At 45.7% G+C, this 68,246-nt stretch overlaps 8 protein-coding genes across 17 annotated transcripts in view; 5 read left to right on the top strand and 3 right to left on the bottom strand.

The window, feature by feature from the left end:
* Positions 1–13,337: 13,337 nt before the first annotated feature.
* On the top strand, positions 13,338–20,499 carry errfi1a (ERBB receptor feedback inhibitor 1a). The gene is made up of 4 exons (XM_047025547.1): positions 13,338–13,560; positions 16,389–16,610; positions 16,824–16,912; positions 17,436–20,499. Exons 2-4 carry the CDS (start codon positions 16,453–16,455, stop codon positions 18,563–18,565), a joined length of 1,377 nt encoding a protein of 458 aa, XP_046881503.1. The 5' UTR covers positions 13,338–13,560; positions 16,389–16,452; the 3' UTR covers positions 18,566–20,499.
* Positions 20,500–22,613: 2,114 nt separating this feature from the next.
* On the bottom strand, positions 22,614–25,108 carry LOC124471981 (mucin-3B). Its single transcript, XM_047026658.1, has 10 exons — positions 25,091–25,108; positions 24,766–24,904; positions 24,343–24,467; positions 24,187–24,251; positions 23,899–24,101; positions 23,628–23,793; positions 23,296–23,460; positions 23,070–23,143; positions 22,849–22,976; positions 22,614–22,762 (listed from the first exon to the last, which is right to left on the bottom strand). Exons 1-10 carry the CDS (start codon positions 25,106–25,108, stop codon positions 22,730–22,732), a joined length of 1,116 nt encoding a protein of 371 aa, XP_046882614.1. The 3' UTR covers positions 22,614–22,729.
* Positions 25,109–44,736: 19,628 nt separating this feature from the next.
* mrps16 (mitochondrial ribosomal protein S16) lies at positions 44,737–47,754 on the bottom strand. The gene is made up of 4 exons (XM_047026201.1): positions 47,636–47,754; positions 47,378–47,404; positions 46,984–47,250; positions 44,737–46,669 (listed from the first exon to the last, which is right to left on the bottom strand). Exons 2-4 carry the CDS (start codon positions 47,388–47,390, stop codon positions 46,545–46,547), a joined length of 405 nt encoding a protein of 134 aa, XP_046882157.1. The 5' UTR covers positions 47,391–47,404; positions 47,636–47,754; the 3' UTR covers positions 44,737–46,544.
* A 722-nt stretch (positions 47,755–48,476) lies between these two features.
* Positions 48,477–54,170, top strand: tma7 (translation machinery associated 7 homolog). Its single transcript, XM_047026208.1, has 4 exons — positions 48,477–48,609; positions 49,051–49,106; positions 49,899–49,986; positions 53,530–54,170. The coding sequence occupies exons 1-4, from the start codon at positions 48,594–48,596 to the stop codon at positions 53,562–53,564; spliced, it is 195 nt and encodes a 64-aa protein (XP_046882164.1). The 5' UTR covers positions 48,477–48,593; the 3' UTR covers positions 53,565–54,170.
* Positions 51,054–68,246, bottom strand: part of LOC124471573 (deoxyribonuclease-1-like) — a 23,269-nt gene continuing 6,076 nt past the window's right edge. The window contains exons 3-16 of one of the 10 annotated variants that reach the window (XM_047026123.1): positions 65,396–65,404; positions 57,821–57,908; positions 57,529–57,617; positions 57,320–57,406; positions 56,773–56,885; positions 55,124–55,236; positions 54,800–54,957; positions 54,437–54,533; positions 54,172–54,236; positions 52,448–52,605; positions 52,298–52,359; positions 51,494–51,559; positions 51,305–51,424; positions 51,054–51,230 (exon numbers count right to left, since the gene is read on the bottom strand). In XM_047026123.1, coding sequence (XP_046882079.1) covers positions 51,213–51,230; positions 51,305–51,424; positions 51,494–51,559; positions 52,298–52,359; positions 52,448–52,605; positions 54,172–54,236; positions 54,437–54,533; positions 54,800–54,957; positions 55,124–55,236; positions 56,773–56,885; positions 57,320–57,406; positions 57,529–57,617; positions 57,821–57,901 — 1,227 coding nt within the window. In that variant the 5' untranslated portion in view covers positions 57,902–57,908; positions 65,396–65,404 and the 3' untranslated portion in view covers positions 51,054–51,212. Of the gene's footprint in view, positions 51,231–51,304; positions 51,425–51,493; positions 51,560–52,297; positions 52,360–52,447; positions 52,606–54,113; positions 54,237–54,436; positions 54,534–54,799; positions 54,958–55,070; positions 55,237–55,459; positions 55,787–56,299; positions 56,643–56,772; positions 56,886–57,319; positions 57,407–57,528; positions 57,618–57,820; positions 57,909–58,365; positions 58,544–65,395; positions 65,405–68,246 lie in introns of those variants that run through there. The other 9 variants (XM_047026121.1, XM_047026122.1, XM_047026129.1 and 6 more) reach the window with 9 other exon arrangements.
* On the top strand, positions 58,570–60,793 carry LOC124471606 (deoxyribonuclease-1-like). The gene is made up of 8 exons (XM_047026172.1): positions 58,570–58,824; positions 58,990–59,084; positions 59,203–59,289; positions 59,424–59,536; positions 59,705–59,817; positions 59,976–60,133; positions 60,307–60,403; positions 60,595–60,793. Exons 1-8 carry the CDS (start codon positions 58,744–58,746, stop codon positions 60,727–60,729), a joined length of 879 nt encoding a protein of 292 aa, XP_046882128.1. The 5' UTR covers positions 58,570–58,743; the 3' UTR covers positions 60,730–60,793.
* si:dkey-222f2.1 (intermediate filament protein ON3) lies at positions 60,885–65,389 on the top strand. Its single transcript, XM_047026131.1, has 9 exons — positions 60,885–61,442; positions 62,415–62,623; positions 62,896–62,956; positions 63,505–63,600; positions 63,738–63,902; positions 64,089–64,214; positions 64,601–64,821; positions 64,971–65,017; positions 65,178–65,389. Exons 1-9 carry the CDS (start codon positions 61,152–61,154, stop codon positions 65,276–65,278), a joined length of 1,317 nt encoding a protein of 438 aa, XP_046882087.1. The 5' UTR covers positions 60,885–61,151; the 3' UTR covers positions 65,279–65,389.
* The window catches only part of LOC124471980 (ankyrin repeat domain-containing protein 60-like), a 3,235-nt gene continuing 399 nt past the window's right edge, over positions 65,411–68,246 (top strand). The window contains exons 1-4 of the mRNA XM_047026657.1: positions 65,411–66,021; positions 66,470–66,600; positions 66,894–67,029; positions 67,601–67,939. Coding sequence (XP_046882613.1) covers positions 65,751–66,021; positions 66,470–66,600; positions 66,894–67,029; positions 67,601–67,939 — 877 coding nt within the window. The 5' untranslated portion in view covers positions 65,411–65,750. The remainder of the gene's footprint in view (positions 66,022–66,469; positions 66,601–66,893; positions 67,030–67,600; positions 67,940–68,246) is intronic.

Below are 68,246 nucleotides of genomic sequence, written 5' to 3'. Positions count from 1 at the left end.
AGAAAGTCCTGGAAGACACACCAGGTGAAACTTATGAGGCCTGAGAGGCAACAGAGAGCGGTCGCCCCGGGCAGGATCTGAGGCACTGCATAGAGGCACAGCGTCCCTGCATCTGACCGACAGTTACACGCCCGTTTATTTTGATGAGCTATTCCAAACACAGGGAGCCACAGCTCATTCCTTCCCAGACCTTCGTTCAATTGATGAGTGTGTACAGTTTTTGGGGGGGAAATATTCATGTCATTACTCGGCACACAGCAGTATGCTTTACTGGACTCTGCTGTATGGCCTATAGCTTCTTTTGACAGTTTCAATCAATGTGGGCAAGAACATTTACTGTAGGCTCATGGTCAATTTAGGATCTTTCCTCCGTTTAACTATTCAGGTCAGCCACTGACACAGAGGGAGAGAGAGAAGGAGAGGAAAATGAGAGAGAGAGAGGGATGGCACCATCACTATGGCAACAAGTGAAACAAACAACGCGTGGGTTTTGAATGTTTGAAACACTAGACCCGCAACCGCCACACGAACATGCAGTGAGAACCCAAGCACAATGCACAATGCCAGTTAGCCCTGCAATCCTCCAGACTTAAACCTTAAGGCCCGTCTTCAGAGTTGCGTGGGCTCAGATAATGACCCTGTGGTTGACTAAGGCTTTGTCCATGTTTACTAAACTGGCAAGCTCTGTAAACCCAGGATACCGCACCAACACACGGGCCTGATCAGACAGTAGACTCTCATGCTGATCTCATAGACTGGCCAATGACTCAGGAGGTGACCCAGGGCAGTAGGAAGTACAGGCCTACTCACATTTCCTCAACAAAATTCATTCCCAGACCTTTTTAGACGTCGTCGTGGTGACATGTTTTTGCCATCCGGCTCTGATAGTCTATTTCAACATCAGTACGTTTTCGTGAACACGTCATTTAGACATATGCATCCTACGCCCTGAATATCTCAGTTCCAATGGGAACATGTTTACTTACGGCATCACTTGATTGTGTTTGTGTGCTGTGTTTGGATGGAACTGGCTACAAGCTACCCTCCGTATAGTGTGTCATCAACAGCTCCTATCTCAGTGTCCATAAGAGGGCAATAAGGTGTTTGTGTACAGGATGTGTGTATGTCTGTGTATCAAGATGTAGAAAGAGAGCATGTAAAGTACAACAAGACATAAACAGACCTAACAGGAAGATCTTCAGGTGGGATTCATGAGTGTGTCCGTGTGTTGGTCATTACAGGAAGAGAGAGGGAGAGAGGTAAACAGCCAGGGACAGGGAGAGAGAGGGAGAGAGAGGTAAACAGCCAGGGACAGGGAGAGAGAGGGAGAGAGAGGTAAACAGCCAGCTAACAGGGAGAGGGAGGGAGAGAGAGGTAAACAGCCAGGTAACAGAGAGAGGGAGGGAGAGAGAGGTAAACAGCCAGGGACAGGGAGAGAGAGGGAGAGAGAGGTAAACAGCCAGGTAACAGGGAGAGGGAGGGAGAGAGAGGTAAACAGCCAGGTAACAGGGAGAGAGAGGGAGAGAGAGGTAAACAGCCAGGCAACAGGGAGAGAGAGGGAGAGAGAGGTAAACAGCCAGGTAACAGGGAGAGAGAGGGAGAGAGAGGTAAACAGCCAGGGTAACAGGGAGAGAGAGGGAGAGAGAGGTAAACAGCAAGGTAATAGGGAGAGAGAGGGGAGAGAGAGGGAGAGAGAGGGAGAGAGAGGTAAACAGCCAGGTAACAGGGAGAGAGAGGGAGAGAGAGGGAGAGAGAGGTAAACAGCCAGGTAACAGGGAGAGAGAGGGAGAGAGAGGGAGAGAGAGGTAAACAGCCAGGTAACAGGGAGAGAGAGGGAGAGAGAGGTAAACAGCCAGCTAACAGCTGAGCCACAGGCAGTAACAGAGACAGACCGCTTTGGAGTTACAGTCACACACACCTACGGAACAGAGGTGGGAATTCAACAGCTCTTGGGCCCGACAGCCTGAGGCCATAGCACACAGGAAACAGCAGCATGAGGAGGGTTAGGTACTCAGGAGACCCATTCTCACAGAGAGAGAAAATGCATTTAGATCAGATTTGGGCCAACGCGAATAAAAACGTCCTGGAGAGGGAGTTTTTGTGCAGGAAAAGAAAAAGAAATCAGGAAAATCCAGAGCATAGATATTGTAACGGTGTGTAGCAAGACCTGAATCTGTGCCTCAGTGTGTCTTTGGAAGTTGTTGATTGAATGACTGTGAGATGTGAGTTGGGTTCTTTGAGTAAAATGAGGGTATTCCTTTCTCTCAACTAACGGCTCGCCAGATCATATTACTCAGCAGGGTATGATTTTCTACTGTGTTGTACAGTATTCTACACTGTTCTAGAGTGTTCTACAGTGTCAATATGAGAAAGCAAGGAGGGAGGAGGAACTGAAAAAGCACACTTTGTGCCAGATGCTGCTGTCCTGCCAACATCCAGCCTGAATGTCCTTAAAGTATACAAAACTCTATACCCACGCAACTGCATACGTGCACATACACACGTACACACACTCAGGCACACACACTCACATACACACATATGCACTTATGCACACACACGTATGCATTCGCATGCACTCTCGCACATGAATACACGCACATACTGTATGTGCACACACACACACACCCACACACACACACACGCACGCTAATGAAACCTGGCACATTTCCATCTAAGCAGCATCTACTGAAAGAGTGACATCGGGCATTGACCACCATGACTAGAATCTGATGCGTTTTATTCTTCACTGGCGACTTGAAGAATAGTCTGTCCTCTCCACTCACCCCATGGGTGTGGTGGACACGTGGCAGGATTCACAACGAGGGCTCGTGCTGCTTGTTCTATGTGGTCCAAACTGGAATGGTTCGACGTGGAAAAACACCAGTTATGTGTTCAAGACTTGAATGAGGTGGCAGCGGTGTCCTCTCCAGCTCTGTGGAGCCTGTGTAGGTGGAGGCCTTGGATGGGAGTGTCCTCAGAGTGGTGTGCTGCTCTGCAGTGTGACAGAGCGTGACAGGTCCCTGTGAGGTACCCCCAGCCAGGGTTCCTGTCCTGCTCTGGTGTTCAGTGGCAGACAGGATGACTCAAGCTTCTAATGTCAAGGTGGTAGCCCTTGGTTCATCTCACTGACAGGCCTCAGTCCTCTCTCTCTCTCTCTCTCTCTCTCTCTCTCTCTCTCTCTCGTCTCTCTCTCTCTCTCTCTCTCTCTCTCTCTCTCTCTCTCTCTCTCTCACACACACTCACTGTTACTCTCTCTCTCTCTCTCTCTCTCTCCTCTCTCTCTCTCTCTCTCTCTCCTCTCTCTCTCTCTCTCTCTCTCTCTCTCTCTCTCTCTCACACACACTCACTGTTACTCTCTCTCTCTCTCTCTCTCTCTCTCCTCTCTCTCTTTCTCTCTCTCTCTCTCTCTCTCTCTCTCTCTCTCTCTCTCTCTCTCTCTCTCTGTCCAGACACACTCTGCGTTTTCTCTTTCTGTTCTCTCTCTTTTTTCTTTCCCCTTCTCTATCTCCTCTTCACCCCTTTCTCTCTCTCCCCTCCGTTCTCTCCACCCCCTCCCCCTTCTATCTCTCTTTTTCCCCATCGTCTCTCCCTTCCCCTCCCGTCTTTCTCTGTCTCTGTTTTTCTCTCTGTGTTTATCCATCTGGTGAGCCAGGGCAGGTGTCTGTCTATTTTTTTCCAGTGTGGGCATGCTTTGATTAATGTGTAAATATTAACAATACTACACCTCTGGTTGGACAAAGGTAACACAGCACTGTTTGCCTACCTCTGTCTTGTGAGGAATCATAACCATGACATCACAGGTTCACGTGTTTCAGTACACACAGTTTGGGAGACAGCAAGGAGTGGCGTGTGTGTGTGTGTGTGTGTGTGTGTGTGTGTGTGAGAGAGAGAGAGAGAGATAGAAAACATAGAAGTAGATGTGTTTTTTTGTGCGTGAGATAACGAGAGACAAAGTGTGTGTGTGTGAGAAAGAGAGAGTGTACGTGTCTGTGTGCATGTGAGAGAGAGACAGAGAGAGAGAGAGAGAGAGAGAGAGAGAGAGAGCGTGTGGTGTGTGTGTTTGTGTGTGTGTGGTGTGTATGTTTGTCTTGGTCTGTCAGCTTTGTTGCAGCACTGTAGAAGGTGTGTAAGATGCAGGTCTGCAGGTCTGAGCAGTAGAGGCCTCAGCTCCATCTGGGTGTTTCCATCTAGTCATCTCCTGGGCAAACACCGTCTGCTGCCGCCACAGGTTCTGGGACAAACAGACGCTGTCTACAGCTGTCTCTGTCTCTGGGAAGTCTGCCTCTCCTAACTTAAAACACCTACAGCATGTTGCCATGACTTCCACTCAGTGTCGTGCCGGTCAGCGCTGCCTGTGCTGGCGTCACATAAGCTCACAAGCACTCTTATCCTGGGTCTATTTCCCATCAGGAGAGGAGGAGGGAGGTGTTACTGGGAGGAGGGGGGGGGGGGGGTGAATGAGGGGTTGTAAGGGTGAAAGAGGGGGTGGAGGTATTGCTGAGCCTGGAGGGGGGGGGGCTGGTGGGGGTGAGTGTGTAGAGTTGGGGGTGGGGGGTGGCAGATGAAGGGGAGGCAGAAGGGCGGGAGGGTGGGGGGGGTGGGGTGGAAGTGGAGTTGTTGTCCTATCTCCGGGCTGGGTGCTTCCTCCGCTGATAGAGGGACAGGACCTGATAGCCCTGAAAGGAGCTGTTGGAACAGGGAGAGGAAAGGCTCGCTGGCCCTGGACCGCTTTCAATGACTTCCAATCTTATCAGGCCTGAAGGCTGGTATGCACTCTCTAGTACACTGGTCCTGGGAGAGGGAGAGGTGTCCCCTTGGCTTCCCCACTCATCTCTGGTATACTCCTAGCAGAGGAGAACACTGGAAACATGATCAACAAACATGACATCTTCAGCCTTTAGTTGGTGAGGCTGTGCTTTTCAGTCATTTTTTACAGGTGATTTCTGTATAGGTGATGACTGTAGATTGTTTATGAGTCCTGCATGTTCCTCAAGCAGGGCTTGTTTAAGGCCTGCAGGATTTGAGTTGCGACTATTCCCGGGTGAGTACAGTGAGGACCTTGATTAACACGCTGGCTTCAAAAGGATTCACATTCGTTGAGGGAAAAGCTCAAAGTACACAGCTAACTATGTATGCCAGAGTATTAAAGGCTTCTTTTTTACCGTCAAAACATCTCAAGTTCAAGTTCAAGTCTTTTAATGTCAGATAAACAGACCAACACAGGGTCAGTCTGGGCACTGAAATTCTTAGGACAAGACAACGCAAAGCAACCTCGCATGTATTTTATTTTTTCAAGTTCAATTCTTTTATTGGCAGATGCACAGACCGTCTTGTTTTTACTGGTCGTAATTGTATGTCATTAAAGTCTATCTATCTCTTTCTTTCTCTCGCTCTCTCTCCTTCTCATACACACACACTTTCTCTCTCGCTATCTCACACACAGAAAAACACATCTACTTCCATGTTTTTTTTCTCTCTCTCTCTCTCTCTCTCTCTCTCTCTCTCTCTCTCTCTCTCTCTCTCTCTCTCTCTCTCTCTCTCTCTCTCACACTCACTCCTTTTCTCTCTCTTTTTCTCTCTCTCTCTCTCTCTCTCTCTCTCTCTCTCTCACCGTTTTTACCTCTCTGCCATGGTTGGTAATTCATTTGCCCAGTCATGCATTCCACAATATTTTTTAAGTGGCCATTCAGTTCTGCTTATTTGACCGCTGAGCATTCAGTCAGAGAAAGCAATATATGTCATCACCCTCTCTGTTCTCTATTTTCACTATATCTCACTCTTCCTCTCCCTCCTTTCCTCCCCTCTTCCTCTATCTCTGCACCCCCGTTTCCCTTTCTCTATCATTCACTCTGTTTCTCTCCCTCGCTCTCCCCGCTTTCTCCCTCTGCCTCACTCTCCCTGCCCCTCTCTCCCCCTCTCCTTCTCTCCTAGCCTCAGCGTGTTAGTCACAGTGGGGGTGTCTGTGGGAACAGGCAGCTGTAGCTCTGTGATGGGGCTGAAGGTAAACAGTGGCCTCCTCTTCCTTCGGCTCCCAGGCCTGCTGTTGTCTGGTGACCTCAGAAACAGATGAGCCTATCTGGATCCAGACTATCCAGACGTGCTATACTGAACGTCTCTGGGGGGGTCTCTCTGCTCTGTCGTTGGTCAGGAAGTCAGTCATGCTGCTTATCCCGTGTTTTTGGAAACAAAGTCGGTGAAATTGTGTTTGGCTGCCCGTCTCCATGGGGAACGCGGGCTTGTTCTTGTCTGTAACACAAACACACTCTCGTTCAGATGCTTAGAAACACACACAGGCGCGTGAACGCGTACACACACACACACACACAGGAAAGGGAGTCACCTTAGGCCACACACTGGACCAAGGTCTCTGGTGCTTCAAAGTGTGGACCTGTGGGAGGTGGACAGGTATCCAGAACTGCAAATTCACCTCGCTCTAACAATAGACTTTACACACGCACACACACACCTACACACACACACACACGCACCACAGTCATCAAGGACTTCATAGGGAACAGGCATTTAAAACTGTTCAACTGGTTTTTGCATCGGTCTTGTTTATCTACATGCAGAGCATGTGCTTTTTATTCCACAGCGAGAAGGCAGAACAGTTTTTTAATTACGTAAAAGGGAGAAATAATTAGCATGTGGTAGTCGTCAGGGAGTGGATATCTCAAACAGGGCAAGGGGCTGCAGGGCCTTCAGTCTGAAGTCTACCATGTTTGATCTCCCCTAAACCCACAGAGAGAAAATAACCCTGTTCTAAGCCTGGAATGTTTGCAGAACTTTCTCTGAAGTTCTGAGAACTCTCATCACCAATCAAAAGGGGGACAAATGAAAGGAACAGTTCACCCCAAAACCAAAATACATAATTCTCCTCTTACCTTTAGTTCTAGGTATTCATATACATTGTTTTGGTGTGAGGGGCCGAGTTTTGGGAGATATTGGCCATAGAGAGATCTGCCTGTGTATATAAGAATGAACGTACCAAAGCAGTGTGGATTCAAATGTTGCATATCCAGTCTGTCTGTGTGAGGGTTTTATTTTGGAAGTACAAAACATTGTAAGCTGTAGGCATTTAGAAGACGCTTATATCCAAGCCAACATACAAATACCACTTGCAGGAAAGTGTGTAGGGGCATGTGTGTGTACTTGCATATGTGTGTGTGTTTGCGTAGATTTGCATACGTGTGTGTTTCTGTGTGTGCCGATGTACTGTGATGTATTGGATGAAGTCTGTTATTTTGCTCAAGGTATAAGTAAGTGCTGTGCTCAGAGTGCCTCCCGCCCACACCTTGAGGCACCAGAGGCCCAGACTCTGGTCCTGCCTTTGGCCCAGGGCGGCTCCACTTCCTGCTGGGAACCACAGGGCTGTGGGGAGGTAGGCTCCCGACTCCTCCTCCACACACAGGAGGCACGGAAAGACTTCAAGAATAAACTGAAATTGTTTAATTTACAATCCCACCAGGCCCCACTCCCATATTTCAGCTGTGTTGAAAGTGAAACACCTAGCTTTGATGAAAGGGCCCAGCTGTGTGTGGTTCACGCCTGCACATCCACGCAGCATGTCTGACAATCCCCTGTTAATGCACTGGGGCCAAGCACCTCAGAGACTGACTGCAGCTTTGTGAAGGGAGACGAACACCCGAGGAACAAAGCCGTCTCTGTGTCGAGCAGATTAAGGGTCACGACTCAGTTGACTTTAAACGTTAAACAAACAAAATTGGTCTGTTGAGATCATGAATTGTTCTACTGTGAGACCACGGTGGAGGAAAGAAATGTAGGCAACGAAAGTCCTTCCATGGTGATTGGTTGTTTTTTCCCCCCTTCAATAAAACAAAACATGGCTTTTGTTAGTGAGATCCAGGTGACTGACTTGGGACCGATTCATGCGGGGGAGCAGGTGAGCTACCGTGTTGTTGAGAGACAGTGGTTTGGTTAATCATCTGACTATTCCTTTTGCATACGTGCATGCAGACTCACACAATCCTTCTGTTGGCCTTGTTATTGGGTTCGGTACGAGACTCTGCATTTCAACCTTGTTCGAAAAGCGACCCCCGGAGCGCATTCTGTTCTGCTGGATTGACACGTTTCAGCCCTGAATGAATGCGCCCGCACAGTCTTGGAGCTAAGAGGACGACGGAAAAACAAGCGTCCGACTTTGTCTGCGTGCTCCCGGGTCCTCAGCACCCGCTCTGGAGGGCAGTGAGCTGAACCCGCCACACAGCCAGGAATTAATGGGGTCGCTGCTAGCCAGGTGGCCCAGTAATAGACACGGGTACATCCTTGTATGAGGGACATCAGACACGGGGAAGATCCTGTGTCTGCCGTCTGCTCCTCTGCTGAGGGGCCCTTCGGTCACCTTCCCAATTTGATTTTTATCCTGCTCGCTAACGTAGAAAACATTCAAACACTGAAAGTTTTGAGGGCAGACTGGAGAGGAGTTCTGTCAAGCAAGCTGGAAGTGGATCAGGCCTTCCGAAGAAATGAAAAACAAAAACAAGTAGAATAAATGTATGTTGTACCTGCTGGCCTGGCTGCCTCGGATCAGGTCACCCTACTGACTTCACAGTAAGGCCTAATTCCCCTGGTGAATGGAACAAAGGCAGTCCTGACAAAGCTTAAAGCTCTGCCCTGAATGACTCAGAAGCTGTCATCAGTCACGGCATGACATACGAAACAAGTAGTGTTCATCACGATCACCCGGGCTAATCTGCTGAGCTCATTTCATATGTGTTCCTCGTTAAACATGGGTTTTAAACGTGTTTCCATTCAGGGAAGGCACAGTTAAGCACTGGTTATTTAACCTTGTGATTACTTATCTATGCCTTCATACATCAACTGCAGTTTGTTTGAAAGGATGTTTTCCTCAGATCCAAGCTGGACCGAACATCTGAAATCTTTATCAGTGGCACTAGGCTCTGTGACCTTGGGCCCCAGTGTTTGTGTATGTTTGTGTGTGTGTGTTTGTGTGTGTGTGCGTGTGTGTGTGTGTGTGTGCGTGTGTGTGTGCGTGCGCACGCGTGTCTAAGTTTGTAATCTCTCCCTTGAGAGGTCCTAAATCTCTAAACCAGGTGAAAGCACTCCTCTAGCCATCAGCTCTGGTCTTAGATTAATAGATTGCTACATTAGCAAAGCCTTGACCTCCCCCTCCAAAGACTGATCCCAGAAACCCAGGAGAACCTGGAATACTCATCGGCTGTATGCCACAAACTCCTAGGTTAACTGTGGCAGAACGCCATCTTGAATCTGAATACAGAACACTGTCCAATACAGTTTATTTTTTTTGTCTTCTAGAGAGTAGATTGTTATCTGATACTGTTTAGATTTATAGATTAAGATTAGAGATTTATAGCTGATTGTCATTGACAATCGTATTCAGAGAACTTTTTTAAAGATCCACTGTAGTCCACGTTGAGGGAATTGAGGCTTTCATTACAGATCACATGACACTGCTAGGGCGAACTTCTCCGGAAACCAGGCCTATTAAGGATCCACTCAATGTGTGACGTCTGAAGTCCTACTGAATTCCTCTGTGCCTTTCAGCCCCGCTCGCTGTGAACCAAAAGGTTGAGAGAGGCTGTCCTGTGGGACATTTTGGATTAGACCACAGCTGTCTGTTTTACAGCTTCTCTTCTTTTCTGTAAAAATATCAGACACAGATGTAGTGTATGTGTGTGTGTGTGGGGGTGTGTGATTTGCTCCTAAATCATTCAGGAGCAAGTCATTGCTTCTCAAATACCCATTACATCCCTGCAGTAGTAGTCACTGCATCAGTTTGAGTTGCATTTTTTGTGAAACGAACAGGAAAGTGACACACCATAATGGTAGTCCAGTTTATTTAACGTAGTAACAAGAAGCAGACCCTTTCAAACAAAACCATGTATACGGTGGATTTGAACCTGGAACCTCTTAACCCTCAGTCACATGCTCTACAACTAAGCAATATCTATAACTTCTCTCCATCTAAGTGTCCCAAAAACCCACTTAATCGGAGGCATTATTATTTGTCACACCCATGGTGAGTGTGACTTTGTACTTTCATCTGCTCATACGAGAGCCTACAGTGATCTTGTCTGCCACATGCTCAACACACCCAGTCAAGGAAGACTAGCATAGCGAGGCCACTCCACCCACCACTGTATAAGTCAGCCTTCATGCTGTACACCTCAACACAATAACAGTGAAGAGTGATGCAACGGGGCGAGTCACTCCTTGTGTCATTGATCATGATGAAGAGCACTACTCTGCCCAGTGAGTGGCCTACTCAGAATGTCTGTTTCCCAGAAATGTCTGTCTAAAACGAAGGAAGTGAATAATACGTCAGGCAGCCGGGAGACGCAGGCGAGCGGGCGGGGAAAGACGGCGGTCCAGAAAACATGGCTTAGGCTTACGTCTAAAAGTGTTTCAATATGGTCATATTTACATTTTGGGCGAGCGATGACTGCCTGTTGCCAGGGGACTTGTGTTATGTTTCCAAGGCAGAGGCTGGATCGATGTGTGTGGGTCAGTCTGCCAGACAGGCCTGCTGTGCTTCTGCCAGACTACACGAGGATGAGTCCCTGTCTGAGACTTGGTCCTGGGCCCTGTCCATCCAGTCTTAGCTTCTATAGGGACGGGCCTTGACTTCCCTCCTCCGAGGCTGAAATACTATTAAGCAGGCACTGTCATGGCCCTGATCCACAATGCATACAAACTAGGTACGTGTGTGGTTCTTGATGGATGTGGAGATCTATTCAGTTGTCTCAGTCTGTGATTGTAGTAAACATTCTCATGTTGGTGGTTCCCCAGTGGCTGACTGGGTAGAGTGTGCACCCAGCTCTAGCCTCATCACAGAGGCCTGGGTTCAAATCTGGCCTGGTGATGTGAAAATCTTTTTACTGTCACTCACCATATACACGAGTGCAACAGTGGGTGAAAGTCTTGGGTGCAGTTCCCTAGCAGCATAGCAGTGTCACAATTACCCCACATTCTATTTTACACATTTCCCCCTTGTCTTCCCTTCTCTGTCTCACCCATGCAACTATTATGATTATCATAATAAAGCAGAAATGAAAAGATATATCCTTGAACAGATATACTGTACATACAATGTGATGAAATAAAAGCATGTGTATGTGTAGATTGGTTGTGGTTTTCTGCACTTTGACAGTGGAACCACAGTACGTGCACTCTACTATACTTCCTCTACTACACTACTGTAATTGCTGCAATGTTTATCTCCCCTTGGACTTTGCTCGCTGAGTAAATGTGCACATAACCGAATTACTTCAGCATGTTAGGGTCGTCCACCTGTCGACCTGGAAGTGAATCCATGACTCACTTCTGATGGTGATTTCAACTGTCCTTTCAAGAGTGGGTGATCAGTGGTGACAAAGCAGTGTCACTTTTTCAGGTATATCCTTGTGTAAACTATAAAAGGAAATTCCCTCATGCTCTGAGAACACATTCGAGGGAAGCTAAAAGGTGTATTTGATCTCAGTCTGGCTGGGGTGTTAGCGTGGCTATAGTTTGCAAATATCAAACAATGACCGTGTTGGAAGTGGAAAACCCCAGTGGAGTCGAGTGTTCGCTCACATTCCTGTTCAATCTCCTGTTCTGACCAACAAATAGTGCCATTTCTCTTCCAGGTTCCCTCACGACCTTTCACAAGTACCCCTTCTCCTGCTGGCCACAACTGGCCTGAAGGAATGTCAGAAATGTGCATGAAATTCAAAGGGGGGATTATAGAGAGCCGGGTCCATCTGGTGCCAGATATGTAATGATAAGCCTGTTATGTCCACAGGGCCAGAAAGGGCCACAGGGATTTACTGACGCCGATGCAGTTACACTCTGTTCTCTCCAAATACACACACACTCACACATCGACACGCACACGCACCTACACACAACACCTATACACTCACACACGCCCCATATTTCTGCCATTATTGATTTAACACTTCAGTTGTTTGTAGCCATTGTACTGTTATGTTTGGTTAGTATGCAGGGCTCTGGTGGGTTTGCTAGGCCTGGTGCGGATAAGTAACATGACCAGCCAACATTTCTCCAGCTCACAGCTCAAGGAGTCAGCGGTGCATTCATTTGACCTCAGAGTTCCTCCTGTTTCGAGGACCCGTTGGCCAGCATTATTTTTTTCAGTCATGGGGATGGGGGTGATCACTGATCAGGCCCCATATCAATGATCATGTTGTTGTTCTGCGATGGGCACAGAAGGCTATAGTCCAGTCTGCTGACAGATGTCCCAAACTGTGAGAAGCTCAGCCAATGTTCTCAATGTTCTGATAAACACTGCGTCAGGCCAGGTAAACAGAAGTGCCCACGCTGATCTGATAAGGAGCAGTCAGACAGCATGGGATCCATGGGGTTACCAAGAGAACACACTGAGGAGATAAGAATGTTTCAGCCTGTGTTTGCTGCGCTTGGCTCTCTTATCTCCTCTGGAGCCATCTCTATGGCTGTCCGCTTCTCCCACAGACTCCAGTACAGACCACTGTCTCCACAAGTCTGTCAGTCCTGTCTCCGTGTCGAGTCTGTCTCGTCTCAGCGTTGGAGCTGCACGTTTACAGAGCAGCAGCTTCCCCCCCAGGCCATTTGAACTGTACAGAGGTGCCATGGGAATGATTCACAGAGGCCACCGCATGAACATTTTCAATTTAATTCTGTTCAATTGACTAGCTGATGTTCAGCCTAGCTACTCACATATTCCCTAATCTTGCATGTGGCGCCACTTGAACTTGTAAAAATCCTACCTGAGTTTCATACACATTCACCTTGTTATCATGTGCCGTAATTTAACATATGCACCATGCAATTTAGCACATTTATAGTGTCAGAGCCGTTTTCCATGTGATATAATAGGAGAATGGAACTATAACTATAGTTACCTAACAGCCTTTTCAAAGTTCCTGCATGTGTAGCAGCTGAAGTTCTACAAAAAATCCAGGATATGGGTTGGAGAACCCCCTCTGGTTTGAATAATATAAAAGTAAAACAATAGCATGGAATTGCTGTAACTACTGTATGGTCCCATGCAACTTTGTTAAGCATTTTACATTGATGGGACAGTGTTCAGTCATGATAAGTGCTCAGTAAACTACTGATACTTCTGAGCCATGATTATCTGCCATACTTTCAACATGCACTCTTTGTATGTCACTTTGGATAAAAGTGTCTGGTAAATGAATTAAAAGTAAAATGTAAAAGTACTTAGTGTTCAGGTTTGACAGTGCTGCCACTATCCTATTGTGCAAGTGCTGCATGGAGGCGTGTAAAAACCACAGCTGTGTCTTTAAGTGAAGGCGGAGCAAGTGTGTCCATGTAGTGTGCTGGAGCTTAAAAGAACATCGGCCACAACAATAGTAGTCTATCTGAAAGTCACACATAATGTCCACAGTATCATTATTGCACCGTCGTTCTTTACATAGTGCTACAGAATAACTTTTAACCTGCCTGACACGTTACCGATTCGCCACAACATACGGGGGCTTTATCTGTGCGCCAGAGGATTCTAGAGACTGCTAAGTGACAGCGACTTGGAAAACGGAGCACATTGAGGTGAGCCTTGAAAACAACACGAATTGACTTGTCTCGCAGTTCTATATGTTCTTGGTATGGATGACGACAGCACAGTGATCAGTGCTATCTTGTATCCCAACTACAGAGCAGGCTACAGCCTCAGAGCTTTCTTTCTCCCGGGCGCGCAGTAAATTGGGCAATGGGTTTGCTTTCTGAAGGCTATTTGTGCTGATTTGTAGTTCATTAAACAAGGTACAAATTGACAGTGATGTTGTACTTCTGTATCATGACTTAATATACATAGTATACATAAGTATAATATTATGTCTGCCTCTAAAATGACTCAAAGAATAGGGTAAACTGATTGATTGGCTTGTGGGTGCGAGTTTTTGAGGCTATGATGAATGTTTCTGTTAAATCAAGGATCCACTCTGATTTCATCATTCATCATTCAGATTAGAAAAACGTAAGGCTATGTTATGATGGTGTGAGTCACCAACTTAACAATTATGATCTCGATCCGGTAAATCGAGGGGGAGTGCGCGTCGTGTTTGCTTGCAGCACAGGTAGAGCGGGTATGGTTGCTTAGAAACCGCTGAAGGGTTATCATAGTAGGTGTAAACCTTTTCTTTCTATGTTTTGTGACTTATATCTTAATTACCATCTGAAGTATGTAGTTTATTTCCAGTAATCCACTGGAATCCACCGCGCTTCACTCATCTGCTACATGGCCAAAATATGTCTCCTATTTGATTTCAATCAAACCAAATGTAACAATACATGATTTCATCATGTGAGGATTCTTTTTTGTCATATGATAGCATGTAAATAACAACGCATGATACAACTAATAGCCCATGTAAAAAAATAATTTCCTCCATGCAGGTGGTTTAGCATAACCTATGCCACAGCTCAGCTAAGTACACTGATTTCTTCTGTTTGTACCATCATGCAAACATGCATAGGATCACGTCTGTAAGCAGTCCTATACCTAGTCTGAAATGAACTGCGCTCTTCTACAAATACCCCATCATTAATGTCCGTTCGTGATAGGCCTCTGGACACGCCATTGGCATAATCCTGTTTCCTGTAAACACACCACGGTCAGTTAGCTGTCAGGACGGACAGTCTTTGCACCTGTTGCTACAGGAAGTGCAAGCCCCTCGGGGTTCATTATCCAGGATCAGATTCCCAGGCCGCCCGTCGAACCGAATCCAAGGCCCCTGGCCGGGCCACAGGGATGGGATGCCTCAATGGGCAGTTTGGCTAGAGCCACTGTCCGGAGTCTAGAGATGTCTGGCTTGTTGTTTTAGAGCTTTGGTTCCTTGCCAGCTGTCTGTGCATCTTGTCATCCTGGACACAGAGTCTCCAGGGTACAACATGTTAGGAGAGGAACATGTCAGGATGGTGAGAATGATGTGATGGAGCCATGTTTGTCTGAAGCAAATTCTTTGGGGGGGGGGGGGGGGGGGGGGCTATTGTTTCACTGTCAGGAAGGTGATTGTTCAGGGAGCATTGTTGTCGATCTTAACCCTGGGTCTAAGCTACATATAGGAATAACATTTTGATGACATTAGGAAATGATAGGAAATTGAATATATGGAAATGATTTGAATGAAAAGAGTGTGTGAGGAACTTCACAGTGTCTGCTCAGTCTGACCCTCAAGGGTAACTTGTCATCATGAGCATCAGGTTTCTATATGTTCACCTGGCTACCTGACCATGGAACATTCTCCAAATACCAGTGTTTTCTGAAGTTTAGGTGATGTCAGTCTTTTCAAAAAAGACTATCTGATTCAGAGTAAGTCGTTCTTTTTCTCAGAGCATGTACGATGACGTTTTTTGTTTTCGGTGTGTTGCCTTTAGTTTCACATTTAGTTGCGATCCAGAAATGGTCCATAATCCATGGATTCTTGGCTGTGTTAGTCCCACAGAAATGTGTGAATTCCTGTATTTTCCTTCCGGTGGGCCTGGCTGTCTTTGTTTACTCAGGCCTGACACACATCTGACATGACACGAACATCCAGGTCAGCTGACATGCGCTTGCAACACCAGGGCACATCTCTGGTTACAGGAAGAGCCGAGGCCCTCTCAGTCCGCCTGTCAGTCAGTCAGTCAGTCAGTGAGACACAGAAAGAGGGAGGGAGGGGGAGAGAGAACCATCTTTAGAGGGCCATGTTCTATATTAAACCATACAAAAACTATAATATAGACATTTTTGTATACGTTTTGTATGTACAAAGAACTGTAGTACACCCAATTAAGTAAGATGAAATATGTATGTAGTTCAATACAGGTGTAAGTGTGATATACACATAAACGTGTTTGCAATATTCCATGATATTAAACTTATTATACACCCTTAATACACATGTATTAATATCTTCAAATAGCCAAAAACCATAACACAGTTCACAAGGATCCTTTTGTACTCTGAAGTATGACAACATGTGGTTGTGTACTGAACCATGCACCTAGATGTGGTCTGAAGCAACCACAGGAACATTTGGCCATGTGTTGCACAAAGAGCTGTGTCCCCTGGGCATGTCAGGCCGAGGGGCCTTAAGTCCCCGTCCAAGCAAGAGTTTGTCATTCCTCAGCCCCGAAAGCCCAGGAAAATGCTTCTCCTTGTGGTGTGAAAAGCAGTACCGGCCTGGGTCTGAGCCACAAGGCCACGCATCTTTAATTAGTGGCCAAGCAGGCAGGCAGCCTTCAGGGGGAGAAGGGGGAGGAGGAGGAGGAACAACTAGATTATTGTATTTTCTGGGAGATCATTCCTCTAGAGATCCACTCAGCAGCAATGTTGTGTCACCAGCTGTCACTTCTCCTGTCACTCATGTCTCCTCGTTTCTTGTGCCGTCTTCCAGAACCGAGAAGCAGGAGCAACCGTAACCTCAGCCGGCCAGGCCAGTCCAGCGTTTCCTGGCTTTGATGCGATCCGATTGTGCCTGGAGCATGTCCACAGTGGGCCTGAGTGCACAGAAGATCTGTTTACCCGCACAGAGCTCCTTGCCCTTCCTGCGGGGCAGCTACTGCCACAGCATGGCTGGATCCAAACCCTCGTGGAGCCATCAGCACGACCTCAACAAGTGAGTGCTAACTAGGCGTTATGGGATGTCGACTGAAAACCACGGAGCAAAGAAGGACTTCGCATTCGTGTTAAAGTTGCTGAAATGTGCTGATGTTTCTCGGTTATGTTATTGACGATGGTGACGTATGCATGTATCTTAGCAAGCTGCCCATGCTGTAGTAAATGCTGATATTTGACATGGATAGTCATTTTGGGGTTTTCTTTTTTACAGTTTGTACTTTAGTATGGAGTCCTCGCACACAGAGTACAGCCCCCGCACAAAGCAGCCGGTGTCCCTTCCACCATCACTCAGTCTGGACAGTAAGTAAACACACACAAACTTAAGTAGCAGAACACCCCGTTTTCATGGGCCTGTGTTCCAGCTTCTTGGTTAGACAGAGAGGGAGCAGCACTCTAGCTGTTTACTCTTGCTGCCCTAGATACAATACACAGAGCCTGATGTGGGCACGCATAAGAGTTTTAGCCAAATGATAAATATTTAGTGTGAAGTTCTCGCGTTTCTACAACGAGAGGGAAGGGGGAGGCTGGTCGATCTGACCTACTCGTGCTAAATATATCCTGGGGAATGTTTTAACAAAACAGCGAGAGATGGTTTCGTGCTTGGTGATAATTACAGTGTGTCTGTGTGTTGACCTCCAAAATGCATCACTGCTACAATAGAAACCGTCGGTTACTGCATATGTTCTGTTGTCTTACACAACCACTGGAATCTAAGCCCCATATGTTATTGTGCTTGTGCTGTGTACAGGTGTGTGTGATTTTACACTGTGGTTCAAACTGTAGTGTCTTATATTGATCTGGTTGTTTGATCGATCCTCTGCAGGGAATAAACACAGTCCCATTGCACAGAGGCTACCTCCAAAGAAAACCCGGCCCACCCAGCTATCCCTCTCATCCAGCTATGAGCCCTCCTCCCCCAGCCCGGCAGACGACGACCAGGTGGTCCCGTCCTTCCAGAGGTTGTCTGTGTACGAGCGCAGCAGCCCCCCACAGACACCCGGCCGCTGTGCCAAGCCTCTGCCCCCTCTGCCCCTTCCTGTCCGGGCAGACGTCTCCCAAGACCAGGCCATGGACCATGAAGTGGAGCTCTACACCAGCTCGGACGACAGCCGTTGCCTGGTGCCTGAACAGCCGTGCCCCAAGCCTTCCACCTTCCGCTATGGGCTCCCCAGCCACCGCAGTTTCAGGGGCTGCGGGCAGATCAACTATGCCTACTTCGAGGGCCCGTCAGCAGAGCAGCCCAGGCAGCAGGAGGTGCAGCAGGAGGTGGAGCAGGAGGAGCAGAAGCCCCCGGAGCCCCCAGAGCCTCCAGTCGTGGCGTGTCAGAGGCAGCAGGAGCGGGCCCAGAGGAAGCTCCGTCGGTCCCACTCTGGCCCAGCTGGCTCCTTCAACAAGCCCACCTCGCTGCGGTTGTCCTGCCACCATCGCCATGCCTACGTCCAGAGCCAGGCCATGGACAGACCGGAGGTCCCGCCCCGTGTCCCCATCCCTCCACGTCCCGTCAAGTCGGCAGACTGCCGCCGCTGGTCAGCCGAGGTCTCCTCCGGGGCTTACAGCGACGAAGACAGACCCCCGAAGGTTCCACCCAGGGATCCTCTGGCCCAAGGCAGCTCCCGTACCCCCAGCCCCAAGAGCCTCCCCACATACCTCAACGGGGTGATGCCCCCCACACAGAGCTTCGCCCCGGACCCCAAGTACGTGAGCCGGGGCTTGCAGAGACAGAACAGCGAGGGCTCGCCCTGCATCCTGCCTGTCATCGAGCACGGCAGGAAGTCGAGCACCACTCACTACTTCCTGCTTCCACAGCGCCCTGCATATCTAGACAAGCCTTACCTGGAGAAGTTCCTCCGGGGCTTAGACAGCTCCGACTCTGCAGGGGCCCGCAGCGTCGAGGGCCCAGACTCACAATGGGACTGCCAAACTAGAAGGAAAGCACGTGTGGATATGGTTTGATTTATATGGAGCTCACAAAAGTGAACATGACTCTGATGTAACAAGAGCAACAACCACTTGGGGAAACAAAAGGTCTCGAAGCCTTCAATTGCTTACTGCTGCTTTTACAGGAACTGGTGGAAAAAAACAAAGGTTTTACCCACAACCGTATTCCGAAACAGAGTGTATGTATTTGGCATATACTGTTTGCAGTTACTGGAAATGTTGGAATTGCAATCAAGAAATGCATTACCACTCTGAGTGTGGATGGTATTTAACTGTTAGAGATACTATTTTTGATATGATTACTATTTCATAATGTTGAATATTGTACTGTTTTGCTGATACAGTGGTGCAGTTTTTATTAGGTGTGAGCTGGTCTTGTACCTTCGGTTCTCAGTGTTTTGCGGTTGATAGGTATGGTTATCGTGTTCTCTGCGTTGCTTTGGTGTCTCGGAACGTAAGGGACAAAGGGTCAGTAAAAACATCCACGTGTCTCGTGTTCTGCCGATGAAGTCTAAAGAAGAGGAGGCCTGTGTGCTTATACCATAGTTTGAAACTCAATGAAGGATATTTACATGCAAATCCCCAAAGTAATTTTTAAAGGATATACATACATGAATATGCATTAATGGAGGCATGCTAAATAGATGTAGTTGCTTCGTTCATGTTTGAAGCTGTGTTTTTGTTTGTCTCCGTCTCCAACACGGGACATTCACAGTGTACCGGTGGGAAGAGGATTATTGCAAATGTGAGCATGTTTCCCCTGTAGACTGGTGCAGCTTGTGTTCGCGTGTGTGTGTGTGTGTGTGTGTGCATGCTGAGTATGACTTTCTACCGCACTGTAGAAAATTGGGTTAACAATATTTGTTACTGTGCTCTGCCTGTTTCCAGCACTGCTTAATGTACACAGCAGTTAAGCGCAAACTCATCTCTCTATATTACTGTCGTTCAGTGTCCAAGTCTTTTTTGTTGCACAGAGAATGGCCTGAAGGACATCTGTGAATGTATGCTTTACTTACTGAACTATGTCAAATGTTCGGAGCTCAGTCGTTGGTCAAGCTGTGAGTCATTGTCTGGAACTAGTAACTTGCCTTGAGTACTACCTCTAATGATATTACTAACCGATATTATACAAACCCACATCATTTGTTGCCTGTGAACTGTAACCCTTGGAAATCACTGATTCTACATTAAAGCAGTACTAAAATCCCTTCCCGGGGTCAAACATGCTCACACAAAGTTCTACTTTGCTGTGAGTTGATTTCTTGTTTCACAGTGTGCTGCACAGAATGACGAGAGTTTGCGTTGGATTGTCTTGTCCTACAATAAGAAATCCCTGATTACAGAGATGCTAGGATCACCTGATAACATTGAGGTATTACGCAGAATGTGGGGCTTGCCTGTCTGACACAGACTTTCCTGTTCTGCACATGCATTCCTGCCTGACATGATTGCAGTAGGTGTGGTCCCTGAGACTTTGGCTGCTGGCAGCCAGGAAATGATATGGATTTTATTATGACAGATTATTCGTGAACCATCTTGATGACATGGTAAATGTAGCAAGTGCATAATTAACCCCAATTAGAAAGGTGTAAAACACATTAGCTCTAAGGTCAAACGGTCATTGAAGTATGTTTTTTTTTTTATCTCTCTTTGTGAAGGGAAACCAACCATGGCTAATGCCTTGCTTTTTTTTCTTAAACGTTTACATACATTGTACACTGATATGTTATTTAATCTTAACCTGTTCCCATGTCTTATCAGAAATTAAGAAATCAAATTAAGACTAGTTCATGAAGTACAGCTGACATTCTCTACTGTGGTGAAAACACATGCACTGGGAGCACAGTATGCTGTGTACAGTATTTAACATAATTCCACTTGTCATAATAAATAGTTGATTGATGTATAGTCTTTAAAAAAAGGAACAAATAAACCAACTTATTTATGAACGTGTCCATTGTCTGTATTATTCTATTTGAATGTGAAATGGACTCTGATTCAGCTGTTTGGCCTGTTTCATCACTCTCCCACCCACACACTCCACCTCATTACCCCTGGCTTGCTTCCAGACGAAGAGGACGAGAGAGGAGGGTGATTGCTTGACAGACAGACAGACTGGCTTTTGGTTTTCATTTCCAAAATATATCCGTTCTTCAATCTCATTACTACCGTGTGATTCGTAAAGGTTTGTATTTGTCCAAGTAAGGACATCCTCCAACATAAAGGCCAAGTCATCAACCCAGCCAGGGTGCTTGGCTTACCTCTTCCTGGTTCCCAGTGACATGTTGGCTGTCATGGGTGGAAGGCTGAGCAACAGAAGAGTGACTTTCATTCATTTTTATGATTTTTGTGTGAGAACGGTTAGATGGTTTCCAGCTGTCTGTCCATGTTGCCACACCTTGTAAACGCTCATGATCAACTAAGACGGGTAAAGGTCCTCATCACAAACGAACAACGAAACTTGTTGTAATGAACAAGTAAAACATTCTACAAAGTCCCCTAAGATGTACATTATTGACATATGAGTGTCTGGCTAGTGAGCTGGCGGCTGTGAGATCAAGGCCTATCCCCTCAGCAGAACAATAGACAGCAATGATCTAGGCTAGCTGCCAGCCCCTGGCTTCACACGACACTGTCCCCTCCCAGGTGAGCTGCCTGGTGACAGCATAGGTGGTGACCATGGCAACAGTGACAAGGGCTGTTCATTTGAAGTGCGGCGTCTAACAAGGGCAGGATGTGACACTACGATCAAGTTATACAGCCAAATACACAACCAAGTCTTGAATCTGGTGTCTGTAATGGTCTTTTTGGGATTCATAAAATGTGGTTTGTTTTCTGCACAAAACTGTGGTTGCCTGTCGGTCTATCAACAACCTGAGAGACAAAAGACACATTTCGGTATTAAAGGATTGCTCATCTGTTCACCCATTACGGCTGATTCGGTGTGAGGAGCAGGAACATACTTTTATGGACACTATTATTATCCTCATTACGGTTATTGCTTCATTAATTATTATATAACGTCTGCTGCTTTGCCCGCGGAAGTCTAGGCATACATCAGTGCACTTGCTATGTCTGAGTCTATTACACAATCCTGCAGCACAAGCAGGTGTGTGTGTGTGTTCAGTTAGGTGTGTGGGTAGGTTGACGGGTGCTTGGTAATGGGTCTGATTACAACTTGAGAAGAACTGATTTGTGTTGCAGTGATTGAGGAAAGGGATGTATACATGTTGTCTGTTCAAATGATCTTTTGGGTGTAGAAAAACATGTTCAAAGGCAAAATGGAAATAAAGCTTGAAGAAAGGAAAACAAACAAATAACCCCACCTGGGCAGATCCAGGCTTTAGATTACACCACCAGTATAGGGGCACCATGCTGGTGGTGCGGGCAGAGGAAAGATTTTGTTGACTCAAAATGGAAAATGTATTTTGGTAGTGCCAACGACCTGTCAACGAATAGCTAAATGGCATGTACATGAACAAATAGATGTAAGCTTATATTTTGCTGTTCTATGCAACGTTCTACAATTGATGGGGGAACATTATAGAAGCAGGCGCTCCCTCTAGTGGAAAATATTTGTAATGAACAAGGATCCAAATCTAAAGCAGGGCTGCCAACCCTACTCCTGGAGAGTTACCGTCCTGCAGGATTTCTTCACAACCCTGATCCAGCTCGCCTGATTATAATTATTTGCTTGCTGATAAGCTGAACTACAGGGACTGGAGTGAAAACTTACTTTCCAGGAACAGGGTTGGGCATTCCAGAGATGTAGATTAAAATAGCTGGGAGGACATTTTTATGGGCAACCAAAAGATTAATAAAAAATCTGCAAGGGGAAATTGTTTCTTTCTTCTTTCTTTCTTTCTTTCTTTTTTTCATGATTTGTGGTCTCTGGATTAAGTGTGCTAGCAAATGCCTGAACCATGTTTAACCATGCCGTTAATTTGAAATACATACAATTTAATGAATTCATGCCAGTGTTGGTGTGGCCCAAAATCCTGCAAATCGCTTTACTGCTTATTATAATATTATTGACCTTACAGTTTAAAACTTATGATATAAAAATGAAATGTAAAATCATGTCAAGAAAAATTACAAACTGAAAGTATACATGATAATAGATACAGCTTTTTGTTCAAATAGAAAATCAATCAGGCAGCTCCCAGTAGATTTAGCCTTTCAAGAACCGATCTCTGGACGTTTAGTCCTCACCTGAGGACAGAGATATGGGGAATATGTGTGAATGATATAGCCATTGATGAAGTTTCAAAAGGGTGCATATCAGCAAATTAACTTACATTTAAGGATGTGTCCACATGCTCAAGATGTGGTCTGAAAACCCCTGGGGTGAAATCTCCTACAAAACCTAGATTGTTTTTTATGTTGTACTCTCTGCTTCTGCCAGGTAGATTACTGGATTCAGAGTCTATAATGAAACAAAATACAAGTGCATTTACTTTGGTGAAAACGTGTCAGTGTGGTCCAAGGAGAGGAAGAAAATAATAAGAGTGAAGCAGACCTGTGTTTGAGAAGTCAAAGAAGTCCTCATCAAGAGCACTCAGTCTACGGGCTCTGGGTGACTGCCCCCTGTTCCTAGATACACACAGAATTAAACAAGACAATATATTGAAAGACAAAATGTGGACTTTTTTTACTTGTTCCAAACAAAACAGACTCTTTTTGAAAGCTCCTATCCACATCTGCAGTCAGTACACCATGTATTTGATGATTTTGACATAACTGACCATATTCCTTGACGCCTCGTGTGAAGAACAATGACCACAATGACTACGACCATGAGGAGAAGAGCTGCTGACAGTGATCCAAAGACAGCACCATAGAACCCTGGGCCCCAGTGGAACATTTCACACTGAGGTCCAGTGAATTGCTCCACTCCAGAATCATAGCACCTGTGTTGGATGGAGAGTAGGTATAGACGTTGATTAGATACTCACAATGTGAAGTTTTACTGGCTGAACAGACCAGAAAAAGTACTATAGTCTGTAAAATGTGAATCTATTCCAAACCAGCATATACAAAGTTTTATCGTAAGAATCCCCCCCAAAAGAATTCTCACCGACAGATTGGTCCAGTTTGTATATTGTTGAGGCATTGTCCATGTCCATTACAGTAATTAGGGTTTCTCAAACAAGGACCATGACACTTCCATGACCCATCAGAGACTTCTGGAGTGTAGTTGGCAAATTTCTCGCAGGTGATGTATGGCCTAAGATCTGTGATATCTGTAAAGGATCATATTTATTGGATATATCTGAGTAAATTGTATTCATAGTAATAAAACAAAATTCTGATTAATTGAAAAGATTTACTGACAAAACAGTACTCACTCATAATTTCTGTTGGCTGTAAGGCGATATTCCTCACTTCTATGCTCACATTCCCAAAGGCTTGACTAATGTTATTCAAGTTATATGTGTTATTTAGGATATTTAGCAATGTGGATTTCAATCCAGTGTTTAGAAAATGTATTTGAGAGTCATTGTTGGGATAGTTGTATTGAACTTCAGTGTCCGCAATGACACTTCCTCTTCTAAAAAGGGAAAAATACAAGAGTTGACATAGGAGAATAATCCAAATCACACTGAGGTACATCACATACTCAGATGGCCCCCTACCTGAGATTAATGACTTCTACGTTCTTAAAGTTTTGTGGATCTGCTGTCTTGCAAAGAAACATTAGCTGAAAAATCAAGAGGGTGTCAGATGTGTATAAACAATGCTATAATGCTTGCAATACAACATAAAAGTCTATAATATATTTTATACTGCACCTCCTTGATCAATGCATCGATGAATGACGCAGATTCTGTGGAGTGTAGATCACTGTAAGCAGGGTGAAATTCTATGTCAATTCTCAAAGAGATGTTCAGCTTTCTGGTGGGCACTGATTTAATATCTGCAAACAAATGGCATGATGTCTCTGTTATCATTTATGCAGTATACACACTGAGAATGTGATTAGAGCATACTTAAAGCATATTCGTAGACAATATTAGCAGTACTGTCATTTGTACAAAATGTGTCAGTTTTAGTCGGGTTAAACAACATAAACAACGCAAGCTACAGCTTAATTAAACAGTTACAAAATACATGTTTACGCAATTCAACATGAGTTAAAAGTCAACATGCAATGTACAACGCTAATTTGTTAATTTACTTGAATCTTGTAACAAGTATGGGACTGGAAAATTCACCTAATGCAGCGGTGATTTCGTTGTTCCCGAAGATGCATGTATCTCCGAAAGTGAAATCCAAGCAGTGGCATATACATCTTCCAAATGTGTCATTGAATACACAAGGAGCTCCAAAACAGTTACAGTCAGCTTTTTTGCACTGAACAGTTTCAGTTGATGTCGGAATCATTGAACTGGAAATATTTGAAATTGTAGAGGGGACTGTTGTCGATTGATGAACCAATGGAGTTGTTGACTGAATTTTTGTGGTAAGGCCAGAAATCATTGTCAAATGGGTTGTGCTTGAAGTTGTCGTTTCAGTTAATATTCCGTCCACTGTGGTCACTTTGCTCTCAGGTGACATTGCCGAAGACAGGGTTGGTTTGAATGTGGTAGATGTGGTGATGGGGGTTAGCTCGGTGTTTTCGGTCGTATGGGCAGTCGTGTGTGTTGAAGTGTATTCTGGACTTGATGTCTCGTTGGCTATGCTTGCATTTGTAGTAAATGCTGAGGTGACAGAGGATGACGCTGTCGTAGGTGGTTCGGACTCGGCAGTCATTTCGGTGGAAGTCAGTACTTTAGTTGTCCCTTGTGACTCATCCGATCGTATTACCATGGTAGATGGAGGGGTGCCTGTAGTCATTGCGGGCTCTGTTGTCGCAGAGTTTGGTGTGCTCTGGGAAGGAATTACAGTCGATGCTTCAGTCTCTCTGGTGGAGTGGGATTCAACATTCGTAGAAGTCAGTGAGGGAGTGCTTAAATTGTCAGACGTTGCCATGACACTGGAAGGTGACATTGTAGAAGCAGTTACAACAGCTGTGACTTGCGAGCTGTCTGAGACTGTCACCAAGGTAGTTTGACTGGTATTTTGAGTTGATTGAGGTTCTTCTGAGGTAAGAATGGAAGTGCCATCGGTTGGCCCTTCAGTTGATCTTCCATCCCCTGTGGTTGAGCCAGATTGGGGGTTTGTTGAAGCTGTAGACATTACTTGAGTGCTGAAGATATCTGAGGTGGTCGCTTTGCTCTCAGGTGACATTGCCGAAGACAGGGTTGGTTTGAATGTGGTAGATGTGGTGATGGGGGTTAGCTCGGTGTTTTCGGTCGTATGGGCAGTCGTGTGTGTTGAAGTGTGTTCTGGACTTGATGTCTCGTTGGCTATGCTTGCATTTGTAGTAAATGCTGAGGTGACAGAGGATGACGCTGTCGTAGGTGGTTCGGACTCGGTAGTCATTTCGGTGGAAGTCAGTACTTTAGTTGTCCCTTGTGACTCATCCGATCGTGTTACCATGGTAGATGGAGGGGTGCCTGTAGTCATTGCGGGCTCTGTTGTCGCAGAGTTTGGTGTGCTCTGGGAAGGAATTACAGTCGATGCTTCAGTCTCTCTGGTGGAGTCGGATTCAACATTCGTAGAAGTCAGTGAGGGAGTGCTTAAATTGTCAGACGTTGCCATGACACTGGAAGGTGACGTTGTAGAAGCAGTTACAACAGCTGTGACTTGCGAGCTGTCTGAGACTGTCACCAAGGTAGTTTGACTGGTATTTTGAGTTGATTGAGGTTCTTCTGAGGTAAGAGTGGAAGTGCCATTGGTTGGCCCTTCGGTTGATCTTCCATCCCCTGTGGTTGAGCCAGATTGGGGGTTTGTTGAAGCTGTAGACATTACTTGAGTGCTGAAGATATCTGAGGTGGTCGCTTTGCTCTCAGGTGACATTGCCGAAGACAGGGCTGGTTTGAATGTGGTAGATGTGGTGATGGGGGTTAGCTCGGTGTTTTCGGTCGTATGGGCAGTCGTGTGTGTTGAAGTGTGTTCTGGACTTGATGTCTCGTTGGCTATGCTTGCATTTGTAGTAAATGCTGAGGTGACAGAGGATGACGCTGTCGTAGGTGGTTCGGACTCGGCAGTCATTTCGGTGGAAGTCAGTACTTTAGTTGTCCCTTGTGACTCATCCGATCGTGTTACCATGGTAGATGGAGGGGTGCCTGTAGTCATTGCGGGCTCTGTTGTCGCAGAGTTTGGTGTGCTCTGGGAAGGAATTACAGTCGATGCTTCAGTCTCTCTGGTGGAGTCGGATTCAACATTCGTAGAAGTCAGTGAGGGAGTGCTTAAATTGTCAGACGTTGCCATGACACTGGAAGGTGACATTGTAGAAGCAGTTACAACAGCTGTGACTTGCGAGCTGTCTGAGACTGTCACCAAGGTAGTTTGACTGGTATTTTGAGTTGATTGAGGTTCTTCTGAGGTAAGAGTGGAAGTGCCATTGGTTGATCTTCCATCCCCTGTGGCTGAGCCAGATTGGGGGTTTGTTAAAGCTGTGGACATTACTTGAGTGCTGAAGATATCTGAGGTGGTCGCTTTGCTCTCAGGTGACATTGCCAAAGACAGGGTTGGTCTGAATGTGGTAGATGTGGTGATGGGGGTTAGCTCGGTGTTTTCGGTCGTATGGGCAGTCGTGTGTGTTGAAGTGTGTTCTGGACTTGATGTCTCGTTGGCTATGCTTGCACTTGTAGTAAATGCTGAGGTGACAGAGGATGACGCTGTCGTAGGTGGTTCGGACTCAGCAGTCATTTCGGTGGAAGTCAGTACTTTAGTTGTCCCTTGTGACTCATCCGATCGTGTTACCATGGTAGATGGAGGGGTGCCTGTAGTCATTGCGGGCGCTGTTGTTGCAGAGTTTGGTGTGCTCTGGGAAGGAATTACAGTCAATGCTTCAATCTCTCTGGTGGAGTCGGATTCAACATTCGTAGAAGTCAGTGAGGGAGTGCTTAAATTGTCAGACGTTGCCATGACACTGGAAGGTGACATTGTAGAAGCAGTTACAACAGCTGTGACTTGCGAGCTGTCTGAGACTGTCACCAAGGTAGTTTGACTGGTATTTTGAGTTGATTGAGGTTCTTCTGAGGTAAGAATGGAAGTGCCATCGGTTGGCCCTTCAGTTGATCTTCCATCCCCTGTGGTAGAGCCAGATTGGGGGTTTGTTGAAGCTGTAGACATTACTTGAGTGCTGAAGATATCTGAGGTGGTCGCTTTGCTCTCAGGTGACATTGCCGAAGACAGGGTTGGTTTGAATGTGGTAGATGTGGTGATGGGGGTTAGCTCGGTGTTTTCGGTCGTATGGGCAGTCGTGTGTGTTGAAGTGTGTTCTGGACTTGATGTCTCGTTGGCTATGCTTGCATTTGTAGTAAATGCTGAGGTGACAGAGGATGACGCTGTCGTAGGTGGTTCGGACTCAGCAGTCATTTCGGTGGAAGTCAGTACTTTAGTTGTCCCTTGTGACTCATCCGATCGTGTTACCATGGTAGATGGAGGGGTGCCTGTAGTCATTGCGGGCTCTGTTGTCGCAGAGTTTGGTGTGCTCTGGGAAGGAATTACAGTCGATGCTTCAGTCTCTCTGGTGGAGTGGGATTCAACATTCGTAGAAGTCAGTGAGGGAGTGCTTAAATTGTCAGACGTTGCCATGACACTGGAAAGTGACATTGTAGAAGCAGTTACAACAGCTGTGACTTGCGAGCTGTCTGAGACTGTCACCAAGGTAGTTTGACTGGTATTTTGAGTTGATTGAGGTTCTTCTGAGGTAAGAATGGAAGTGCCATCGGTTGGCCCTTCAGTTGATCTTCCATCCCCTGCGGTTGAGCCAGATTGGGGGTTTGTTGAAGCTGTAGACATTACTTGAGTGCTGAAGATATCTGAGGTGGTCACTTTGCTCTCAGGTGACGTTGCTGAAGACAGGGTTTGCGTGAATGTGGTAGATGTGGTGATGGGGGTTAGCTCTGTGTTTTCGGTCGTATGGGCAGTCGTGTGTGTTGAAGTGTATTCTGGACTTGATGTCTCGTTGGCTATGCTTGCATTTGTAGTAAATGCTGAGGTGACAGAGGATGACGCTGTCGTAGGTGGTTCGGACTCGGCAGTCATTTCGGTGGAAGTCAGTACTTTAGTTGTCCCTTGTGACTCATCCGATCGTGTTACCATGGTAGATGGAGGGGTGCCTGTAGTCATTGCGGGCTCTGTTGTCGCAGAGTTTGGTGTGCTCTGGGAAGGAATTACAGTCGATGCTTCAGTCTCTCTGGTGGAGTGGGATTCAACATTCGTAGAAGTCAGTGAGGGAGTGCATAAATTGTCAGACGTTGCCATGACACTGGAAGGTGACATTGTAGAAGCAGTTACAACAGCTGTGACTTGCGAGCTGTCTGAGACTGTCACCAAGGTAGTTTGACTGGTATTTTGAGTTGATTGAGGTTCTTCTGAGGTAAGAATGGAAGTGCCATCGGTTGGCCCTTCAGTTGATCTTCCATCCCCTGTGGTTGAGCCAGATTGGGGGTTTGTTGAAGCTGTAGACATTACTTGAGTGCTGAAGATATCTGAGGTGGTCGCTTTGCTCTCAGGTGACATTGCCGAAGACAGGGTTGGTTTGAATGTGGTAGATGTGGTGATGGGGGTTAGCTCGGTGTTTTCGGTCGTATGGGCAGTCGTGTGTGTTGAAGTGTGTTCTGGACTTGATGTCTCGTTGGCTATGCTTGCATTTGTAGTAAATGCTGAGGTGACAGAGGATGACGCTGTCGTAGGTGGTTCGGACTCAGCAGTCATTTCGGTGGAAGTCAGTACTTTAGTTGTCCCTTGCGACTCATCCGATCGTGTTACCATGGTAGATGGAGGGGTGCCTGTAGTCATTGCGGGCTCTGTTGTCGCAGAGTTTGGTGTGCTCTGGAAAGGAATTACAGTCGATGCTTCAGTCTCTCTGGTGGAGTGGGATTCAACATTCGTAGAAGTCAGTGAGGGAGTGCTTAAATTGTCAGACGTTGCCATGACACTGGAAAGTGACATTGTAGAAGCAGTTACAACAGCTGTGACTTGCGAGCTGTCTGAGACTGTCACCAAGGTAGTTTGACTGGTATTTTGAGTTGATTGAGGTTCTTCTGAGGTAAGAATGGAAGTGCCATCGGTTGGCCCTTCAGTTGATCTTCCATCCCCTGCGGTTGAGCCAGATTGGGGGTTTGTTGAAGCTGTAGACATTACTTGAGTGCTGAAGATATCTGAGGTGGTCACTTTGCTCTCAGGTGACGTTGCTGAAGACAGGGTTTGCGTGAATGTGGTAGATGTGGTGATGGGGGTTAGCTCTGTGTTTTCGGTCGTATGGGCAGTCGTGTGTGTTGAAGTGTATTCTGGACTTGATGTCTCGTTGGCTATGCTTGCATTTGTAGTAAATGCTGAGGTGACAGAGGATGACGCTGTCGTAGGTGGTTCGGACTCGGCAGTCATTTCGGTGGAAGTCAGTACTTTAGTTGTCCCTTGTGACTCATCCGATCGTGTTACCATGGTAGATGGAGGGGTGCCTGTAGTCATTGCGGGCTCTGTTGTCGCAGAGTTTGGTGTGCTCTGGGAAGGAATTACAGTCGATGCTTCAGTCTCTCTGGTGGAGTGGGATTCAACATTCGTAGAAGTCAGTGAGGGAGTGCATAAATTGTCAGACGTTGCCATGACACTGGAAGGTGACATTGTAGAAGCAGTTACAACAGCTGTGACTTGCGAGCTGTCTGAGACTGTCACCAAGGTAGTTTGACTGGTATTTTGAGTTGATTGAGGTTCTTCTGAGGTAAGAATGGAAGTGCCATCGGTTGGCCCTTCAGTTGATCTTCCATCCCCTGTGGTTGAGCCAGATTGGGGGTTTGTTGAAGCTGTAGACATTACTTGAGTGCTGAAGATATCTGAGGTGGTCGCTTTGCTCTCAGGTGACATTGCCGAAGACAGGGTTGGTTTGAATGTGGTAGATGTGGTGATGGGGGTTAGCTCGGTGTTTTCGGTCGTATGGGCAGTCGTGTGTGTTGAAGTGTGTTCTGGACTTGATGTCTCGTTGGCTATGCTTGCATTTGTAGTAAATGCTGAGGTGACAGAGGATGACGCTGTCGTAGGTGGTTCGGACTCAGCAGTCATTTCGGTGGAAGTCAGTACTTTAGTTGTCCCTTGCGACTCATCCGATCGTGTTACCATGGTAGATGGAGGGGTGCCTGTAGTCATTGCGGGCTCTGTTGTCGCAGAGTTTGGTGTGCTCTGGGAAGGAATTACAGTCGATGCTTCAGTCTCTCTGGTGGAGTGGGATTCAACATTCGTAGAAGTCAGTGAGGGAGTGCTTAAATTGTCAGACGTTGCCATGACACTGGAAGGTGACATTGTAGAAGCAGTTACAACAGCTGTGACTTGCGAGCTGTCTGAGACTGTCACCAAGGTAGTTTGACTGGTATTTTGAGTTGATTGAGGTTCTTCTGAGGTAAGAGTGGAAGTGCCATTGGTTGATCTTCCATCCCCTGTGGTAGAGCCAGATTGGGGGTTTGTTGAAGCTGTAGACATTACTTGAGTGCTGAAGATATCTGAGGTGGTCGCTTTGCTCTCAGGTGACATTGCCGAAGACAGGGTTGGTTTGAATGTGGTAGATGTGGTGATGGGGGTTAGCTCGGTGTTTTCGGTCGTATGGGCAGTCGTGTGTGTTGAAGTGTGTTCTGGACTTGATGTCTCGTTGGCTATGCTTGCATTTGTAGTAAATGCTGAGGTGACAGAGGATGACGCTGTCGTAGGTGGTTCGGACTCAGCAGTCATTTCGGTGGAAGTCAGTACTTTAGTTGTCCCTTGCGACTCATCCGATCGTGTTACCATGGTAGATGGAGGGGTGCCTGTAGTCATTGCGGGCTCTGTTGTCGCAGAGTTTGGTGTGCTCTGGAAAGGAATTACAGTCGATGCTTCAGTCTCTCTGGTGGAGTGGGATTCAACATTCGTAGAAGTCAGTGAGGGAGTGCTTAAATTGTCAGACGTTGCCATGACACTGGAAGGTGACATTGTAGAAGCAGTTACAACAGCTGTGACTTGCGAGCTGTCTGAGACTGTCACCAAGGTAGTTTGACTGGTATTTTGAGTTGATTGAGGTTCTTCTGAGGTAAGAATGGAAGTGCCATCGGTTGGCCCTTCAGTTGATCTTCCATCCCCTGTGGTTGAGCCAGATTGGGGGTTTGTTGAAGCTGTAGACATTACTTGAGTGCTGAAGATATCTGAGGTGGTCGCTTTGCTCTCAGGTGACATTGCCGAAGACAGGGTTGGTTTGAATGTGGTAGATGTGGTGATGGGGGTTAGCTCGGTGTTTTTGGTCGTATGGGCAGTCGTGTGTGTTGAAGTGTGTTCTGGACTTGATGTCTCGTTGGCTATGCTTGCATTTGTAGTAAACGCTGAGGTGACAGAGGATGACGCTGTCGTAGGTGGTTCGGACTCAGCAGTCATTTCGGTGGAAGTCAGTACTTTAGTTGTCCCTTGTGACTCATCCGATCGTGTTACCATGGTAGATGGAGGGGTGCCTGTAGTCATTGCGGGCTCTGTTGTCGCAGAGTTTGGTGTGCTCTGGGAAGGAATTACAGTCGATGCTTCAGTCTCTCTGGTGGAGTGGGATTCAACATTCGTAGAAGTCAGTGAGGGAGTGCTTAAATTGTCAGACGTTGCCATGACACTGGAAGGTGACATTGTAGAAGCAGTTACAACAGCTGTGACTTGCGAGCTGTCTGAGACTGTCACCAAGGTAGTTTGACTGGTATTTTGAGTTGATTGAGGTTCTTCTGAGGTAAGAATGGAAGTGCCATCGGTTGGCCCTTCAGTTGATCTTCCATCCCCTGTGGTTGAGCCAGATTGGGGGTTTGTTGAAGCTGTAGACATTACTTGAGTGCTGAAGATATCTGAGGTGGTCGCTTTGCTCTCAGGTGACATTGCCGAAGACAGGGTTGGTTTGAATGTGGTAGATGTGGTGATGGGGGTTAGCTCTGTGTTTTCGGTCGTATGGGCAGTCGTGTGTGTTGAAGTGTGTTCTGGACTTGATGTCTCGTTGGCTATGCTTGCATTTGTAGTAAATGCTGAGGTGACAGAGGATGACGCTGTCGTAGGTGGTTCGGACTCAGCAGTCATTTCGGTGGAAGTCAGTACTTTAGTTGTCCCTTGTGACTCATCCGATCGTGTTACCATGGTAGATGGAGGGGTGCCTGTAGTCATTGCGGGCTCTGTTGTCGCAGAGTTTGGTGTGCTCTGGGAAGGAATTACAGTCGATGCTTCAGTCTCTCTGGTGGAGTGGGATTCAACATTCGTAGAAGTCAGTGAGGGAGTGCTTAAATTGTCAGACGTTGCCATGACACTGGAAGGTGACATTGTAGAAGCAGTTACAACAGCTGTGATTTGCGAGCTGTCTGAGACTGTCACCAAGGTAGTTTGACTGGTATTTTGAGTTGATTGAGGTTCTTCTGGGTAAGAATGGAAGTGCCATCGGTTGGCCCTTCAGTTGATCTTCCATCCCCTGTGGTTGAGCCAGATTGGGGGTTTGTTGAAGCTGTAGACATTACTTGAGTGCTGAAGATATCTGAGGTGGTCGCTTCGCTCTCAGGTGACATTGCCGAAGACAGGGTTGGTTTGAATGTGGTAGATGTGGTGATGGGGGTTAGCTCGGTGTTTTCGGTCGTATGGGCAGTCGTGTGTGTTGAAGTGTGTTCTGGACTTGATGTCTCGTTGGCTATGCTTGCATTTGTAGTAAATGCTGAGGTGACAGAGGATGACGCTGTCGTAGGTGGTTCGGACTCGGCAGTCATTTCGGTGGAAGTCAGTACTTTAGTTGTCCCTTGTGACTCATCCGATCGTGTTACCATGGTAGATGGAGGGGTGCCTGTAGTCATTGCGGGCTCTGTTGTCGCAGAGTTTGGTGTGCTCTGGGAAGGAATTACAGTCGATGCTTCAGTCTCTCTGGTGGAGTCGGATTCAACATTCGTAGAAGTCAGTGAGGGAGTGCTTAAATTGTCAGACGTTGCCATGACACTGGAAGGTGACGTTGTAGAAGCAGTTACAACAGCTGTGACTTGCGAGCTGTCTGAGACTGTCACCAAGGTAGTTTGACTGGTATTTTGAGTTGATTGAGGTTCTTCTGAGGTAAGAGTGGAAGTGCCATTGGTTGGCCCTTCGGTTGATCTTCCATCCCCTGTGGTTGAGCCAGATTGGGGGTTTGTTGAAGCTGTAGACATTACTTGAGTGCTGAAGATATCTGAGGTGGTCGCTTTGCTCTCAGGTGACATTGCCGAAGACAGGGTTGGTTTGAATGTGGTAGATGTGGTGATGGGGGTTAGCTCGGTGTTTTCGGTCGTATGGGCAGTCGTGTGTGTTGAAGTGTGTTCTGGACTTGATGTCTCGTTGGCTATGCTTGCATTTGTAGTAAATGCTGAGGTGACAGAGGATGACGCTGTCGTAGGTGGTTCGGACTCAGCAGTCATTTCGGTGGAAGTCAGTACTTTAGTTGTCCCTTGTGACTCATCCGATCGTGTTACCATGGTAGATGGAGGGGTGCCTGTAGTCATTGCGGGCTCTGTTGTCGCAGAGTTTGGTGTGCTCTGGGAAGGAATTACAGTCGATGCTTCAGTCTCTCTGGTGGAGTGGGATTCAACATTCGTAGAAGTCAGTGAGGGAGTGCTTAAATTGTCAGACGTTGCCATGACACTGGAAGGTGACATTGTAGAAGCAGTTACAACAGCTGTGACTTGCGAGCTGTCTGAGACTGTCACCAAGGTAGTTTGACTGGTATTTTGAGTTGATTGAGGTTCTTCTGAGGTAAGAATGGAAGTGCCATCGGTTGGCCCTTCAGTTGATCTTCCATCCCCTGTGGTTGAGCCAGATTGGGGGTTTGTTGAAGCTGTAGACATTACTTGAGTGCTGAAGATATCTGAGGTGGTCGCTTTGCTCTCAGGTGACATTGCCGAAGACAGGGTTGGTTTGAATGTGGTAGATGTGGTGATGGGGGTTAGCTCGGTGTTTTCGGTCGTATGGGCAGTCGTGTGTGTTGAAGTGTGTTCTGGACTTGATGTCTCGTTGGCTATGCTTGCATTTGTAGTAAATGCTGAGGTGACAGAGGATGACGCTGTCGTAGGTGGTTCGGACTCGGCAGTCATTTCGGTGGAAGTCAGTACTTTAGTTGTCCCTTGTGACTCATCCGATCGTGTTACCATGGTAGATGGAGGGGTGCCTGTAGTCATTGCGGGCTCTGTTGTCGCAGAGTTTGGTGTGCTCTGGGAAGGAATTACAGTCGATGCTTCAGTCTCTCTGGTGGAGTCGGATTCAACATTCGTAGAAGTCAGTGAGGGAGTGCTTAAATTGTCAGACGTTGCCATGACACTGGAAGGTGACGTTGTAGAAGCAGTTACAACAGCTGTGACTTGCGAGCTGTCTGAGACTGTCACCAAGGTAGTTTGACTGGTATTTTGAGTTGATTGAGGTTCTTCTGAGGTAAGAGTGGAAGTGCCATTGGTTGGCCCTTCGGTTGATCTTCCATCCCCTGTGGTTGAGCCAGATTGGGGGTTTGTTGAAGCTGTAGACATTACTTGAGTGCTGAAGATATCTGAGGTGGTCGCTTTGCTCTCAGGTGACATTGCCAAAGACAGGGTTGGTCTGAATGTGGTAGATGTGGTGATGGGGGTTAGCTCGGTGTTTTCGGTCGTATGGGCAGTCGTGTGTGTTGAAGTGTGTTCTGGACTTGATGTCTCGTTGGCTATGCTTGCATTTGTAGTAAATGCTGAGGTGACAGAGGATGACGCTGTCGTAGGTGGTTCGGACTCGGCAGTCATTTCGGTGGAAGTCAGTACTTTAGTTGTCCCTTGTGACTCATCCGATCGTGTTACCATGGTAGATGGAGGGGTGCCTGTAGTCATTGCGGGCTCTGTTGTCGCAGAGTTTGGTGTGCTCTGGGAAGGAATTACAGTCGATGCTTCAGTCTCTCTGGTGGAGTGGGATTCAACATTCGTAGAAGTCAGTGAGGGAGTGCTTAAATTGTCAGACGTTGCCATGACACTGGAAGGTGACATTGTAGAAGCAGTTACAACAGCTGTGACTTGCGAGCTGTCTGAGACTGTCACCAAGGTAGTTTGACTGGTATTTTGAGTTGATTGAGGTTCTTCTGAGGTAAGAATGGAAGTGCCATCGGTTGGCCCTTCAGTTGATCTTCCATCCCCTGTGGTTGAGCCAGATTGGGGGTTTGTTGAAGCTGTAGACATTACTTGAGTGCTGAAGATATCTGAGGTGGTCGCTTTGCTCTCAGGTGACATTGCCGAAGACAGGGTTGGTTTGAATGTGGTAGATGTGGTGATGGGGGTTAGCTCGGTGTTTTCGGTCGTATGGGCAGTCGTGTGTGTTGAAGTGTGTTCTGGACTTGATGTCTCGTTGGCTATGCTTGCATTTGTAGTAAATGCTGAGGTGACAGAGGATGACGCTGTCGTAGGTGGTTCGGACTCGGCAGTCATTTCGGTGGAAGTCAGTACTTTAGTTGTCCCTTGTGACTCATCCGATCGTGTTACCATGGTAGATGGAGGGGTGCCTGTAGTCATTGCGGGCTCTGTTGTCGCAGAGTTTGGTGTGCTCTGGGAAGGAATTACAGTCGATGCTTCAGTCTCTCTGGTGGAGTCGGATTCAACATTCGTAGAAGTCAGTGAGGGAGTGCTTAAATTGTCAGACGTTGCCATGACACTGGAAGGTGACATTGTAGAAGCAGTTACAACAGCTGTGACTTGCGAGCTGTCTGAGACTGTCACCAAGGTAGTTTGACTGGTATTTTGAGTTGATTGAGGTTCTTCTGAGGTAAGAGTGGAAGTGCCATTGGTTGGCCCTTCAGTTGATCTTCCATCCCCTGTGGTTGAGCCAGATTGGGGGTTTGTTGAAGCTGTAGACATTACTTGAGTGCTGAAGATATCTGAGGTGGTCGCTTTGCTCTCAGGTGACATTGCCAAAGACAGGGTTGGTCTGAATGTGGTAGATGTGGTGATGGGGGTTAGCTCGGTGTTTTCGGTCGTATGGGCAGTCGTGTGTGTTGAAGTGTGTTCTGGACTTGATGTCTCGTTGGCTATGCTTGCATTTGTAGTAAATGCTGAGGTGACAGAGGATGACGCTGTCGTAGGTGATTCGGACTCGGCAGTCATTTCGGTGGAAGTCAGTACTTTAGTTGTCCCTTGTGACTCATCCGATCGTGTTACCATGGTAGATGGAGGGGTGCCTGTAGTCATTGCGGGCTCTGTTGTCGCAGAGTTTGGTGTGCTCTGGGAAGGAATTACAGTCGATGCTTCAGTCTCTCTGGTGGAGTGGGATTCAACATTCGTAGAAGTCAGTGAGGGAGTGCTTAAATTGTCAGACGTTGCCATGACACTGGAAGGTGACATTGTAGAAGCAGTTACAACAGCTGTGACTTGCGAGCTGTCTGAGACTGTCACCAAGGTAGTTTGACTGGTATTTTGAGTTGATTGAGGTTCTTCTGAGGTAAGAATGGAAGTGCCATCGGTTGGCCCTTCAGTTGATCTTCCATCCCCTGTGGTTGAGCCAGATTGGGGGTTTGTTGAAGCTGTAGACATTACTTGAGTGCTGAAGATATCTGAGGTGGTCACTTTGCTCTCAGGTGACGTTGCTGAAGACAGGGTTTGCGTGAATGTGGTAGATGTGGTGATGGGGGTTAGCTCGGTGTTTTCGGTCGTATGGGCAGTCGTGTGTGTTGAAGTGTATTCTGGACTTGATGTCTCGTTGGCTATGCTTGCATTTGTAGTAAATGCTGAGGTGACAGAGGATGACGCTGTCGTAGGTGGTTCGGACTCGGCAGTCATTTCGGTGGAAGTCAGTACTTTAGTTGTCCCTTGTGACTCATCCGATCGTGTTACCATGGTAGATGGAGGGGTGCCTGTAGTCATTGCGGGCTCTGTTGTCGCAGAGTTTGGTGTGCTCTGGGAAGGAATTACAGTCGATGCTTCAGTCTCTCTGGTGGAGTGGGATTCAACATTCGTAGAAGTCAGTGAGGGAGTGCTTAAATTGTCAGACGTTGCCATGACACTGGAAGGTGACATTGTAGAAGCAGTTACAACAGCTGTGACTTGCGAGCTGTCTGAGACTGTCACCAAGGTAGTTTGACTGGTATTTTGAGTTGATTGAGGTTCTTCTGAGGTAAGAATGGAAGTGCCATCGGTTGGCCCTTCAGTTGATCTTCCATCCCCTGTGGTTGAGCCAGATTGGGGGTTTGTTGAAGCTGTAGACATTACTTGAGTGCTGAAGATATCTGAGGTGGTCACTTTGCTCTCAGGTGACGTTGCTGAAGACAGGGTTTGCGTGAATGTGGTAGATGTGGTGATGGGGGTTAGCTCGGTGTTTTCGGTCGTATGGGCAGTCGTGTGTGTTGAAGTGTATTCTGGACTTGATGTCTCGTTGGCTATGCTTGCATTTGTAGTAAATGCTGAGGTGACAGAGGATGACGCTGTCGTAGGTGGTTCGGACTCGGCAGTCATTTCGGTGGAAGTCAGTACTTTAGTTGTCCCTTGTGACTCATCCGATCGTGTTACCATGGTAGATGGAGGGGTGCCTGTAGTCATTGCGGGCTCTGTTGTCGCAGAGTTTGGTGTGCTCTGGGAAGGAATTACAGTCGATGCTTCAATCTCTCTGGTGGAGTCAGATTCAACATTCGTAGAAGTCAGTGAGGGAGTGCTTAAATTGTCAGACGTTGCCATGACACTGGAAGGTGACATTGTAGAAGCAGTTACAACAGCTGTGACTTGCGAGCTGTCTGAGACTGTCACCAAGGTAGTTTGACTGGTATTTTGAGTTGATTGAGGTTCTTCTGAGGTAAGAATGGAAGTGCCATCGGTTGGCCCTTCAGTTGATCTTCCATCCCCTGTGGTTGAGCCAGATTGGGGGTTTGTTGAAGCTGTAGACATTACTTGAGTGCTGAAGATATCTGAGGTGGTCACTTTGCTCTCAGGTGACGTTGCTGAAGACAGGGTTTGCGTGAATGTGGTAGATGTGGTGATGGGGGTTAGCTCGGTGTTTTCGGTCGTATGGGCAGTCGTGTGTGTTGAAGTGTATTCTGGACTTGATGTCTCGTTGGCTATGCTTGCATTTGTAGTAAATGCTGAGGTGACAGAGGATGACGCTGTCGTAGGTGGTTCGGACTCGGCAGTCATTTCGGTGGAAGTCAGTACTTTAGTTGTCCCTTGTGACTCATCCGATCGTGTTACCATGGTAGATGGAGGGGTGCCTGTAGTCATTGCGGGCTCTGTTGTCGCAGAGTTTGGTGTGCTCTGGGAAGGAATTACAGTCGATGCTTCAGTCTCTCTGGTGGAGTGGGATTCAACATTCGTAGAAGTCAGTGAGGGAGTGCTTAAATTGTCAGACGTTGCCATGACACTGGAAGGTGACATTGTAGAAGCAGTTACAACAGCTGTGACTTGCGAGCTGTCTGAGACTGTCACCAAGGTAGTTTGACTGGTATTTTGAGTTGATTGAGGTTCTTCTGAGGTAAGAATGGAAGTGCCATCGGTTGGCCCTTCAGTTGATCTTCCATCCCCTGTGGTTGAGCCAGATTGGGGGTTTGTTGAAGCTGTAGACATTACTTGAGTGCTGAAGATATCTGAGGTGGTCGCTTTGCTCTCAGGTGACATTGCCGAAGACAGGGTTGGTTTGAATGTGGTAGATGTGGTGATGGGGGTTAGCTCGGTGTTTTCGGTCGTATGGGCAGTCGTGTGTGTTGAAGTGTGTTCTGGACTTGATGTCTCGTTGGCTATGCTTGCATTTGTAGTAAATGCTGAGGTGACAGAGGATGACGCTGTCGTAGGTGGTTCGGACTCGGCAGTCATTTCGGTGGAAGTCAGTACTTTAGTTGTCCCTTGTGACTCATCCGATCGTGTTACCATGGTAGATGGAGGGGTGCCTGTAGTCATTGCGGGCTCTGTTGTCGCAGAGTTTGGTGTGCTCTGGGAAGGAATTACAGTCGATGCTTCAGTCTCTCTGGTGGAGTCGGATTCAACATTCGTAGAAGTCAGTGAGGGAGTGCTTAAATTGTCAGACGTTGCCATGACACTGGAAGGTGACATTGTAGAAGCAGTTACAACAGCTGTGACTTGCGAGCTGTCTGAGACTGTCACCAAGGTAGTTTGACTGGTATTTTGAGTTGATTGAGGTTCTTCTGAGGTAAGAATGGAAGTGCCATCGGTTGGCCCTTCAGTTGATCTTCCATCCCCTGTGGTTGAGCCAGATTGGGGGTTTGTTGAAGCTGTAGACATTACTTGAGTGCTGAAGATATCTGAGGTGGTCGCTTTGCTCTCAGGTGACATTGCCGAAGACAGGGTTGGTTTGAATGTGGTAGATGTGGTGATGGGGATTAGCTCGGTGTTTTCGGTCGTGTGGGCAGTCGTGTGTGTTGAAGTGTGTTCTGGACTTGATGTCTCGTTGGCTATGCTTGCATTTGTAGTAAATGCTGAGGTGACAGAGGATGACGCTGTCGTAGGTGGTTCGGACTCAGCAGTCATTTCGGTGGAAGTCAGTACTTTAGTTGTCCCTTGTGACTCATCCGATAGTGTTACCATGGTAGATGGAAGGGTGCCTGTAGTCATTGCGGGCTCTGTTGTCGCAGAGTTTGGTGTGCTCTGGGAAGGAATTACAGTCGATGCTTCAGTCTCTCTGGTGGAGTGGGATTCAACATTCGTAGAAGTCAGTGAGGGAGTGCTTAAATTGTCAGACGTTGCCATGACACTGGAAGGTGACATTGTAGAAGCAGTTACAACAGCTGTGACTTGCGAGCTGTCTGAGACTGTCACCAAGGTAGTTTGACTGGTATTTTGAGTTGATTGAGGTTCTTCTGAGGTAAGAATGGAAGTGCCATCGGTTGGCCCTTCAGTTGATCTTCCATCCCCTGTGGTTGAGCCAGATTGGGGGTTTGTTGAAGCTGTAGACATTACTTGAGTGCTGAAGATATCTGAGGTGGTCACTTTGCTCTCAGGTGACGTTGCTGAAGACAGGGTTTGCGTGAATGTGGTAGATGTGGTGATGGGGGTTAGCTCGGTGTTTTCGGTCGTATGGGCAGTCGTGTGTGTTGAAGTGTATTCTGGACTTGATGTCTCGTTGGCTATGCTTGCATTTGTAGTAAATGCTGAGGTGACAGAGGATGACGCTGTCGTAGGTGGTTCGGACTCGGCAGTCATTTCGGTGGAAGTCAGTACTTTAGTTGTCCCTTGTGACTCATCCAATCGTGTTACCATGGTAGATGGAGGGGTGCCTGTAGTCATTGCGGGCTCTGTTGTCGCAGAGTTTGGTGTGCTCTGGGAAGGAATTACAGTCGATGCTTCAGTCTCTCTGGTGGAGTCGGATTCAACATTCGTAGAAGTCAGTGAGGGAGTGCTTAAATTGTCAGACGTTGCCATGACACTGGAAGGTGACATTGTAGAAGCAGTTACAACAGCTGTGACTTGCGAGCTGTCTGAGACTGTCACCAAGGTAGTTTGACTGGTATTTTGAGTTGATTGAGGTTCTTCTGAGGTAAGAATGGAAGTGCCATCGGTTGGCCCTTCAGTTGATCTTCCATCCCCTGTGGTTGAGCCAGATTGGGGGTTTGTTGAAGCTGTAGACATTACTTGAGTGCTGAAGATATCTGAGGTGGTCACTTTGCTCTCAGGTGACGTTGCTGAAGACAGGGTTTGCGTGAATGTGGTAGATGTGGTGATGGGGGTTAGCTCGGTGTTTTCGGTCGTATGGGCAGTCGTGTGTGTTGAAGTGTATTCTGGACTTGATGTCTCGTTGGCTATGCTTGCATTTGTAGTAAATGCTGAGGTGACAGAGGATGACGCTGTCGTAGGTGGTTCGGACTCGGCAGTCATTTCGGTGAAAGTCAGTACTTTAGTTGTCCCTTGTGACTCATCCGATCGTGTTACCATGGTAGATGGAGGGGTGCCTGTAGTCATTGCGGGCTCTGTTGTCGCAGAGTTTGGTGTGCTCTGGGAAGGAATTACAGTCGATGCTTCAGTCTCTCTGGTGGAGTCGGATTCAACATTCGTAGAAGTCAGTGAGGGAGTGCTTAAATTGTCAGACGTTGCCATGACACTGGAAGGTGACGTTGTAGAAGCAGTTACAACAGCTGTGACTTGCGAGCTGTCTGAGACTGTCACCAAGGTAGTTTGACTGGTATTTTGAGTTGATTGAGGTTCTTCTGAGGTAAGAGTGGAAGTGCCATTGGTTGGCCCTTCGGTTGATCTTCCATCCCCTGTGGTTGAGCCAGATTGGGGGTTTGTTGAAGCTGTAGACATTACTTGAGTGCTGAAGATATCTGAGGTGGTCGCTTTGCTCTCAGGTGACATTGCCAAAGACAGGGTTGGTCTGAATGTGGTAGATGTGGTGATGGGGGTTAGCTCAGTGTTTTCGGTCGCATGGGCAGTCGTGTGTGTTGAAGTGTGTTCTGGACTTGATGTCTCGTTGGCTATGCTTGCATTTGTAGTAAATGCTGAAGTGACAGAGGATGACGCAGTCCTAGGTGGTTCGGACTTAGCAGTCATTTCGGTGGAAAGCAGTACTTTAGTTGTCCCTTGTGACTCATCCGATCGTGTTACCATGGTAGATGGAGGGGTGCCTGTAGTCATTGCAGGCTCTGTTGTCGCAGAGTTTGGTGTGCTCTGGGAAGGAATTACAGTCGATGCTTCAGTCTCTCTGGTGGAGACGGATTCAACATTCGTAGAAGTCAGTGAGGGAGTGCTTAAATTGTCAGACGTTGCCATGACACTGGAAGGTGACATTGTAGAAGCATTGTTTAAAATTACATTCTCCCAAAAAGCTGATCGTAAAAGTTTTGATATTTTCAACAGATTATTATCTTTGAATACCACATCATCTTCTTTTTGATATTGATCATTCTTTAGGTTCCCAAAGTTTTTCCATTCATCATCAGATTGTCTTGGTGATTTGTGATTTCCTGTTAATTGAAATGAACTCATTAAAAAAATTGTTTATGAAAACTCCAATTGTATTGTATTAAGTTGCAGAAGTAAGTTGCTATAATTTCTCAAATACAGTCATCCCAAAGTGTATCGAAAACATTTGCCTTTTTTATATTGTTATCACTAAACATTGACATTTGTAGTTGTTTCCAGTGCTGTTTGGCATCACCTTGTGTAAACAGACAATAATGTGGCATGGGCATGTAGTATTATTGCATTTATACTGACCTCATAACAGGAAATAACGAGGTATATTTCCACACAATAGATTTATGTAGTCTGCTCTGAACTTTGGCTTCCAATGAATTTTACAGAAATTGATGATCTTTTAGCAGTTATTATCGCAATGACCCAGTTAGATAAGGTTACCAATATCTTTCATTTGAATATTCAAATCAATTGTCTTAAATATTTTGAGTGAAACCTGATAGTTGGCATATTTTTTTCTAACAGTGATCTTTATTGGGCTGCCTTTTATATTAAAACAACAGAATTAACTTATTTATTTTACATTCCAAATAAAAGGTTAAACTTACCAAATTTTAGAGCAACAAATACAGATACTGGGATCACAAAAACAGTTATCACAATCATGACGATAATGAAGTATTTTTGCCATCTTCTCCAGTTCCAGTATCCTTTGAAGGTCCTCATGTTGGTTTTATTGTACTTTCAAACTGTTTAGATATTGAATATCTTTTACCTTGCAGTTTCAGAGGACAATGTCTGTGTCTTCTTAAGCTACGTTTAAATTGAAGGTCAAAAAAGGTCCAAAAGTACAGCTGTGTCTTTTTTTTCTTCTTATGACAATGAATTCCATATGTTTCCACAACTGTCAGTTTGCTATTATCCTCTGTGAATGCGCACAGTGTTTTGTTTGACCTATTTGGAGACTAGCATTGTGTTATTATTCCATGTTTCATCAGTGATAAAATGAAGAGGAAGAAGGATTGGCAATGATAGCGCACCCTTGGTAAACCTCTGTACTGGGTTGGTGCTATACTCCTGTTTACTGGAATTTCTAATCTACTCACACCCTTCTCGTATTTTTCTTTACTGAAGATCAGAACAAACTGACGTCAGAGTCAAAGAGACCGATTTCTAAACCAGTTGGACAAATACTGTATATGTCATATGCCTGTTGTTACACATTTTACATCATCATTTTTGGTCAATGAGTAAAGGAAAGATTTGTAAATAGTAAAAATAAAAATTATTTTTTACTTTGAATATCCATTCAATTGAATGGGAAAATGTGTCCAAACTTTTGACTGGTACTGTATATTATGTTGAACTTGTAAATTTATTCATTTTATTTCTGATTTAGTTTAAGCATTTCCTCAGGGAAATTGTATTTATTAAAACAAAAATGAAATTACTTATGTATCTTGGTTCACATATCCAATATTTAATACCCAATATCAAATATATTTAACTTAATGCCGATCTTTTATTGTTATACAATCAAGCATGGCACTTAATCTAATTATTTTAGAATTCACAGAAAACATTGAAAAATGTATGATAGGCTGTTGATTGTAACAAAAAATACTAAGTCTAAATACAAGTTGAATAGGCACACCAAAACAGTCACTCTGATAGTGGTCTGTTTTTGTGATGTCTTGTAATATCTGAAGGTGATAATGTTAGTGTCACGGATCCTCCTCTTGCACCCCTCAGACGGTCTACTTCCCCAGAATACTGAGGACAGCAGAGGAACACGGTCCGACTCACACCTCATTATTGCACACATCTGCACATCATCATCAATTACATACAGTATATAAACTCTGTTCAGACCCGGCACTATTGTGGGTAATTGTCCTTGCACTACGCTATGCAAATAATGTATGTTGTAGAAATCCTTAAGTACAAGTAAAAGTGCTTCACCTGCCTTTGTCTCTTCGTTCCTTACTGCCAAGGATCAAAGTGTCTCGTGACAGTTTGAAGTGGCATTTGTCAAGTCATGGATTGCCCTAACATGTTGACCATGTTCTACATCCAGATTTAATCAGTTTGCTTGGACAGCTATACTTCTTATCTTATTTGATCAAGGATTAGCATATGCAATACAGCAACTGAGGGAAGTTCATGATCTGGCATTCAGTACACTGTGATTCTTGTATTCAGTATATACTCAGTGTTATGACCAACTGACAAGGGACGTTAATTTATCAATGATATTGATGTGTTATAGAATCAAACCAAACACACAAACAGTATCCGCATACACCCTGGTGTTTAATTACAGCATCTATACAGTGTAAATATAGGGAGGATTTATGTGTGACAAGAATATTGACACAAATCGCTGCCTGATTTAATCCAGCTCACAATTCACGTCAAAAAGCTTGTTGAACATGATTGTTACTTTGCTGTTACAATCATGTACCATACAACTTATGGTACAGCATTAGCACACAAACACAAACAATCTCTCAATAGTCAAATAACATTCTATTTTGGTAGTATCAAAATATTTACAATACATACTAATAATACAACATGAAGGTGCATAGTGAGTAGCTAATAACCTTGAGTAAGAGTGCTATTGTGAGTGTACTCAAGGAGGAGAACACACCATCATTTGACAGCAACTTACTCTGAACTGATAACCAATCAACAGTAGTTAAAGGAAGTAAGATGAGGACAAATGAAATAAAAAACTTTGTTCAGTACACAGAACTCCCCACCTATGTTTGCTTTAACACAAGTTTGAAAAAAGAGAAAATACATTCTCTCTTAAAACCTTTTTCTTCTCCTTGGTACTCTTTCTCGTGTTGGACCGAGATTTATATTGGGATGAGTTTAAGGATCAAACATGGATTGACTTTTTGTATTCACAAACTTTGGACGTGAACTTTGTACTTGTACTTGTTTAAAAGCGAGACCACACATGTAAAAGCAGCCACACATGTTGAAGGTAAATATGTTAATCATATAACCCTACATTCATTATGATCAACACAAATGTTAATTCCTGTCCATGGGACCCATAAAGATATGACTATAAATATGACTTTTTTTCTGTGATTCCTTCAATATAACCCCCCCCCCCTCCCACCAACACACACACACACATTCCTCTTGTTGGTCTCCTCCTATGCAACTGTTATTAGGTGTATTGTTTCACGATACCAACTGATTTGAAACATAGGTCTCAACCTCTAACACATGTACATGCCACAGTAAACATAAAAAGAAAGAAGCAAAGGACTGCTACAACAATCAATGCATTATTTTCTGAAGAGCATTGCTTATGAACAGGTAGACCACTAATACGTTGTTTTATGTACACACATATTGGTTGATTTGTTAACATTTTATTATGTTCACAATGTTCAAAGTCTAAGTTTATGAATAGGCATTTCAACATGTGGTGAAACTAAGGAAAATGACTCAATAAGGAAATATTTCCGTCAAACCATCCTCTTAAAATTCCTTTCTCCCTCATAATTCAACAGTGTTTGACGAACATGGCTTAGTCAATAGGTTTAATAATTTATCTGTGATGACCTTTTATGTTATGTCAATACAAAAATACTACTTCAGAAACCGGGCATTTAGGAGACTGAACTGCAAGTTATCAGATTTGAATTTGAAGTGTTCATCATGACAAGGATTCTCTTCAGAAACTGATCAAGAGAGATTTGTTAAGCTTAATTTGTTGATCTGACAAGGAAATTACAATTCTATTAAATAAATCAAATAAAAAAAAATATGTTCATTTTGCAGATGCCTTTATCCCAATGAAACATTGCTGAAATTAACATACTGTACGATTACATGTTTTCAGTTTGCTTGTTTAATAAAACCAAATAACAGTACATTACACAAATATTTGCCAGTGGTTATTCACACAACCAATTCTGATGGAATATGAGATATCTTGTTTTCCGTGTTGCTGATATAAGAAGCCAGTCAGTCTAAGTTTGCAGGGGAGGCTAAGTCATCAATGTCTTAATGTACCTGATCCCCTTCTAATGCCTGATGGTTGGTCAGTCAGTCGCACATCTTCCACATGACTCTCAGAGCTCCAGCTGCTTTTCTGCTCCCTCAGCTGCATCTGTGGTCTCTGTGAGCTGGGCCTGGGCCAGGCGGCGCTCTGCCTCAGTCACGGTCATGGGGTGCAGAGGGAAAAACCCTGCCAGCCCTGTAGTTAGAAAGGAAAAGGTGAAAGACCCCAACATGACCCATACACATACTCAGGTAATCACTTAGATAATATTCTTGGTATTTATCCAAGTAAAATTCTAGGTTTTTACCCAGGGCAAATTAGAAAAGAATTAAAGGCCACTGAAATTACTGTTTCCTTCAACCTATTATGAGTCTTGTCAAATAGACCTTTAATCCTATATAATTTACCAAAGCTTAGAATGTGTATAGGAGTTACGTTTTGTTATTATGTAAACTGTTAGGCCCATTACATTTATGGGAAAGGCATGGGGACATTCTGAAAAAACTCACCAAGCAGTTTCGCCACAGGCTTTGATGGATGTGCACCACACCCAATCCAGTACTTGATTCTGTCAAAGTTGAAACTGACCAGTTTCTCGTTATATATGTTCGGAAGGGGGTCGTAAGTGCCCAACTGTTCTATGTACTTGCTGTCACGTGCCCGCTTGTTGTAAGCAGCCACGATGCGGTAAAACGGTCGGTTAACCTGTTTGTGCCCAGCCAGTGCCAGCCTAATTGCGACATGTCCACCGTGGTACTTTTTCAGTAAAATAGATGCTGTTTAGAGAAAATACACATAATCAGGGTACGGTCTATACAAATAGATACACATACTATTTACCTGACTGATGGGACAAACACCAATTCGCCTAATTCTAGTCTACATTGTTGCGAAAATACTCACATAGATGAACCATGTTGGGATTTATTCCTGCAACAAAAAAGAAAGTTAGTAAAATAGTACAATTACTGTGTACTTTACATACACAAACACTAGGATTAGTTATCGTTAGAGTTAACCTTCTCTCAATAGCTGGCTAGCTTGTCACAGTACATAGCTTGCAATTGACATGCAACGAGATCTGTTCGACTGTTCGAACGAAATCACCGTTCATTTTCAAATCAGATCTCAATGCTACAATAATCTAAAATATCAAAATACCTGTGCGCTCAAAAAATGACTTCAGTTAGAAAACGTTTACATTGATGCACTTGCTTAGCCCAAGTCACATTTATCAGGGCGCAGCCATTTTTAAACAGGATGTGTCGTGAAGTGTTTCCAGGGTGTTTCCCTGGAGGGGTTTTTCGCGTTATTCTGACAAATTGCACGGATGGCTCTGCTTGGACCGAGCTCTGGGAGCGTAAGCAGAGCAGAGCCTGTTTATTTTAGACATTCTCTGGCGTAAGTCTTGGGTGAAGGGATTTGTGTGGTATTACAATATCACTGGAAAATATGTGTGCCTTTTACATAGTAAATTAAACCTTGGGTTAAACCCCCCTGTTAATATCCTATGAAAAATAGGTCATTTTATAAATCATCTATTGGAGAAAGATATAAAAACTAACATGTAGCATGAGGTATGTTCGACTTCAGGCAACACCGGCGGCGCCGACAGCCAGCTGCAGCCGGCTTTCTTGAATCTGAGAATGCCATTGGCTGCTTCAAGTCAGCCGGGCTGCAGGCGGTTGCAGGCGGCTGCAGGCGACGCCGGCGCTGTGAAGTCGAACGCACCTAATGATTTTGGCGCGTAGCCTACGTTTCGCTAACCCAACGGAATAACATCCGAGTGACAATATTAGCTACGCTATTTATTTCAGATTTTTTGTTTTAACGGCGCGCCACAAATTGTAACATGTGAAGTATTTTTTTGTAGACTATTAATCCTATAAACAAAATAATTGTGAAGTAGAGTGTAGTTGATCTTAAAGGGTGTTGCCAGAGAATGTCTAATAAAAAGGCTCTGGTGTTGCTTTGATGAGGTCGTTTCTACAATGGAAGGTATCCGGGTCATATTTTCACCCTGCTCTGTCTAGTGTCTCTCACGCTGCAGCTTCTGCGAAGTTGTAGGCTACAATAGTGCTTTAATTTGTGGGTTTTATCTCCGGAATCAATCGAAAATATGTCTGGTAGAGAAGGTGAGGAGTGGGCTACTTTAGTTATTCTATTTGAATAGTTTAATAGTTATTGCATTCCCGCGTTGAGATGGAAATATCAGCGAGGTAGCTAGCCTAGTGCTAAACCGAGACTTGTCAAGCCACACTGCTAACTCACTAGCTCTAGCTAGTTTTACTGAGTGACTAAGCTTACTAAATCAGCTGCAACTGACAACAGGCTCGCTTTACCTTTCTGTTTAAAGCATGACAATCTATCTGGTTAGATTAGCTATTATTAAGTGTCTGCTGATTTAAGAGACAAACAATACATTATGACATTATGAAGTTTCTCACCGCGAATTGGTATTTTATTGAATAGCGAGAACATTTACTCTAGCTAACTCGCTAGTTATCAAGCAAAGCAGCCTAACTGTTTTGCAGTGCCAGTCGCAACTGTAATTGTTCATGATTATTGTTTGGCAGGAGGTAAAAAGAAGCCCCTGAAGGCGCCCAAGAAACAGAACAAGGACGTGGATGATGTACGTATCAGCATACCGCACAGCACCGCAACCAGTGTTCATATCAGTACCCTGCACACAGGGATGTTAAGAATGAGGTCCTGTCATTGTAAGATGGGCAACATTAAACACGTTTGATTTAAATTCCTTGGCTATTGGAAATATAATATAATTATATAATATAATTGGATTTGATATTGGATGCTAAGCATAGCAGGTAATGCTAAGAATGTCAAATCATTGGTTTTTCCAGGAGCTTCCAGGTAATTTAAATTAAAGGATTCTCATTTAGGGGTAAATATTCAATAAATATCCTGTACATTTTTACACTGTTGAACAAGTAAGTGGTCACAAACAAGGAATTTACTTAGGTGGGCAGGTGCATTCAGTAAACATAATAAACAAGATAAAATGTACAACAAAATATTGGCAGAGCTATACAATCTAACATAGAATACAAATACTGAATGTGGTAAAGTGACAGGGTGTCAGTGTGGGGCTTTGTTAATAACGCTAGTTGCGGAAGGAACAGTTCTTATGGCGTGAGGTTTTGGTCCTGATGGATCGCAGCCTTCTGCGGGGTAATGGCTGAAACACAGTGTGTCCAGGGTGGGAGGAGTCGGCCAGAATCTTCCTCGCCTCAGGGTCCTCGAGGTGTGCATGTCCTAGAGGGTAGGCAGATTGCAGCCAATCACCTTCTCAGCAGTGCGAATGATGACGCTGCAGTCTGCTCTTGTCCTTGGCAGTGGTGAGCATGTCAATCTCCCAAGGCATATCAATGTAACCTTTCCTACCTGTTCCTCATGTCTCTAGGATGACGCAGCTTTCAAGCAGAAGCAGAAGGAGGATCAGAAAGCCATGGATGCCCTGAAGGCCAAAGCTGCAGGAAAAGGACCACTAAGTAAGAGACGGAGACAGTTCGTTTTTTTATTTATGTATTTATTATGAGGATTGTTTAAATCCTGGGGCCTGTACTACGAATCAAAATTTGGCGTTAGCGAGTTAACTTCAGGTTCAACTCAGGGTTTTCTGTATCGCAAGGGGGATCACTTGTTACCGGGGTAGATCGCCACGGTAACACATGCTGAACACCTAACCTGGTCGGGAGCAGGTTAAGTTGGAGATCAGAGATCAACCAGTGTAAAAGCCCCGCCCACTAACTCATTGAGGATAATGGCGTTACCGTTTATAGAAGATCCTGTGGAGCTTGGTGAGCGGATAGTGAGAGGTGCGCCCAGAAGAGCCAGAACATTTAGAGACCAACAAAACCCTTTCGCATTCCCTCATGAGTATCTTTATGAAAGATATAGATTCTCAGCAGAGGGAAATGCGCATCTTTGCCAGCTTCTTGAGCCGTATGTTGCTAATGCGACACATAGAAGCCGTGCGCTCACAGTCCCACAGACTGAATGCATAGCGTTTAGTGTGGGTGATGCGGAGAACCTTATAAGAACACGGTCTGCCGCGCAGTTTGCAACAGATTTTTCTTTAATGGCTGTTGCCACCATATTCTGATTAATGGAGTGATGAAAAAGAGATATCCAAAGTGCCCTTGGTAAAAACTTTGGACACTAATATGTTGACAAAATGAAACAAGGATTTTCATTCTGTCTTCATTCAATGTTCTTATTTCCGTTCTGTAAATGTATGCAAATGATACCATATTTTACAACTTAATGCATCATTTGCTCATTTAAACATACATTTACAGGAAACTAGTAATGAAAACAATATTTGACCTAATATTAGTTATCAACTGGGGAGGTTTCATGTTGATATGTTATCCCTATTCACTGGGGTGTCTCCCATTAACCCCTTCTGTTGTCCTTGGGTTGCTTTGACCCATTTTCTATTCATTTCCATATCTGAAATTTGGGTTTCTTTCAAAGAAAACATTTTAAAACAAAAAGAACAAAGTGTATGGTACCGTACAATGCTCTTCACAAGTTAAATAAATGATCATTTCACTACTTTCATTGATTTGTTTTATTCACTTATATAGAATGTTTCCGAAACTATAAATAAGACATTAAAATACAAATAAATTGAAACCCCCCACAAAAGACTCAAAGCCACAAAAAAGTATAAAAAGAACAAAATGTAGAAAAACATTTAACAAATACATCTTCATGTGTTCTCCCTTTCCTAGGAACACAGAAAAAGAATGTCAGTGTAAATAAGTCTAGTGTCATTCATTCATACATTCAGTCATGTACTACCTTCTTCTCATATTCCAGTTTTTCTATCTCCAGCCTTGTTTTTTCAATTAAAAGCCTCTTGTACTCTATATCGAGCTCCAGGGTTTTTTTATACAGGGCCGTCACATTGTCTGCTCCAACCTGAAACAAATAAAGAACATTGTCCCAGTTGAAGGTGTCCATTTGACTACTGTGTTTCAAGGTTCATACCTCGTGTTTTTGTCCTGGCCTTGAAGTGGAGGCCCTAGGCTCAGGGGGAGGAAGAAGTTCCTCTTCCTGCCGAGTTTAAAACCATAGCCATTTAATCAATTGAGTCATATTTGAAATAAGAACTTTAAGGACTTGTCTCATGTTCAGACCACCACCATTAGCGAGTCATTACAGACACTTCAATCACAGCCACACGTTCACACACTCTCACCATCTGTGTTGCAAGGGGTAAAAAAAACTTGTGTACCCCCTAAGCCAGGGGTGTCGAGCTCCGGTCCTCGAGGGCCGCTGTCCTGCATGTTTTAGATGTTTCCCTGATCCAGCTCACCTGATTCGAATGAATGGTCGTTATAACAACCCTTTTAATTGAATCAGGTGTGTTGGAGCAGGGAAACATCTAAAACATGCAGGACAGCGGCCCTCGAGGACCGGAGTTCGACACCCCTGCCCTAAGCGCTCTCTGAGTGCACAGTTTCCTGATCATCTAAGGCAGGGGTGTCCAATCCTGGTCCTCGAGGGCCACTGTCCTGCATGTTTTAGATGTTTCCCTGCTCCAGCACACCTGATTCAAATGAATGGGTCGTTATCAAGCTCTGTGGAAGCCAGGTAATGACCATTCATTTGAATCAGGTGTGCTGGAGCAGGGAAACATCTAAAACATGCAGGACAGTGGCCCTCGAGGACCAGGATTGGACACCCCTGATCTAGGGCCTCCACCTGAGACAGTAAATGGCCTATTTGATCAATATTCAGCAACCGCATATGGCATACATACTGGCGTAGGACTATTAGTTTCACTGTTACCTCTGTATGGCACTGTGGGACGACAGTGGTTGGTGGCAGCAACACCTCTGTATTTCCTGTCACTGCAGAGAACAGTAATACATTTCACTCCTACAATATTCATAGTTAATTGTTGAATGAACATGGTCATGTAGATGACTTGAAACATACCCTGTACATATGCCTGGGTTTCTGAGCTGCTGCCACCAGGGTCTGAAGACACGCCCCCTTCCACTCCTTCCACCAGGGGGCGACCCTGATTGCTGGAGAAGCCCCGTCCTGTGGAGGGCTCCCTCCTGTGTTCTTTGCTTAATTTTTCTTCCTGTTGGCTGCAATCAATTTCATTGTTCTATAGGCCCTTTGTATACCAATGGCTTACAAAAGGGACTGACTCAGGCAATTCAGCCTTGTACTTATTGGCCTTAAAATATGTGCAAGTATAGCCTACTGCTACTTACTGGTTTGAATTATGTTTTTACATTTATTTGTTATTTGCCCCACTGCCAGGGTTGCAACTAAAATAATACAGTAACAAAAGTTTAACATGATAGAAGGCACAAGTGTAATTATGTTCACATCTCGTGCCTGGGGCAGTGATATCAATGTCATGTATTTTACGCATTAACAGCGTCTGCTATTTTCTGCCAGCTTTCCGTCTTTGATTTGGCAGCAGCGACTGTGTTGCTTTTTGCCTGTATTACATGCCTGTATTCCTGATATGTATGTATTACAATATTTCACGCAGGAGGAGCAGACAAAGTTTATAAGATTATTGTCTGCTCCACCTGCATGAAATATGCAGCTCTTGCTTTGTCAATGTTTGCGATTGGACATAGTGGCGCAAACACCGCCCCTTTATGTGAACGCGCACGTCTCTCGATTGGAAACATCTCTGTTGACTTAGAGTTGATAACCGCCGTTGTGATACAACTTATCGTGATTGCGATTGTGAGGCTTTGTGTAGCCGGGTAACTGAAAGGAATCCAGAGCATATAGATCTTGATTCGTAGTCCAGGCCCCTGCCATACCAAAAATAAAGGTGGCCAGCCTTTTTATACATCCTTTTATACGATGCCGATGAAAGCCTCTGTTGTGTTTGTGCCAAGTCATGTGATCCATGTAATCAAATATTTGTCACTACTTTCTCAACCGTTTTGAAAGACAGCACTGCCGGTTACAGATGCTTCCTATGTAGTGTTTACAGGCTGAGTGTCTGTTTCACCTTACTAATGTGTATGGGTTTTGTTTTACAGCTGGTGGAGGAATCAAGAAGTCTGGGAAGAAGTGAGGTGAAAGACTCCCTTGGCTGGCTACGTAGTGCCAGAGCAGTCTCTACCCAGATGATCACAGCCCCACTCCTGTCAGCTGCCCCTGGGTCCAGGCACACTTAGCAAATGAAATAACCCTTAATCTTTCCCCTTGAAAAGCAGGTCCTCTGAAATAAAGTTTTGTAACCGCATTTCCATTATCAGTTTTTAATCTTACTCGTTTTTCATAAGTCTTCTAATCTACAAGGGTATATGAGCTAAATCATTCCTATACTGTTCAAACATGCATCGCAGGGTTTGTTTGTGTTTTTCAGCCCATCTAGGCTGTCTTCATCCTCTTGTGTGTGCCCCATGATCTCTAGTGTCTCTCATTTCCGGTCTTCAGTTTTCTGACACCCTCCCTTAGTACCTCTAGGTTGGGCCACATGTTAATAGTGGTTAGGCATTCATTTAGGTTAGGCATTCATTAAAAGGTTAATTTCAGGCTAAATTATTTTGCCTAACAGTGAGAGTGTGTGTGAATGGAGAATTCAGTGTTATTTGTTCCTTTTTGTACAGTTTTATTTTTACTTTTCTTGATCAAAGTGTGGGAGATTGACAAATAAAAATAAAATTGCTGCTTCTCACCGCTTGGACTTTTTCCTTTTCTTCAGCTCAACCTCTACAGGGTAGTGGTCACTCACATCTAGGGTCTGAAAAAAACAGGTTAGTGTGTCTATAGACCCTATTGATGAATCAAACGGTGTGCTCTTATGACACGATATTGTTAAGGAGGCTTTCAGGGACATTTCAACTATCGAGCGTCACCTCTTTAGCATAGGAATAAAAACACTTAAGATTGAGAACATTGTCTAGTATTTGTTGATTGTACAGGTTTGGGGTATTTCCCTACCTGCTCATAAGTCAGTCCATATTCCTGCTGGAAGTTGAAAGGTTTGGCTGAGTCTGGAACAATGGCAGCCAGCATGTCATCTCCATAGACCACTATCCTGCAAGATATCAAAAGAGGATGGCCTTTAGAGCAGTCTGGGAGTGAAATGCACATCTTCACATGTTGGAAAAGAGTTGTTGATCTATCTATAGTTAACAAATATTAGAGGTACGGTTTTATTTATAGCAGAGTTTGTACCTTCTGTATTCAGTTTTGTTGTACCTAGGTATATTAGTCCCCAGGTGAGGCTGTTTAGGACTTTCCTAGTACACTCCAAGTATCTGGCAGTATTTGAAAATAATATTTGGGATGGGTGTGTCTCACCTGTCGTAAGTGTGGTCGTTTTTATGATTCGCAGTGGTGTCAACATCATCACTGATCAGCCAATGAAAGTTCTTGTCGCTGCGAATACGGATGCCCTTCATTTCTTCCTTGGAGACATAGGAGCCATCTGCATTGAAGTCCCCGAGGATCATAATGTTCTGGAACACACACACACCCCATACAATACCTTGAAACATTTTTCACTGTGGACATTCAGAAAACATGACAAGCAAAAAGACAATGTTCTTCTCTAAAAGAAAGGACTTTACACCTGTTCCATCCATGTATAGTAATGTTTTCTAATGAGGCTCCGGTGACACCTACGTCAGTCCCCCACTTGTGCTGCACGTCTCGGAAGACGTTGTACAGCTCGTCCAGCTCCTTTTCTGCTCCAACAGGTTTTGTGTGCACTGCCATCAGCACAAGGTCATTCATCACTGAGAGACACATGCACACATTTGTTTGTATCAAATCTATCCCATATATTTTTTCTATTTATTTATTTATTCACAATACCACTTCAAATATTACAATAATACAGATGGGGTACAAGACCAATTGGGTAGAGTAAATGGGTCCCCCAAAGAAGCTAGGAAAGCTTATAGGTGGGGTGAGTGAGACTACTGTGTAGTGAGTGAGGCCTGTGTTGTTGCTGCTTACCAGTGTTGTGGCATTTGAAGCGGAGGACGTATGGTTCCCTGGCAAACGCGTCCTCCTGACCTGCTTGTTTGTCTGCAAACTGGTAGGTGTCTATCAGATCCACCACATCATCCCTTCAAATGGAGAGGCACGTTGCCAAGGAAAGCATGAAACCGGTTTCAGATACAGGTCGTTGAATAACTGCTATTTGTGCTTGAAACTAACTGCCTGACTTCCATAGAAGTTTATCTACTGGTAGGCCAACAAGTGTGAATCTTATTCCCCTTAGTATTACCTAGACCCCCCTTAGTATTAGCTAGACTTTGCTCCTTTTGTATAGTTAGTCCACATATTTAAGTTTCAATATTCCTAAATGTTTAATGTATGCACCTCCCTGCCAAAGTAAATTCCTTGTTTGTGCAAAGGACATTAGCCCTATTAATTTGTTTATTTGCTTGTTTATTCAGTTGTTTGTATCTGTCTTCCTGCAGTTTGACCAGATGGCCATGCAGGCTAGTCAGTATGGTGACGAGCTGAAGAACATCAAAGGAGAGATCGCTGATCTAAATCGCATGATCAGCCGACTGCAGTCTGAGATCGAGGCCGTCAAGGCCCAGGTAGGAGACAGAGGCTAAATTAGAGTATAAACACTGAGGTAGAAGCCAATACCTGAGATACAGACCAGAGACAAAACAAAAGGCAGAAGCTGGGGTAGAGGATTAGATTAAAGCTGGGAGTCAGGTGGCTGAGCGGTTAGGGCATCGGGCTAGTAATCTGAAGGTTGCCAGTTCGATTCCTGGCCGGGGAACATGACGTTGTGTCCTTGGGCAAGGCACTTCACCCTACTTGCCTCGGGGAGAATGTCCCTGTACTTAATGTAAGTCGCTCTGAATAACTGCGTCTGCTAAATGACTAAATGTAAATGTAAAGCTGGGATAGTAAATGAAGCCATAGAGACATTCCTCCCAGGATGTGAGTGTTAGCCTGCTGTCTCCGCCCCCAGCGAGCCAACCTGGAGAACCAGCTGGCTGAGGCTGAGGAGCGGGGGGAGCTGGCTGTGAAGGAGGCCAGGGTGCGGACCCGGGACCTGGAGGATGCCCTGCAGAGGGCCAAGCAGGACATGGCTCGTCAGCTTCGGGAGTACCAGGAGCTGATGAACGTGAAGCTGGCCCTGGACATTGAGATTGCCACCTACAGGAAGCTGCTGGAAGGAGAGGAGGACAGGTGAGGCTGAGAGGCAAGGCTCAGAGAAGAGGCTCATCAAAGGGAAAGCTTATAGGTGGGGTGAGTGAGACTACTGTGTAGTGAGTGAGGCCTGTGTTGTTGCTGCTTACCAGTGTTGTGGCATTTGAAGCGGAGGACGTATGGTTCCCTGGCAAACGCGTCCTCCTGACCTGCTTGTTTGTCTGCAAACTGGTAGGTGTCTATCAGATCCACCACATCATCCCTTCAAATGGAGAGGCACGTTGCCAAGGAAAGCATGAAACCGGTTTCAGATACAGGTCGTTGAATAACTGCTATTTGTGCTTGAAACTAACTGCCTGACTTCCATAGAAGTTTATCTACTGGTAGGCCAACAAGTGTGAATCTTATTCCCCTTAGTATTACCTAGACCCCCCTTAGTATTAGCTAGACTTTGCTCCTTTTGTATAGTTAGTCCACATATTTAAGTTTCAATATTCCTAAATGTTTAATGTATGCACCTCTCTGCCAAAGTAAATTCCTTGTTTGTGCAAACACTCATGGCGAATAAAATCCCTTCTGATTCAAATTCTTAACCGTGTCATCTCATGACTTCCATCTCAAAATACACTGACAAAAAAGAAAGGGGTTGGATCTGGTGCTCCATTAAGGCCGATAGATCCAGAGTTCAGCGTTCACCTGTAGAGAAACAGGTACTGTTCCTTGTATCTAGTTCTGCCCAGACGAGTGCTGATCTCCATGGTGTAGCGATGCTCCTTGTTGGCTCTGCAGGAACAGGTTGACCATGACAAATAAACACATGGAATACAGTATGCCTGCATTTACTGATGTTAAAGAATGCTCACACAATCTGGAGGTCCTAAACATTAACAAATACAACAACTCACTTGTTAAGTTCCTGCAAGAAGGTTTTGACTGATTTCTCCTTGGCATCCACAACTTCCAAGATGACAATGATGTCGTAGCGAGAAACTATCTGTAGGGAACAGCAGAGTCTCCATGTCACTGGTCTGTTCTCTCTGTGAAACCATGATGCTTGAGTAGCATGCAGGCATGCTATATCACATTTCACACTAACAATCATGCAACTTAAAATGACCAAACACAACACTGTAAACTGTAAACTGTAAACACAAGTGAAAGACAACATATCACAAGACATTGACCAAGAATGTGTACCTTGATAAGTATGGAAAGGATTTTGGGGTCTGAGACCTTATTGGTCCCAAACCTCTGGATGTTGAAAGCTGCCACCTTCATGATTGCTGCCAGATGAGAGAGAGAGAGAGAGAGAGAGAGAGAGAGGAATGGAGAGAAAAATGTTTATCAGACCCTCTACATTTACAGGAAACTTGTTAAAAATCCTTTCCTGACCACACAGAAAAACTCTACAAATAGTCTCCTCAAGCTGTGAGGATCTTGTTAATGGGTCTCCATAGGAGGTTTAACTTGGTACCCCTCGACGATTACTCAAATATGTCTGGTGCACGCCTGTACATGTACCTGCCCCCTTCACACACAAACAACACACACACACACGTACACACATGCAGGATCCTCAACAGCTAGCTCAGGATGGCATCTCAATAGTGATGGGTGATTGTATGAAGAATAACCCCTTTCCTTCTCCTCCGCCCACACACACACAGGCACTCTAAAAACATCCTCAACTCTACCTCTGTCTCTGTACGTCGATCATGAATTACAATGCAAAAAGGTTTTACCATTAGTCAAACTCAGATCATGCTGAGACGTGTTCACTGTCCACTTTGTTTCCTCCACACCACACACACACATTCTTACATCATGGAACATTCTTTCATTTTTCTAGTTACACATGTCAGAGACCACTCCCTCTTTACCTGTCTACCAGCCCCTTAAATTGTCTCACTAACTAATCCAACCACTCTCCTTTCAGTTCAGAAACAGGTTCTTCTTTCAGCTTGTGTGTATGTGTGCGTCAAACCTTTCTATGCTTTCGTTTCCTTTGAGGTCATACAGAAACAACACTTTTCTCAACTCTTGACAACACGGTTCCTCTTGTCAACTCCGCTTCTGAATATAAAACATAACCAGGGCTCCTTGGACACAGTGCAGGCATCATGAAGATAGCTTCCTTCAACATCCAGAAGTTGGGCTTGAATAAAGTGGGCAATAAGGATGTCCTGTCCTACATCATCAAGGTAAATTGCTTTCTCATCCCCAGAGGTTTCACATCTTCCTGTCACTTGTATTTGTGAGAGGTACAGTGAGTGAGAAAAGTGTGTCACACATGGAAAGGGCGTGTGAGGTGTAAAGAGTGGGAAGTGTAGAAGCAGTGTGTCATCTGTGTCCTGGTGTCCCCGCAGATTGTGTCTCGTTACAGTGTCATCCTAATCTTGGAGGTTGTGGACAGGTCCGGCGAGGCCATGACGACCTTCCTGCAGGAGCTCAACAACACAAAGTGAGCTAGCACAGTAACCACAGACCCAAGTAATAAATGTGTTTTTGCCATGTTGTGCTATGTTAGGTTATGCTGTGCTAAATCATGTGTTGACACCCCGTGTCATGTCATGTGTCAGGGCTAACAGGAAGCACCCCTACACCATGAACCAGAGCAGCAGGTTAGGCCGAGACTCCTACAAAGAGCAGTTTGTGTTCCTCTACAGGTAGAGCAACAAAGAAACCTTCTGTCTCACAACACAGCAGCCATCTGCACGCACGACCTCTCCGTTCAAACACCTTACAGTCATGAATCCAAACATGAACCCTAGTAGTGACGTTGAGAACATGTGTGTTCCAGAGAGGACCAGGTGAGGCTGACTGACAGCTACCAGTATGAAGACGACCAGGCTGGGGACGAGGATGCATTTGCGAGGGAACCCTACATCTTGCGCTTCACCTGTCTCAGCACAGGTAGATCTCATTCTGGAAGAAAAGCTCAAACTCACATTTCACATATTGTATGGCTTTCTGCTCGCGTATATTTGTGTATGGCTGTGGGTGCGTGCATACATGTGTTTGTGTATATGCGTGTCCACATATGAGTGTGTGTGTGTGTGCTGACGTGTGTGTGTTTCTCAGTCCTCAGTGACCTGGTGCTGATCCCGGTGCATACCCGGCCTACGGACTCTCAGAAGGAGTTGGATGAGCTGTACGATGTGGTCGAGGTGGTCAGGAAGAAGTGGAAGACTGATGTAAGCGCAACACCCTGTGTAAACATTCTCAGTTGTGGTTCACCCCCTTTTGATTTCATTGCATCATTTCATACGGTCCCCTTGTCTTTGTGGGGATTCATTTGTTGTTGATTTTGTGACGTGTGTGAGTGTGTGTTTGTTTGTGTGTGTGTGTATAGAACATCATGATACTGGGAGATTTCAACGCAGACGGTCGCTATGTCTCCAGGTCGGGCATGAGGGACATCAAGATCCACTCTGACCGCAGTTATCATTGGCTGATAGCAGATGATGTGGATACAACAACCAGCACAGCCAATGATCACACCTACGACAGGTAAACTGGTTAGACAACAAGCAGGAAACAAACAACACACCCACGTCATTTCATTTCAACTGTACACTGACCAGTTTCAGAAATCCACAGTAATCTGATACTGGCTGTAACAGAGAGGTGTATAGAGTAAACTAAGCTAGTTGTTGTTGAAACTGACTGTATTGTATCTACAGGATTGTGGTGTATGGAAACAATATGATGGCGGCCATTGTTCCTAACTCAGCTAAGCCCTTCAACTACCAGCAAGAATTCCATCTTTCTACAGATATTGTGGGTTTCCTCCACCACTTAACCACCACTCTCTGCCTCACTCTCTGTCCATCCATGTCTTGTCTCTAATGCAATCATTCTCTCTCTCCTTCCCCTTTGTTCTGAACATTCTAATGGCCTGTTAACACCTCTCTTCTCTAACGAGGCGTGTGTTTGTGTGTGTGTGGCTCTGTTTTTGTATGTGTGTGTAGGCTCTCAGTATCAGTGACCACTACCCTGTTGAGGTTGAGCTGAAGAAGAAGAAGAGAAGACGAAAAGAGCCCGAACACCTTAGAGAAAGAAAACAGACTAAGAGGACTAAAAGTTACCAAAAGCCAAAATCTTAACCCATCAGCTGTAAAAAGGTATCATGGTTGTTTTTCTGAATAAAGCTGACAAACCTTCTCTGCCTGACTTGGTGTCTTCTTGGTGTCAGTTTGCATTCTGTCCACAAGAGAGAGCTCTCCCTCTTGTTCCAGTTCTTGGAGCGGAGGGGATGTGCGGACATATGAGGAGAATAAGGATGGGGAGGAGGGGAAAGTTAGTGGGAGGAGATTAAGAGGATCTATTGCCCCTCCCCTGTTTGGCGGGGTATAAGTGCTCATGTATGTCCTAGGTTCCAGCTGTATCCCACCTGACACCCACAGCCGTCACTTCTCTCTCTCTCACACTCAAGTCTTGCAGACTGTCACCCTCCGCCCTCTCCTCCGCTCCATCCGTCTTGTTGTCTTGCCCATCGCTCCATCAATCCTCTGTGAGCGGCAGCACCATGAGCCAGAGGACCAAGCGGATCAGCTCCAGCAGTTCAGTGCGGAGCAGCAACGGGAGGCTGGGGAGCCCCGGGACTCTTGGGGGCTTCAGCGGGATGTCACTGAGCTGCAGCCCTCTGTACGGGGGTTCCAGCAGTCACCTGGGCCCCTCCCTGTCCTCCCTCTCCGTCAACAGGAGCCTGCTGGTGCCACTCAACCTGGAGATTGACCCCAGCCTGCAGCTGTCCAGGACCCAGGAGAAGGATCAGATGAAAGGCCTCAACAATCGCTTTGCCTCCTTCATTGACAAGGTCTGTCTGTCTGTCCATCTCTCTGTTTTGTCTCTGTCTGTCTGTTTGTTTTGTCTGTCTGTCTGTCTGTCTGTCTGTCTATCGTGTCTGTCTATCATCAGTTGATTTTTACAATTACATAACTGAAATAAATAATAATTGGAAAGAAGCGGATGTTGCGAAAAGTACCCCTACCTTCTTATCAAACTGGCTCTGAGTGCTGTGCTTTCTAAAGGCCTTCCCTGCGAAGAGGCAGTAAGTAGCCCTCTGATAGCAGTGAAACTGATACCCGGCTCACAGCGACACAACACAGAGCTTCTTTCTCACGGAGTAGGTAACACTGTTACAATGGAGCTATTGTCGGCCACTCCACACATCAACAGCAGAGCCCCCTCTGCTCCTGCTTGGCTACCTTGCCCTCATCCAACCCTCTCTTAAAACTCGGGAGACTCTGCTCAGCCGTGCACTAATGCTGGGGCCGTGCATGGGAAACCTGTCTCCAGACAAACAGTGAACAAGGCCATTAAAGGACATTTAAAGCCCCACATTCGGTCTCCCTTAGCTGGTTTGTTGGCGTGTAACCTGAGAGAAATAGGTCAGCTTGTGTGATCGAATGAATTCCCCGTGTCTCTATCACTGTGCTTTTGTGTCGTAGGCTGGCAGACCATAGGGCAGCACACTTTCTACCCTCCAGATAGAAATGCAAACGACAGCTCTTACTGCTGGGTCGCCCAGATCTGTCTCTTTCCATCCATCCGTCCATCCATCCATCCATCCCTGCATCCATTCAACAACACATTTCTCCATCAATCCATCCATCCCTCCATCTGTTTCTCCATCAATCCATCCATCCCTCCATCTGTTTCTCCATCAATCCATCCATCCCTCCATCTGTTTCTCCATCCATCCATCCATCCCTCCATCTGTTTCTCCATCCATCCATCCCTCCATCTGTTTCTCCATCAATCTATCCTTCCATCCTCTCCATCCCAGGTGCGTTTCCTGGAGCAGCAGAACAAGATGCTGGAGACCAAGTTTGACCTGCTGCATGGCCAGGGGTTGGCTCACTCTAGTGTGGAGCCCATGTTTGACGCTTACATGGCCAACCTGCGGCGCCAGATGGACGTGGTCAACAATGACAAAACCAAGCTGGACGGAGAGCTGAGAAACATGCAGGGGCTGGTGGAAGACTTCAAGCACAAGTAGGACATTATCAACATGGAGTATAGGTTATTCTGACTAAATCTTTATTATGCGGCAATACAAAGCATTCAACTGTATCTTTAATTGGAGCAGCATCTCCCAATTTGACTTTTAGCTGACATCACCATGTGGACTCTCGAGTGCATCCAATGACAGCAACAGTCGCACCTGGCTGAATCCTTACCTGTCCTCCACCAAACCTTAAATCTCTGTCGTCTCTTCTTTATTCCCTCCCTCCCTCCCACTCTCCCTCCCTCCCTCTATATTCCAGATATGAGGACGAGATCAACAAGAGGAACAACCTGGAGAACGACTTTGTGATCATGAAAAAGGTAGAACACCAGGTCACTTCCTGTGAGACCTGAACATCTTTAGGTCACATCCTATTATCTGTAGTACAGTAGTGCATGTGTCTTGGCTTCCACACCTTTTATTGTCTAGATACAACACTACAGCAGAGATAGGTTAGTAGATCCGACTTTAAATGAAAGAGAGACTGAAATAGAGAGAGTCAACTGGAGTCAACAATAGACAGTATATGAGCTAATATGCCCCACCTAACAGCTAGCCAGGTATCATATCACCCTGGAGACAGAATAGGGGTGAGAGCAGCCAGGGGACAGCATTAGTCTTTCCACTTGAAACATGATCTCATTATCTGGAATACTGACAGACCTGTATTTTTTTTTTTTTTTTACTAAAGGTCACCTTTAATCTCTAAACTGTAGAGGTGACCTCCAACACCTCGCCTCTTACAGGTGACCTTTGACACCTAACCTTTACATGTGACCTCTGACACCTAGGCTGTACGGGTGAACTCTGACCCCTGGTCTCTTCAGGTGACGGTAGTGGTGAATGGTGAAGCCATTGTTTGTTTCAGGATGTGGACTCTGCATACCTGGTCAAGGCTGACCTGGAAGACAAAGTGGGTGCGCTTACAGACGAGATCCATTTCCTGAGGAGCATCTACGATGAGGTTAGTGACTGGGAGGAGACATCAAATGCAAGAGACATTCTTCTGAATGCATCCTTCCTTACTCCTTGCCTTGACAGGATCTGTTACAGTAAAAGGTAATGCCCTATAGGTAATGTAGTCCTTACTCTTCCATCCAGGAATTGAGGGAGCTACAGGCCAGCATGCGGGACACGTCAGTCATCGTCCAGATGGACAACTCCCGGCACCTTAACATGGACCAGATCGTGGCTGAGGTCAAAGCTCAGTATGAGGATATTGCTGCCCACAGCCGTGAGGAAGCGGAGTCATGGTACAAGAACAAGGTACGGGAGAAGATGACTAATGGAGAATACGTTCAGGGAGTGGCAAGAATGCCAAAGACAAATGTACATTTTATGTACATTTTACATGTACATTCTTATCTTATCTTCCAATGTAAAAAGGACATTAGCCCTATTAATTTGTTTATTTGCTTGTTTATTCAGTTGTTTGTATCTGTGTTCCTGCAGTTTGACCAGATGGCCATGCAGGCTAGTCAGTATGGTGACGAGCTGAAGAACATCAAAGGAGAGATCGCTGATCTAAATCGCATGATCAGCCGACTGCAGTCTGAGATCGAGGCCGTCAAGGCCCAGGTAGGAGACAGAGGCTAAATTAGAGTATAAACACTGAGGTAGAAGCCAATACCTGAGATACAGACCAGAGACAAAACAAAAGGCAGAAGCTGGGGTAGAGGATTAGATTAAAGCTGGGAGTCAGGTGGCTGAGCGGTTAGGGCATCGGGCTAGTAATCTCAAGGTTGCCAGTTCGATTCCTGGCCGGGGCACATGACGTTGTGTCCTTGGGCAAGGCACTTCACCCTACTTGCCTCGGGGAGAATGTCCCTGTACTTAATGTAAGTCGCTCTGAATAAGAGCGTCTGCTAAATGACTAAATGTAAATGTAAAGCTGGGATAGTAAATGAAGCCATAGAGACATTCCTCCCAGGATGTGAGTGTTAGCCTGCTGTCTCCGCCCCCAGCGAGCCAACCTGGAGAACCAGCTGGCTGAGGCTGAGGAGCGGGGGGAGCTGGCTGTGAAGGAGGCCAGGGTGCGGACCCGGGACCTGGAGGATGCCCTGCAGAGGGCCAAGCAGGACATGGCTCGTCAGCTTCGGGAGTACCAGGAGCTGATGAACGTGAAGCTGGCCCTGGACATTGAGATTGCCACCTACAGGAAGCTGCTGGAAGGAGAGGAGGACAGGTGAGGCTGAGAGGCAAGGCTCAGAGAAGAGGCTCATCAAAGGGCTGAACTAGGATCAACTTGTTCCCTGATTCCCTTGTTCCTTTTGTTCCTATTCCCTTGGACTATTTCCCTCCATCCCAGATATAACACTGTGTATCTCTCTACAGGCTGGGCCAGCAGTCCATCCTGAGCATTCAGGCTGTGGCCAGTCACAGTAAGTAGCCGCTGTAGGTTTATTACATCAATTGGGAACTACATTTTTTATCGTTTCACCTCCTTCGCAACAGTTCAGACGTTTATTAAAGTGTTTGTCTATTTGTCTGTCTGTCACTCTATCTCACAATTTTCTCTTTAAACCCTGTTGTTTTCGAAAGGTTCCAAGGCAACCAATGGTTACCATAGCAGCTCCCCAACTCCCAAACTACTGATCAAGACCACAGAGACAAGAGACAACTCCAGATTCAGCTCTCACTGATCATTTGTCTGGAGACAATAAGTAGTTACACAAATTAAATCAGATTAAAAGATCATGTTTCTTAAGTAACATACAACTGTTGTTTTCTGTAGTTACAAAACCTCATTTCTAGTATTTTGAGGAATATTGAGTAGGCCTATGTAAGAAATAAGAATTGTGTTTTACGAAAAAGTTGCCTTGCCTCATATAAATGTAAGGGGATTTAGTACAACAGTTTTCAATAAACTTTAGATGAGTAATAAACCATCTTAGCGGTGTTGAATTCCACTATTGTGACCTCTTGTTGGCTTAGCCTACAAAATACAAAATCACAGAGAAAACAGCGCGTCTCTAACGCGCATTTTACGGGACTTGAATTGATGCGCCCATCGCCTAGTAACAGTGGGAAATAGACACACAACATTCCGTCTGAGAGAAGGGTAGGCTACTTTATGGGTTTTCTTATTGAGTCATTTTGAAGCCTTCAAATCAAATGATTCAGAGCTTATCAATGAGCAAGTCAAAGACATATTTTAGTAGGCCCCCGTCCGCTTCGAATAGAACATCACCGAATTTGACAAGTTCTGTTCACCGCGTCTCCAAGACAGTTCGGTTCTACCTCAATGCGCGGGTACGCGACACAGGGGAGGTGTTCATGGTGCCAAACTGCCACCATAACATGACCATCAGAGAACTGAAGTGTGCACTGGAGCTGGCGGTCGGAATTCCTGCGGACTTCCAGAGACTATGCTACTTGGACCAAGGTAATTAAGCTTTTATGCTAGTCGTTTCTCTGCCATCTCTGTTCGACTGATAGGCCTATGGAATTGGACAATGCTCCATTCAGAGCATGACAACGAGCCTCGATTAATAAACCACAACCACACTTGGTGATGATCAAGATATGTCATCACATATAGCCTCTCTTAAATATTATTAGCCTATACTAAACAACAATCAGGGAAGCATTAAGCCTGTGTTTCAGTGTTTTACTGTTTGCAAGTGTTTTGAAAGCTATAACAGTAAACGCAGGTGTATCCATGTAACCTAATAATCAGAAAAATTGAGGGCTCCTCCCACAGGAATGATTAAACCATTACACTAAAGAAAAAAGAACAAAAATGAAGGAAGGCGAGGAATATATCCCAGATGTAGTTCAACCATGCAGTGTCAGTCTACAGGAGCAACCTACTCCGGTGCTCCACCCTACAGGTGACCTGATGGAGGAAAGCACCTTGCACTACAACGACATTGTCCCAGGAACAGTGCTGACGGTGGGGGTGTGGCCCTACAACGGCTGGCCGGAGCTGGTGACTGCTGCTGCTTCCGGCAACACCTACATGGTCAGAGTTAACACTGAGGCACCAGAGGCATGTCAGGTGCAGTTTAGGACAGACTCTAACAACATCACAACCGCTGGTCTGTTAACTGGGCCAATAGCAGAGACCCCTAATGAACAAAGAGGGGTGGTGGACGACTCCTCCTTAAGTTACACAGCTGTTATTCAATTTAATTGGACTCAATTAGATTAATTTCAAATCATTGATCCGGAAAGAAATTTAGAGACCCCTGGTGGTTGTAACAGTGTCTAACTTTGCCAACATTGTATTGCCTCTTCTCTCTCTGTGATGTTCAGTTGAAGCAGGTCATGTCCAAACCAGCTCCCCTGGGCTCCTCTGCATCCTCCTGGCTGCCTCACCGCCTCTTCTCTGCCCTGTTCATCACTGTTCATCGAGGACACACCTCCGCCACCCGCTTCCTCCTGCAGCAGGGTAAACCAGACACCATCTGCTCCATAACACTGTCACCACTGCAGCACGGTGTACCAGACACCATCTGCTCCATAACACTGTTACTACTGCAGCACGGTGTACCAGACACCATCTGCTCCATAACACTGTTACTACTGCAGCACGGTGTACCAGACACCATCTGCTCCATAGAACTGTTACTACTGCAGCACGGTGTACCAGACACCGTCTGCTCCATAACACTGTTACTACTGCAGCACGGTGTACCAGACACCGTCTGCTCCATAACACTGTTACTACTGCAGCACGGTGTACCAGACACCATCTGCTCCATAACATTGTTACTACTGCAGCACGGTGTACCAGACACCATCTGCTCCATAACACTGTTACTACTGCAGCACGGTGTACCGGACACCATCTGCTCCATAACACTGTTACTACTGCAGCAGGGTATACCAGTATCTATCTACTCCATAACACTGTAACTATTCCAAAACACCACTGTTACTGCAACAAAATCCTCCTGCATGTCTTCCACTTGAACTGCAAATTACCTCCCCCCCCTCTTCCTCCTCCCTCCCACCTCCAGGTGCTGACGTCGGGGCTCAGACCCCCCGCGGTCGAGGGGCACTGCACGCCGCCGCCGCTCAGGGGCATGTCCAGCTGATCCAGGACCTTCTGCTGGGCGGGGCACCTCCTAACATGGAGGACTGCGAGGGCATGACTGCCCTGAGCCTGGCAGAGGGCTGTGGCCAGAAGAAGAGCGCCCGCCAGATCTTCCTGTTCAACTGGCAGCAGCGTGCCGCTGCGGTACGGATCAAATCCCACCTGGGCGAGGAGGAGCTGTTCGACCACCAACGCTACAACTCACACCTGAAGACCTGGCGATGTGGTACCTACGCCCAGAGATACATGGCACACCTTGGGGGTAAGGGGAGGTGGGAGGGGCTTAGCGGGATGGGGGAGGGAAGGGTGGAGGGGCTGGATGGGAAGGGAGAGGGCCGGTTGGGCAGGCAGGGGGGGAGATTGGAGGGGAGGAGTGAATGGAGGGTGAGCTGGATGGATGGTAAGGGGGATGGCCGGGGTGAGAAAAGGGGTGGAAAGGGGTGGGGAGAGGGGGGAGCCAGTGAGGGTAGAGAGGTCAGCGGTAAGGCGAAGCGTAAGGGCAGGGGTCTTAGAGGCGAAGAAAGGGGTGAGAGCAGGAAGGTCTGTGGTCAAGGGAGGGGTGAGAGCTG

Source organism: Hypomesus transpacificus, chromosome 9 (assembly GCF_021917145.1).
Source record: "Hypomesus transpacificus isolate Combined female chromosome 9, fHypTra1, whole genome shotgun sequence".
Classification (NCBI taxonomy): domain Eukaryota; kingdom Metazoa; phylum Chordata; class Actinopteri; order Osmeriformes; family Osmeridae; genus Hypomesus; species Hypomesus transpacificus.
This window is presented reverse-complemented; position numbering and strand designations above follow the sequence as displayed.

Coding starts and splice junctions, on each gene's coding strand:
- si:dkey-222f2.1 (XM_047026131.1), top strand. CDS start 61,152: ATGAGCCAGAGGACCAAGCGGATCAGCTCCAGCAGTTCAGTGCGGAGC. Junction 63,903..64,088: donor AGTCATGGTACAAGAACAAG/GTACGGGAGAAG, acceptor GTGTTCCTGCAG/TTTGACCAGATGGCCATGCA. Junction 64,822..64,970: donor CTGGAAGGAGAGGAGGACAG/GTGAGGCTGAGA, acceptor ATCTCTCTACAG/GCTGGGCCAGCAGTCCATCC.
- tma7 (XM_047026208.1), top strand. Junction 49,107..49,898: donor AGAACAAGGACGTGGATGAT/GTACGTATCAGC, acceptor TCATGTCTCTAG/GATGACGCAGCTTTCAAGCA. Junction 49,987..53,529: donor TGCAGGAAAAGGACCACTAA/GTAAGAGACGGA, acceptor TTTGTTTTACAG/CTGGTGGAGGAATCAAGAAG.
- mrps16 (XM_047026201.1), bottom strand. Junction 46,670..46,983: donor GCCTGTGGCGAAACTGCTTG/GTGAGTTTTTTC, acceptor TTCTAACTACAG/GGCTGGCAGGGTTTTTCCCT.
- errfi1a (XM_047025547.1), top strand. CDS start 16,453: ATGCGATCCGATTGTGCCTGGAGCATGTCCACAGTGGGCCTGAGTGCA. Junction 16,611..16,823: donor CATCAGCACGACCTCAACAA/GTGAGTGCTAAC, acceptor TCTTTTTTACAG/TTTGTACTTTAGTATGGAGT. Junction 16,913..17,435: donor ACCATCACTCAGTCTGGACA/GTAAGTAAACAC, acceptor GATCCTCTGCAG/GGAATAAACACAGTCCCATT.
- LOC124471981 (XM_047026658.1), bottom strand. Junction 23,461..23,627: donor CAAACTGGACCAATCTGTCG/GTGAGAATTCTT, acceptor CATCCAACACAG/GTGCTATGATTCTGGAGTGG. Junction 23,144..23,295: donor ACGAGGCGTCAAGGAATATG/GTCAGTTATGTC, acceptor GTGTGTATCTAG/GAACAGGGGGCAGTCACCCA.
- LOC124471606 (XM_047026172.1), top strand. CDS start 58,744: ATGAAGATAGCTTCCTTCAACATCCAGAAGTTGGGCTTGAATAAAGTG. Junction 58,825..58,989: donor TCCTGTCCTACATCATCAAG/GTAAATTGCTTT, acceptor GTGTCCCCGCAG/ATTGTGTCTCGTTACAGTGT. Junction 59,290..59,423: donor CAGTTTGTGTTCCTCTACAG/GTAGAGCAACAA, acceptor TGTGTGTTCCAG/AGAGGACCAGGTGAGGCTGA.